Source organism: Miscanthus floridulus, chromosome 17 (assembly GCF_019320115.1).
Source record: "Miscanthus floridulus cultivar M001 chromosome 17, ASM1932011v1, whole genome shotgun sequence".
NCBI classification, from domain to species: domain Eukaryota; kingdom Viridiplantae; phylum Streptophyta; class Magnoliopsida; order Poales; family Poaceae; genus Miscanthus; species Miscanthus floridulus.
The window spans coordinates 86,918,535-86,989,785 of record NC_089596.1 but is presented as its reverse complement, the minus strand read 5'-3'; the positions used below and the strand labels follow the sequence as shown (position 1 = coordinate 86,989,785).

Sequence of the window (71,251 nt, the reverse complement as noted above, 5' to 3'; positions counted from 1 at the left end):
GTCGTGGTCAAACGCGCGAGGTTAGGGATGACAGGTGGGACCCGTTGTCAGTGACTCAGCGTTCAAATGGATTTTTCTATTTTCATATTTGAATGAATAGTGTCTATTTTTGTTATTTTTGTGTAGATTTATTTAGAGCTCCAAAAATTATGAAACTTTTTGTGTGACTCCTTTGTGATGTATATTATTTAAGAAAAATATGAAATATTGTTTTTCAGCAATTTTTGAATGTGATAAAAATTGCTCAATTTATTAATAAATGGATTTCCATGATTTTTCTAGGCTTATTTAATTGTCCAAAAATTATGAAATTTGTTTTGCAACTTACTTATCATGTAATGACCATTTACTAAAATTTTGAGCTCAATTAGAATAAGTTGATTTATTTCATAATTTTTAATTAAATAATTAATTCATAAAAGCAAATAGCAACCTTTAATGATTTAGGTTTTGTTTGCAATTTTGGATTGAGTGATGACCTTGGGTCATTTGTTGATAATGATCCTTGACAATTGATGTATGTGTTATGAAAAAGATTTAGTTTGTTTGACTTACAACTGTACCGCGAAGGAAAGTTGTATTCAAATTGTTAAATTTTGCATCCATCATCGAGCATCATGTTTCGTATTCTGCATCATGTTAAACATGGCATTGTTATTACGTGTAGTGAACGAAGGTGAACACGTGGTAGTTAATCAAGTTATTGAGGAGGTTAATCCGTCTGTTGAGGTCGGATCGAATACTTGTGAAACGTCGCAGGAACCGGACTTTTTCGTCAACGAAGGCAAGCCCCGGATGCATACAACCCTACCTTGTGTTTTATAAATTAATTTCGCTTTTGCTTTCCATTACTGCATTAAGTGATTAGGAGTTAAGTAAGAGCCTAATTGGTGCATTACCACCCTTGTTATTCCATATTTATCATATTACCAGTTTTAAACTCGTATAAGCCTAGTTTTGCTTAGCTATGCGTAGAACGATGAAAGTTGGGTGACTACCTGCCACCTGCAAGTTTTAAATGGAACATTGGTTAATTATGTTAGCATGTGATATGGGAATGTGGAGTAATAAATCTAGACCGGGCGGACTCGGTGAGTGTGAGCCACCAGACATGGAGGTCTTGTGAGCGGGGTCTTTCCGCCTGTGTCCATTAAGGCATGTCCGTTGTTGAATTGCATAAGGTGAGAATTTGTAGTACTAACCACATACTCCGGTAAGCCTTTGCTCGGCTATTCTCTTATGAGAATGGCTACTCGCGCACTGGGAGTGGAGAGATGGTGGGAATAGCGTGTACCCACTTGGCCATGGGCTAGAATGGTGGAGTACTGTATTCTCGGGTGGTGCGGACCCGTTCTTGTTTTAGAGGATCCGAGGGTAGGTTGGTATATGTAGGTCAAGGACCTACATATGTTGTGTGGTCTGGAATTCCCAGCTGGGTTATAATCGGTTCGAATCGTCGTTGCTCCTCAGTTATGGAGACTCAACTCACTATTCATCATCGTAGAATTAATAACTGGAACTTGAATAAGGCTTGTGAAGGTGTTGGATATGAAGTTTCATGATCTCAGCACGGATCGTGTCAGCATTGTATATAATTCTTATGAAGTTTCTATATAAAGAATTTTATTAAAAGAGCTTTTATGCAAAAGAACTTTGATCATTGTTAAAGCTATACCTTGAATCCCTGAGCCTGCATTCCTGAGTTATCAGTTAATATTTCGGTTAAGTCTTGTTGAGTACTTTTGTACTCAGGGTTCGTTGACCCTTGTTGTAGGTGAGCCTCATGAGCATATCTGTTTTGGATCGTGCTGCATGACTATTGTTCGTTCTGACGATGAGAAGTAAATGTGTGGCCCTTGGGCAGGGCAGTTTCATTGTGTGTTTTGTATTATATTATAATGCTACTCCACTATATCATTTTATAATAAACATCGAACCTAGTTGCGAGGTTTGAAACTACTGTTTTGTAAATTATGTTATTGTAAGACTTTCATTGTTTTTACTCTGGTGTTGATATTTGAATAAATGTTGTAATACTGCAATGACTCTGTAATGTGATCCTGCTCGGAAATTGTGGATGATTCGGGGTTCCCCGAGGACACCCGATAGACTTCTTAAGTTACCAGGAACATATGCATAGTTGTCAAAGGTCGTTGGACAGTGATAAGTGCATGTGGGTCCTATAATTTAGGAGGTTCTGCCACAGAATGGTATCGGAGCGATCGTTACAAGGTTTTTGTTGTATTGTTTTACAAAAACTTCAAAATGATTTGGGATGACTAAATTTAACTTGATAATTTGGTCTAAATTGCTTCTGACTTATCTTATTTCATTCTCACCATTCCATATTTGATTAAAAAGGTTTTGTGTGGTGGAGTAGTAATCATACTATGCCCTATATAAAAATAAATGTTGTTTATGTGCACTATAAACTTTGATGTTTTTGTTCGTAAGAACGATTCATGCATCATTATTAATTCACTCGTTACTTCCTTCACCTCTTAGTCTGGAGTTAAGTAGTGAGTCTGGTTTGAGTAATGTAATCCATCATAGCTGCTCTTTAGACTTTGATCAAATGGTCTTACTTGGATTAAATTGGTTTCCTATAGTATGGCTCATGCTAAGATGACGCCCCGTAAGTCCACTAGACCCAAAGGAGTTCCTCGTCACCAACTTGCCCCTAGAAATGATGGTGCTAGCAGTAGTAGTTCTAGGCCTGATCCCCAGGCGGAGATACAGAGAATTTCTACAGAGTTAGCACAAGTTACTAGAGATAGGGCTTTGGATGTTATACAGGTAGGAGAATTGCAGGGTCAATTGAGGCATCTCACCACCGCACATAGGAACTACGAACGTATGTTGGTTCGTATGGTGGAGGGAAGAAATGAAGCTTGGTAGAGAGAAAATGTAGCTAGAGCTAGAACTCATGAGCTAGAATTCTATGTAGAAGATTTAGAAGAACATAATACCTATCTACATGAGGAAGTTCATAGGCTTAGCAATCTACTAAATCTGAATTATGAGCCTCAAGCTGATGTCATGGATCCCGGTGTCATCCTTGCCGATGATGATGAATCAGAAGAAGAAGATCCTGAAGAATTAGTAATGATCGATGAAAGTGATAACGAAGGCGGTAATAATTCTAGAATGGATACCGAGCCTGAAGTTTGAAGTAATTGAGGAAAGAAGTAGAGTTGTATAATAGTAGCTCTAGTCAAGTTATGTAGTTTTGTTTTCATACTCGCGGGTTTGTTTGTACATTAGTAAACTATATGTAATGTGTCTAGAGTAAACTTTGGTACAATTCAATAAAGACATGTGAATAAAGTTTAGTTTGTTATGAGTAGATGCGTCGTACGCGGGGTTCGTATATTCCTGGAACTTCACAAGATGAGGATGGTATTCTAGATCCGCCACTAGTTCCAACAAATTTAGCTGATGCTATAACCGCACTTGTCAATGTGATGGCCGAAAATTCTTGTTTGCTTCATGAGATGGCTCAGAGTAATCAGAATCAGATGCACAGAAACCGTGGTCGCCACCATAACAGACAGGAGGCTACATATGTTGATTTTACAGACACAAGACCACCGGTGTTCACCAAGGTAGATGAACCATTGGAGGCTGATGACTGGCTTCGAACCATGGAGCAGAAATTTGACCTTATTCCATGCACGGAGTATTAGAAACCTGCGTTTGCCACCCAGCAACTTAGAGGAGCATCAAGTGCTTGGTGGGCAAACTTAGTGGCTATGCAACCAGTTGGCATTCCAATAACTTAGGCTAAGTTCCGTACTGCCTTCAGAGCCTATTATATCTCTGAAGGAGTGATGGCTATGAAGCTAGATGAATTCCTTGCTTTGAAGCAAGGAGATCAAACCGTGATGCAGTATGTGGGAAGATTTAATCATCTATCCCAATATGCATCAGAACATATCAATACTGATGCCAAGAAGAAGAGGTGGTTTATGAGAGGCCTGAATACCAAGTTGCAGACTATGATGACCACTTGCACCAATGTTACTTATCATGAGGCAAGTAAATATTGCAATTGCTTCAGAGTCAAAGTATCGGCAGCATAAGGAGCTCAAAAAGAAAAAGAGTGTGCCTGTCTGGATCTTTTGGGGGAAATCAGAAGAGGCAGAGGGTGATTTATCATCTAGTATATCATAATCGTCCTCCTTACTGTCCGCTGCAGTTCCAAGCCAGGCAATAGTCAAATGTCCGTCCTGCTATAGCCTATCCAAATTCACAGTCAACCAATGCTTCTAGTGGTAATGCTCCAACGTCCTAGGGTCACAACTACCTATGTTACAATTGTGGAAGGACTAGTCATTTCTCTAGGGAATGTCCATATCCTAGGCAGGCTAATCAAAATTATCAGAAGACCCCTAGCCAATCAACAACAGGGTCAGGCACCAAACAAGAACCACAATCAGAATGCTCAGAAGGGCAAAGATGAGAGGAAGACAGGATGGGTGTTCTATATTCAAGCTGGAGAAATTCCAGAGGGGGAGCCAGTGATGATGGGATATGTTTCCTGTTGCCAATCACCCTGCAGTTATACTTTTTGATTCTGGCGCATCGCATTCATTCATCAATAGAACATTTGTCATGAAGTATGAAATTTCAATTGGGGCAACAAAGGAAAGTTTCTTTATACAGTCGCCTAGGGGACGTCTGTGTACTAAGGAAATGGTATACCAGGTACCCGTAAACCTGGGTGGGCATATTTTTCCCACTACCATGATTATCCTTAAGGATCAGGATATAGATGTAATCTTGGGAATGAATTGGATGTATCAGCATAAGGCTATTATAGATGCTTTGAATAGGACCTTAAGGGTGAAGTTTGCCTGATAGTAATTCTCAACTTCTCATCCAACTTCCAACCCTAAGAAGATCAGTGGGCAAGATTTGTGCAACTGCTGTCAAAGAGATTAGAGATATTCTGGTAGTGTGTGAATTTCCGGATGTGTTTCCTGAAGATTTACCCGGTCTACCACCTGATAGGGATGTACAGTTTAATATAGAGTTACAACCTAGAACTAGCTCCGATTTCTCGAAGAGCTTATAGGATGCCACCTAAGGAATTGGCCGAGTTGAAGACTCAGTTACAAGAATTGATTGAGAAGGGGTTTATCCAACCTAGTTCATCACCTTGGGGATGTCCGGCAATTTTTGTGAAAAAGAAAGATGAGACCCTGAGGTTATGTGTTGACTATCGTCCATTGAATGAAGTGACCATCAAGAATAAATATCCATTACCTCGGATAGATTTGCTTTTTGATCAATTGGCCAGAGCCAAAGTTTTCTCCAAGATAGATTTGAGATCAGGATATCACCAAATCAAGATAAAGCCTGAAGATATTCCCAAAACGGCATTTACCACAAGATATGGATTATATGAATGCTTGGTAATGTCTTTTGGTTTGACAAATGCTTCCAGCTCATTTCATGTATCTAATGAATTCAGTATTCATGCCTAAGCTAGACAAGTTTGTAGTGGTGTTTATTGATGACATTTTAGTATATTCCAAGAATAAGAAAGAACATGCGGAACATCTCAGAATTGTTCTGACCCGCTTGAGAGAACATCAACTATATGCCAAATTCAGCAAGTGTGATTTTTGGCTTAAGGAAGTATAATTTCTAGGACATGTCTTGTCAGCCGAAGGAGTTGCAGTTGATCCTAGCAAAGTGAAGGATGTGCTTGATTGGAAACCGCCAGCCACAGTTCATCAAGTTCAGAGTTTTCTGGGATTGGTGGGGTATTACCGTCGGTTTATTCCAGATTTCTCAAAAATATCAAAGTCTATAACTGAATTGTTGAAGAACCAAGTTAAGTTTGTCTGGTCATCAGATTGTGAGGAGGCTTTTCAGACTTTGAAGAGACTGTTGACTACTAGCACCAGTGTTAGCCCAACCTGATATCGAGAAGCCGTTTGATGTTTATTGTGATGCTTCAGGTATTGGTATTGGATGTGTGTTGATGCAAGAAGGCCGAGTCATTGCCTATGCATCCAGGCAACTTAAGCAACATGAAGAACACTATCCAACTCATGACTTGGAGTTAGCAGCTGTGGTTCATGCTCTAAAGATTTGGCGACATTACCTGCTTGGTAATACGTGCCATATGTATACAGACCACAAGAGCTTAAAGTATATCTTTACTCAGTCAGAGTTGAACATGCGACAAAGAAGATGGTTAGAACTGATTAAGGATTATGATTTGGAAGTACATTATCACCCTGGTAAAGCAAATGTGGTTGCAGATGCCCTCAGTCGCAAAAGTTATTGCAATTGTCTGACAGTGAGAACAATGGGTTTGAATTTATGTCAAGAAATGGAAAAGTTGAATGTAGAAGTAATTCAACAAGGAAGTTTGACCAACATAATTGTTGAAGCCACTATTCGAGATCAAGTTATTGCTGCTCAGAAGGAAAACAAGGGTAATAGCCCATATCAAGGAAAGAGTCAGGAATGGAAAAGCAGAATGTTTTAGCATAGATGATGAAGGTGTGCTATGGTTCAAGGATCGCCTGGTGGTACCAAAAGTTCCTGAGTTGCGGCAGTCAATTCTAGATGAAGCACATGCTACTAGGTTATCTATCCATCTAGGAAGTAACAAGATGTACCATGACTTGAAGCAAAGATTCTGGTGGACTAAAATGAAAATAGAGATTGCTAGATTTATAGCAAAGTGTGATACTTGTCAAAAGGTGAAAGCTATACATTTGAGGTCTGCTGGTGAATTACAACCATTACCTATTCCATCTTGGAAGTGGGAGGACATAAGTATGGACTTTATTGTTGGTCTACCCAAGACATCAAAGGGATTTGACTCAGTATGGGTTATTGTAGATCGACTCACTAAGGCAGCACATTTTCTTCCGGTCAAGACAATATATCCTACGATCCAATATGCCAAAATGTACTTAGCAAGAATCATGAGTTTGCATGGAGTACCAAAGACCATAGTGTCAGATAGGGGTACACAGTTTGTCTCCAATTTTTGGAAACAATTGCATTCTTCATTGGGTACCAAACTACTGTATAGTACAGCTTATCATCCACAGACTGATGGACAAACTGAAAGAGTCAATCAGGTGCTTGAAGATATGTTAAGGTGTTGTGTCCTTAACTATTCCACTAAGTGGGACGAATGCTTACCTTTGGCCGAGTTCTCATACAACAATAGTTATCAGGAAAGCATTAGAATGGCTCCATTTGAAGCACTCTATGGTCGTAGATGCAGAACATCGTTGAGTTGGTCTAAGCCTAGAGAAAGAAGATTCTTTGGAGTTGACCTTGTGAAAGAAACAGAAGACAAGGTTAGGCAAATACAGAATAATTTGAAGATAGCTCAGTCCCGCCAAAAGAGTTATGCGGATAGAAGACGGAGACCATTGGTATTTAACAAAGGAGATTTTGTATATCTAAAAGTATCACCAATGAAGGGAGTTACCCGTTTTGGTGTTAAAGGAAAGTTGGCACCCTCGATATATTGGACCATATCAAATTTTGGAGAGATATGGAAAAGTGGCATATCGCTTGAAGTTACCTGAACATCTCGCAGCTGTGCATGATGTGTTCCATGTTTCTCAATTGAAGAAGTGTCTCCGAGTGCCTGAACAGAATGTTGAAGTTGAAGGCGTGGAACTAGAACCGGATTTAACTTATTCCGAATATCCTATCCGAGTGTTAGATCAGAAAGATCATGTTACTCGAAGATGGACAATCAAGTTCTATAAAATACAATGGAATCAACATTCAGAAGAGGAAGCTACTTGGGAATCAGAAGATTACTTGTTAGAAAAGTTTCCAGAATTTCTAGCATCAATATAAAATAGAGTAATGTTAGTTGAGCTCGGTAGTACAAGTTGTGTTTTGTATAAGGAACCTCAGCTGTTTTATGGACATATTTTGTATGTGTTCTCGCGACACATTTCCTTTTCCATTACTTACCCTATGGCTTTGAATCTCGGGGCGAGATTTCTTTTAGGGGGAAGGATTGTAACACCTCGGGTGTTTAAATATTAAAATCTGACATGTCATCATATGCATTGCAAAGCATTTGGCATTTGGTGAAAACTTTGAGATGCATACACTAATACAAGTTTATATTTATGTGGTATGTGTTGCATTGTATTGTTTGACTCAAGTTCAAAGTTTGTTTGGATTTTGAATTTTTCGAGAAAACCCCGCTTTTCAGCATTTAAATCCTACCCTGAAAATCCATTTCAAAATTTAAGCATATTTTGGGGTTGAGCCCAAAAGCAAAAGTGTAGAGCTTGGCAAGTTATACAAAGTTTGTTTTTGGAGTTTTTCAAGTTGTTTAGAAAAATTTTGAGTAATTCAAAAAGGCGTAATTCGTTAAATTTCCCTATTCCAATTCAAAAGTTCATTTCAAAATCTATACCGAATTAGGAGATGGTTATAAAAGCAAAGTTGTAGAACTTTTGATTTTGAACAACTTTTGTTTTTGGAGATTTTTGAGTTGTTATGAAAATTTGGGAGTAATTTGTGAAATTTGGCGAATGGCAATTCTGTAATTTCGATGAACAGTGTTCACCGCTTGCGCTACACCGCCGGCGAGCTTCGGTTAGCTTCCAGTCGCGCGCGTGGCCGTCTGGGCATCGCATTGGCATGGCGAAGGCTTCCGCGTGGCTTCTTTGCCCTTCCTTGGTCACGTTATAAGCCAACCACCGTCGTCGTTCTTCGCTTTCTCTTCTCCTCTATTTTCCAGTCACCGCCGCCGCTAGCTCAGTCGAGCCCTCGCCGTCGAACCTGCGTCTACGTCGTCTCAGCATAGTGCTAGATAGCTTCACAGTTTCCTTACGCACCCAGCCAGCTAGCTCTGGTCGATTGATTTCGCCGTGAGTTCGCCGTTCGTCGCTTTCTTCCTCGCGGCCGGCAACCTCACCCGAGACTCCATTTCACCGCGACCAGCCTACTCCGGTGAGCCGTTGGCCTTGATCGGTGTACCTACGGCTTCGTCTCGATGCTGTGGTGCTTAATCCTATGTTGCTTGCTCGTTTTGATCACTGCAGTCGCCGGTTCTTCCTCACCGACGATCTTTGCTCCGCCGTGATCACCGTGATCGTCGTCACGCCTCTCCGTTGCTTCTCCGACCTCGCTCCTTGCTTCAAAGCGTTCGGGGTGAGCCACTGGTGCTTCCTAGATCCCTTGTTTGAGCTCTACCGGTCGCACACCGCCGACGTAGCGCTGCCGTGCCACCGCGTCCGCCATGGCCGACGTCGAGCTAGTATAGGGCCGTAATCAGTGCTGATAGGGACGTCAATCGATGTGCCTAGTCTTAGTGATCGTTTTGGTACTTTAGCCGTCGCCGTTGGACTCACCGTCGATGAGTTTACGTCAGTCAGTGCAGTCGCCGTCGTGGTCAAACGCGCGAGGTTAGGGATGACAGGTGGGACCCGTTGTCAGTGACTCAGCGTTCAAATGGATTTTTTCTATTTTTAGATTTGAATGAATAGTGTCTATTTTTGTTATTTTTGTGTAGATTTATTTAGAGCTCCAAAAATTATGAAAATTTTTGTGTGACTCCTCTGTGATGTATATTATTTAAGAACAATATGAAATATTGTTTTTCAGCAATTTTTGAATGTGATAAAAATTGCTCAATTTATTAATAAATGGATTTCCATGATTTTTCTAGGCTTATTTAATTGTCCAAAAATTATGAAATTTGTTTTGCCACTTACTTATCATGTAATGACCATTTACTAAAATTTTGAGCTCAATTAGAATAAGTTGATTTATTTCATAATTTTTAATTAAATAATTAATTCATAAAAGCTAATAGTAACCTTTAATGATTTAGGATTTGTTTGTAATTTTGGATTGAGTGATGACCTTGGGTCATTTGTTGATAATGATCCTTGACAATTGATGTATGTGTTACGAAAAAGATTTAGTTTGTTTGACTTGCAACTGTACCGCGAAGGAAAGTTGTATTCAAATTGTTAAATTTTGCATCCATCATCGAGCATCATGTTTCGTATTCCGCATCATGTTAAACATGGCATTGTTATTACATGTAGTGAACGAAGGTGAACACGTGGTAGTTAATCAAGTTGTTGGGGAGGTTAATCCGTCTGTTGAGGTCAGATCAAATACTTGTGAAACGTCACAGGAACCGAACTTTTCCGTCAACGAAGGCAAGCCCCGGATGCATACAACCCTACCTTGTGTTTTATAAATTAATTTTGCTTTTGCTTTTCGTTACTGCATTAAGTGATTAGGAGTTAAGTAAGAGCCTAATTGGTGCATTACCACCCTTGTTATTCCATATTTACCATATTACCAGTTTTAAACTCGTATATGCCTAGTTTTGCTTAGCTATGCGTAGAACGATGAAAGTCGGGTGACTACCTGCCACCTACAAGTTTTAAATGGAACATTGGTTAATTATGTTAGCATGTGATATGGGAATGTGGAGTAATAAATCTAGACCGGGCGGACTCGGTGAGTGTGAGCCACCAGACATGGAGGTCTTGTGAGCGGGGTCTTTCCGCCTGTGTCGATTAAGGCACGTCCGTTGTTGAATTGCATGAGGTGAGAATTTATAGTACTAACCACATACTCTGGTAAGCCTTTGCTCGGCTATTCTCTTATGAGAATGGCTACTCGCGCACTAGGAGTGGAGAGATGGCGGGAATAGCGTGTACCCACGTGGCCATGGGCTGGAATGGTGGAGTACTGTATTCTCGGGTGGCGCGGACCCATTCTTGTTTTAGAGGATCCGAGGGTAGGTTGGTATATGTAGGTCAGGGACCTGCATATGTCGTGTGGTCTGGAATTCCTAGCTGGGTTATAATCGGTTCGAATCGTCGTTGCTCCTCGGTTATAGAGACTCAACTCACTGTTCATCATCATAGAATTAATAACTGGAACTTGAATAAGGCTTGTGAAGGTGTTGGATATGAAGTTTCATGATCTCAGCGCGGATCGTGTCAGCTTTGTATATAATTCTTATGAAGTTTCTATATAAAGAATTTTGTTAAAAGAGCTTTTATGCAAAAGAACTTTGATCATTGTTAAAGCTATACCTTGAATCCCTGAGCCTGCATTCCTGAGTTATCAGTTAATATTTTGGTTAAGTCTTGTTGAGTACTTTTGTACTCAGGGTTCGTTGACCCTTGTTGCAGGTGAGCCTCATGAGCATATCTGTTTTGGATCGTGCTGCATGACTATTGTTCGTTCTGACGATGAGAAGTAAATGTGTGGCCCTTGGGCAGGGCAGTTTCATTGTGTGTTTTGTATTATATTATAATGCCACTCCACTATATCGTTTTGTAATAAACATCGAACCTAGTTGTGAGGTTTGAAACTACTATTTTGTAAATTATGTTATTGTAAGACTTCCGCTGTTTTTACTCTGGTGTTGATATTTGAATAAATGTTGTAATACTGCAATGACTCTGTAATGTGATCCTACTCGAAAATCGTGGATGATTTGGGGTTCCCCGAGGACACCCGACAGACTTCTTAAGTTACCAGGAACATATGCATAGTTGTCAAAGGTCGTTGGACAGTGATAAGTGCATGTGGGTCCTATAATTTAGGAGGTTCTGCCATAGTCGCGCTCTCGGACGGCCTGGTCATGCTCCTCACGGGCCGTACCGCACTCCGAGCAAAGTCTTTCTATAGTCTAGCATAGCTCGTCTCGCTCCCTACATAGCTGGGCAATCACCTCGACACCCTGATTCGCCCTCTACTGCAGGGCCGTGGACCTATCCTCGGCTTCTAGCTTGAGATCTTGCTCCATCTCTAGCTCAGCCAGGAGGTCAATGGCCCGCTGGTAGGCCTCGGTATCCTTCTGGAGTAGCTCGTCCTGCTCCTTTCAGATCCTAGCGACCGCCTCCTCGTCCTGCTGCACCCTCGTCGATAGATCCTAGAACATCCCATGGATCTCCTCCATGTCCCGACGTGCCTCGGCTTCCTGCTGTTGGGCGATAGCAAGCTGGGCGCTCACATCTCCACATAGCCGGGCCTCCTTGGTGAGGCAGTCCCATTCCACCTTCTGCTCATGGTGGAACTAGGATTTCTCCCGGCTACGAGCAATGACGGACTGAAAAAAAGACCAGTGTCAAAAATACAAAAATACATGAGGAAAGAAGAAAGCGAGAGGGAAGATCAAGCAGATACCCGACCATTAGGAATGATGATGTCACGCAGGATGCCCCTGGCCTAGTTCAGGACATCCATCATCACCGAGATCCCTTCATTGAGACTCCCCCGCTCTATGCTCTCGGTAGCATCGTCGAGCAAGAAGAGAGTTGACATTGGGTCTCAGGGATCCATCCATTGGAGCAACAGCTCACCCCACATGGGTGAGCGGCTGCCCCCCCCAACATTAGGGCTGAGGGTGACCCCCTGCTGGTCCTCTCCACCACCGCCACGATGCCTGGGGACCCTTCGGCCGTGTCCCCCTTTGTCCGGCCTGCCTCGGGCACCATCGCCTGGGCCGTCGGTGGCACAGATTGCGCCGCTCCCTCAGACACCACCGTGGCTGCGTCCGGCTGCACCTGGCTTGTCATGGTCATGGCCACCTCCGCTTGTGATGCTAGGGCCTCGACTTGCGGCGTCGTGCCCACCACAAACAGCACCACAAGCGCAAGTGATGGCTCTATCCTCTCTGACGTAGGTGGCGAAATCACCTCCATCGCCATTTGCTCGGCGACCCTCGAGGGTGCTTCTTCAGCCCCGATGCCTGCTTGACCCACCGAGGGCACGGGCACCACCATAGGCGATGCCTGACTGACCGACAAGGCCGCAACATTGGCTCCGCTCCTGCCCAAAACAGGAGCAACATCGGGCGACGGCACCCATTCCGCCTGAAGAGCAACACTCTTCTTGGGCGCCAACGCCAAAGAACGGCCCCGTTGCAAGACTCTACAAGAGTTAAAAGGCATAAGGTCACACTGAAAAACAAAAAAATAGGAAAAATAGGGGAATCGGTGACTTACGCTAGCGCTATTGGGCGGTAGGGACATTTTGGGGATGGACCCCCAGTTTCCTGCTCCAACTCCTCTGGACGGGACCGTTTCAAGCCTGCCCCCAGCTCCTGGCCAAAGGGGCTCGTCTCCCTTGCCTCCGAGGGCGCGACGGCAGAGCCACCCCTCTCTGTTGGCACCTCGGGTGCGCTAGGAGATTCGCCCGCCCTATCAGCTCATGGGGCGCGGCAGTGGAGCCACCCCCTTCCACCAGCACCCCCGGCACGGTGGTAGATCCGCCCGCTCCCACTGGTCCTAGGGACGGGATGATGGTTGGCCCGTCTCCACCGGCCTCACGGACTCACTTCCCCCCGCATGGAACAGGAAGGTCCCTATGTGGACAAGTGGGTACCTGTCAGTGTATCCTCGCCCTCCAGGACATCCCACTCCACATCGGCAACTATCTCGTCAAACTCCTCCTCCTCCTCCTCGTCACTGTATGTCTCCTCTCCTCGCTCCCGTGCTTGCTGCTTTTGTAGCATCTTCTTCCTCTTGAGCTCCTTCGTCTTCCTATCCCACTCGGTCATGGTGCGATTCGCCATCGCCATGAGCCGATCCTTCGGTAGCGGAGCCGGGCTATCCACAAAGATGAGTCTCTTTAGCTGGTCCTGCTATCTCGAGGTCAGCATCAAGAGGTCAGGAATTCAAGTAAAAAGGAGGCACGGGGAAAGAGAACTTACGAAATCGATGAACCCCGGTTCCGGCTGCATTGGGGGATGCCTCAGCACCGGATACACAAAATCAAGGACAACACCGAAGTTGTCCTTCAAAGGCCCCATCGCCTCCTTGATGCACTACGCCACTTTGGTGGGGGAGCGCTTCGTCAACAAGTGCCGTCCCTTCGAGCGATGCCCCGGGCACCATCAGGTACAGGGGAAGCGCGTGGCTCATCAGTGGCGCCACCCTTCACGTATGGTAGGCACTGATAATCCCTGATCCCTTCACGCCCCTCTCCTTTAGAATTTGGAGGGCGGCGAGATGGTCCTTGATCTTCTTCTTGTCTTTGTCCGAGACACCCCACTTCCACGACCCTGGGACCTCTTCGATGATGCGCCTGGAGAACGCTGGCAAGGGGGCAGCGACATCGTCCTTGAAGTAAAACCAATGTGAATGGCACCCCTTGTTGGAGGTCGACAGATGCATCGACGGGTATTCATTCACCCGGTTGTTGTGGAGATGAATGCCAGCATATCCCATCGGCACGCTCAGCTCTTGCTTCCTGACCCGCTTCTTCAAAAGGTTGACGGTGAAAAGATACCGCCACAGGTCGAAGTGGGGACTAATCCCTAGGAACCCCTCACATAGGGCGACGAACACCGTAATGTGTTGGACCCCATTGGGAGTAAGGTGCTGCAACTCCACCTTGTAGTAATCCAACAACCCATGAAGGAACTTATGGGTAGGTATGGTGAATCCCCACTCGTGGAAGTGAGCGAAGGACACGACATACCCTTCGGGCGGCGATGGCTCGTCCTCATTATCGGGCAGTCGCCACTCCTCGGTGGCGGTCAGCGGGCAAAGGAGGCCACGACGAATGAGGCCCTCCAGGCGCTAAGGGGTGATGTTAGATCTACACCATGGCTCCATTGAATGATTGGGAGGATGGTGGATATGAGCTTGATGGTGGTTGCGATGTGGATGTGAGCTTGACGGCGGCTATGATGCGGGTGTAGGAGGCTCAGGCGATTGGCGGTGGAGGTTGTAGATGCAAAGGCGACGAGGCAAAGTACGGAACCCTAGGGGGCGAACCCCTTGGTTTTATAGGGGCGACGGATGCGAGAAGAGCAACCGCCCGCCTAGGTCTCTGAGCCTACCACGATACACCACCACATCATGTCACGGGATATGCGCCCACGATCTCTATCCTTTCCCACCAAAATCGCGCTGAACATTTTGCCTTCCCAAGTAGACCAGGACTCATTTTCCCATAGAGGGGATACGAGTCAAAAAGCTTTTCTCCGGCCCGCATGGGCCCAGGAGTTTAAGGGCTAGCCCAACAGTCTTGATGACCGTCCCAACTGAGGGATGGGCCCACGAGCAGCCAGAACTCAGGCTGCACAAGCCTCAAGGGAGCCTCGATCCACGATCGAGCCCCAATCGGGCTAACCCTGGACTGAATCCCCGCAAACGGGATACTAGGGTTTCCTTTAAACTGTCTAGTTGACAAAAACCAAATCTCACAGCCATACTCAGCAAAGGGTCCGAAATTACCCCCAGGCGATTCTATCCGAGTCACCTAGGGGCTCGGGGCTACACCCGACGGGTGCGCTCGCATGCACCCTCTGGCAAATCGAAATACCCCCGGGCGATTCTGTCCGAGTCATCGGGAGCTCGGAGGCTACACCCGACGGGTGCGCTTGCGCGCACCATCTGGCGAATCAAAATACCCCCAGGCGATTATGCCCGAATCACCCCGGGGCTCGGGGGCTACACTCGTCGGGTGCGCTCGCGTGCACCCTCTGACAGGTCAAATCACCCCCAAGCGATTCTATCTGAATCACCCGGGGGTTCGAGGGCTACTATGAGGGACCTAATACTAGGGAATCCAATGAGGTGGAACTAATAACCATCAAACGGTGATGCTCCCAAACAGACAAGAATGCAGCTACACTTCTTGCCCATAAGACTGAAGATTGGCCCCGCCTCGCTTGACGGCTGAGGGCTGGCTCCGTCTCGCCGGACGTCTGAGGGCAGGCTCCGCCTCGCCCGACGAGTGAGGGCAGGCTCCACCTCACTTGACGTCTGAAGGCTGGCTCCGCCTCGCCTGACGTCTGAGGGCAGGCTCTGCCTCGCCCGATGACTGCACACTGCTCCTTCATAATAACGAGCACAGGGTACGATAGGACATTTGAGTCAATCGTAGTACCGAGGACCATGCCCTGCATGCCTGCAGGAAGGTACCGTCAGTATACGACGGGACGGGCGCTTTAAGCCCTTTCCGACCTAACAGAGTCCGAACAGTGTTGTAGACGCTGACTTTTGTCCTATAGTGCTTGTAGGCGCCGCCATCAACCCTCGGGCGCGAATACTAACATAGGCATACGACAACCACTACAGTCAAGAGAGAACTCACGTCATCAACAGTAACAGGCGAATAGTCACTTCCCCGTCTACTCTCCGCAGAGTCATGGCTTAGCACCCTGACACACCACACCGTCCGTCGGGGGAGGATGGGACGTGACCACTCGCTGAAATGAAGCCAGAGCCTGGCCCTATTAGGATCAGCGAAGCATGCTATCCCTGGCGTGGTCTGCCATGACAGCAGGGCAGGCTCAAGGGAAAAGAAAGACCCGGCACCTTCGACGGACCTTGTCTACCTTTGGTTTTTTCCTCTTTCTTCCATCTGTAACCCCTGCTCTCCCCTTGGTCTGTAAAAGGGAGGGTAGGGACACCCCACTAAGGGGACGAATCAATTTCACACACAACACACACCGCCAAGTAGCAACTGAGCTCTTGGCATCCTTTCGACCTTTTCATCAGAGACTTGAAGACCTGTCCCTCTCTCGACCGTTTCTATCCCCTACTACGAACCTTTTTCGGTACTAATAACACGAGCAGCAGCAAACTGGACAGTAGAGACATTCTGTCCCGAACCAGTATAAACCTTGTGTCCTTTAGTACATCATCCGAGCCTAACGCGCAACAAATATAAATTTACTAGTTGGTGTTTGTTCGAAACACCGACAGTTTTCCTTGGGGCATAGCAGCCTCCAGTTTTGAAGCATACTGACAACATGCCGAAATAGCAGTTTCACATCCTTCTAAAGGCACCCCTGAAAACATAGACAGTTTCTTAGCTTCCAAAGCCCCCACAGGATAGCAATACAAAACATGTTATCAATTAAGAATCTCATGTTGCTTAACCACATAGAGCCTATGGATTCAAAGGAACTTCCTACATCTTTACCAATAGCTTCAGAAACATAGACCCAGAGTTGTTTAGCAACTACACGACTAAAGAAGAGATGATATACTGATTCAATTTCTGAACACAACAAACAAGTTTGGTCGTCTACTTTCCTCCTCAAACTTAAGTTATCTCTAGTCAGCAGCTTGTTCTTGGAAAGTAACCAAAGAAATAAATGTATGCTAGGAGGAATTTTCAAGTGCCACAAAGCAGGAACATGAACAGGTACAATGCCTCTGTAAGTTAACAATTTTATATAAAGACTGAGAAGAATACACCGTTGACGTCGGCGAGGACGTCGCCGGTCGCCCCATCCGGCCATCTCCACTGAACACGGAGCCCACGCCACGGCCACCGATCTTGACCGACCCTCTCCTGTCCGCAGGCAACTATAACCACGCTAAAACGAGGTGGTATGGAATCCTTTTTCGCCGTATTCCATGTTTCACATAGGGTTCTTCGTCAAAGCGAAGCTAAAGGTCGACTAGTGACCGGCGGCAGACGCAACCTGGAAGCGTCCGTTGGAATTGGACGGTCTCGTGCGCGGTCAATGCCATGCTGTGCCACCATACCCGTACAAATCGTGTTGCGCTGTACCGGAAATTTCTTCGGACATTGGGCCTGCAATGCAAGAACCAGCTCAATCCGGTATCTTGCTACTTTGGTTTTCCTACGAGTATGATAAGTTAACTTGATATATAATAATAGTGGTATGTTACTAGATTGTTTTTATATATATGCAGAAAAATAAACTACTAGGAAGAAGCCAACAACAGTTGGGGCAGGAGGATTAGCTGGTAGGCACCTTTGCCTGAAAGGGAGGTTTTATCAGCCAAACTGCAAATTACAGGCACTGAATGAAAACTCCCCGAAAAAAGGCGAAAAGGGAGCAGAGCAATTGTATGCAGGTCAGAACCATATTAGTCTCTGTTCGGCTGTCTGAAAAAACGACTTATGTTGATACTGAAAAAACGACTTATGTTGATACTGATATTGATTTTTTGTCAAAGAAAAACATTGTTATTTTGCAGAAATGATACGGGCTCGTAAATTCAAGCGAACAACGACTTTATTGGCTGGAGATTTGCACCGGATCAAATAAAATATACGCACTGTTCAGTTTAACTTATAATCAGTACTTTTTTAATACATAAATAATATTTTTCTCTTATGATAAATCAGCCACGGTACTCTCGACGAGGGCGCGTACATCTCCTCCGTTTGGAAACAGGCGACGATGACGGCCAGGGAGTAAAGAAATCCAGCATAGCATGCCAGCCACCTGCCCCGTAACTTCTTCCTGTTCCCCTTCATCATCCTACTCCCGTTCCGCCGAAGCTACCGAGGACGGGCGCAGGCGGAGGAACCAGCGCCGTCGTCCAATCCGCTAGTAGGGGCAACAGCCGGCGGCGCGAAGGTCAGTCGTCTCGTCTCGTCTCTTCGCGCGAGCTCTCCCTTCCCTTTTTTTTTTTCTCTTCCTACTACTACTACTACTAAAAAGGAAGGCGGTTTCTGTTCTGTGGGGGCGATTGGTACCGGTGCCCGAAATCAAGAACCCGGAGCCGGTTTGCTCTGGCCCCTTTGGATAATATCTTGTGTTGTCTGATAAAAGGGGTCGCCTTTGCTGCTTGGTAGATTGGGGATTTCTTGAGGGAATTGTTCGGGGGAAGTTGAGTTTGCGAATAGTGCAATGTGAGTGAATCAATCCTGAGAGGACAGGACAGGGAATTAGTTTTGTGCTGTGGTTTGCGCGAACCGCAATGACTTCTGATGGGGGCTCTCAATACCTTCTTTTGGAATAGAATCTTGTTCTTCAAATAGAAAGTATGGAATTGGGACCCTATTGTTGAACTAAGAATCTCGACTCCTAAATCTCTGCCTTAGCCTTCCCCGTCTAGAAGATCTGCCAGTGCTAGTGCTGCCTCGTCTCCATTTGGGTCTTCTCTTTAGGACAGCTTGCTGCTCCTGTTCCTATAGAGCTGAAGTGAAGAGAGTTTTAATATCTGTATTAGATGCAAAACTTAGCTTTGTTCTTATTCTTGATACTGATTTATTATAAGCTCTCTATGCCTGCCATTACTGAGTGAAGTTCAGTCATAGATGGCCACTGTAGTATTCAATTATTCATCTTGTTTCATCTCTTCTTGCTAAAGTTGTTGCAGATGCTGCACTTACTCTCGTCAATGATGAGCTGTATCTGATAGACCTAGTGTGTCTACTTCGAAGCTGTGTTGCTCATCTTCGATATGTGCTCTCTGATACCGCCACCAGTATATTTTTCATTGAACAATTTCTTGATCAATGTACTAGCATAAGTCCTTTGAAGAGCCAGTGAACTGACTCTCCACCTTCTTTAGGTACTCCGTGGCGGTATCACAGTCTGGGATAGACCTCCTTATAGCATCGGAAATTGTGGACTTAGCCACCATCAAGCACTTGCGGTTTGATATGTCCCATTTCTTGCGTTCGAGATCATACTTCATCCGCACTTCTGCATGATCTCGCTGCCGAGCAGTAAAATCAGCATCAGACTCATTTTCTTCCCTCACCGGGTCCACTAGTTCAGTAGGACACGGGGAGGTAAGCACTAGGTCATTTTCAGACAGCGCAAGTGCTAGCTCATACTTCTCTCGCCATACCCTATAGTTGCCCCCTTCAAGAGGTGGTATGTGCGAGATGAATGTCACTGGGTTGAGTCCTGAAAAACACCGTCAGAGATAGTGAGAAAATTATGACATTATAATTGCATGCTTTAATTTAATGTTAGTCAAAATTAAAACATACAATATTCTTACACTAATTCTACATCACCGTTAGGCAGAAATAGAATTAATGCATGGAAAACTTATGAATAACAATTACTAATATTGCTATTATCAACGTTGGTCAGAAAAATAACAATATTATAATTTACTGATTAAAATTGACTACTCTTTCAAATTAAATTCTCTCGTTGGTTCGAATGTTATTAGAAGATTATTAACTTTAACATTGAAGCGGAAACATGAAAAAATTCATTATCTATTTTTCAGAAGCATTGAACTTTTCTCAACTATTTTCTGAAAAATTATCCCCTTGGTTCAAATTTTAACAGAGATATTAAACTAGACAAATATCATCAAAATTGCTTCTGAAAAAAAAAGAATAAAACTTAAACTCGCAGAACACTGTTCATGTGGCCCAAGTCCGTTGAAACAGCAAAATTCGGCCCGGCCTGTACTATTCTCGCAGGCGCTGCATCTTCCCAGGCCGCAACCTGGGCCTAGGCTGGCAAAGTCGCCCGCCGTGCGCGCCCGCCTGGCCCGAATGTTGGCCCGTTCGCTCTCGTCCGTTCATCCAGATCCGACGGCCAGCCGTCGATTTCGGGATATCAAAAAAAAACCGCCGGCCGGCGCTCCCAAACCCTAATTCATTCTTCTCCTTCCCTCTCCTCTCTCAGCGCAGCAGCGGCGAGTGAAACAGTGAGAGTGAAGAGAGGTGATGGCGCCGTCGCCGGCCCCCTCGCCGGCGCGCGCGCTCCCCAACAGGTGAGTGCGCCGTCGTCGAGTGGTCTGGGCGGCGGTGCCCTGATCCCCACACGCGCTGCGGTGAAGCTCCCGAAAACCCTAGATCTGACCGTTCTCTTCTCCACCTTCTCTCTCTCAGCCCCGCGACGACACCGAGTGAGGCGAGGCGATGACAGCGCCGTCGTTAGGCCCCCTCGCCGGCGCGCGCGCTCCCCTAGCGGGTGAGCGCGCCGCCGTCGAGCGGCCTGGCCGCGGCGCCCTTGGCCAGAGCACGCGCCCGCTCAACGTCCAGCGGCGGCTCCCTTTTTCTCGCGCGCCGACGAGGCGACAACGCGGTGCAGCGGCGAAGTAGGCCTCTTCCCCTTCCCCTTTTCTTCTCTGATTGGATTTTTCTTTCTTTTCTTCTCGGATCTATCCGATTTAGGGTTGGGGATGGGGTTAGGATCGAGATTAGGGTTAGGGTTTCCTTACTGTTCATCTTCCCCGAGCGGTTTGCGCGGGTTAGGGTAAGGGTTTTCTTACTGTTCATCTTCTCCGAGCGGTTTGCGCGGGTTAGGGTTAGGGTTTGAGTTGCTTTTCAAAACTGAGACCCTTCTCTTACTTCTTTTCTTCACCCGAATTGGGTTTAGGGTTCGATGAACCCTCTGTTTAGATCCCTAAACGAATCGATCACCTCCTTCTAAATGCTACTACTCGGTTTTCTTTTCCGATAGGCTAGATCTACACCTAGTTAGGCGTCCGATACCATTGGTAGACCTAAAACAGGATCACTAGCCATAGATCTAGCGTGTCTACTTGCTTTTGGAATAAACAGTGAGTCCTAGAACATCTACTAGTACAGGATAAGAGATAGAGTGGGAGAGAGAGGGGTGAAGGGGGTACAAACCATCGGCCGCCTTGGAGGAAGACGGGCTCGCCATCGCGGTGCTTGGTGAAGACCCGGTGGCGGTGCTGTGTCGAAGGGCGGCGGTGCTGTGGCGACGTTGGCCAGGTGGCGGTGCTTCCCGTCGCTGGCAGCGCCCCCTCTGTGATCTGTTAGGGTATATGACTGTAGGTGGGGTGCTAGGCGGCTCAGGCGAACCTCGTGCTTAGCGCCCCGGCCTCCACCTCCTATTTATGGCGCTGTGCGACGGGGGCCCACCAACCATATTAGGGTTGGGCACCCCCGATCAGGACGCGGATCCAAGGGCCCAATTGGCTGGTGGAGATCAACTAACAGTATCCTATGGCTATTCACTTGGGAATCAATGCATATTTCCCTTTTTAATCACAGTGCCTTGTTGACACCTTTTGTCTCTGTGCAATACTTGATCAGCAGGAAGTATTTGGAGGATGACAGAAGCTGCAGTTACAAGGTATTGGTGCCATGGATGTGAGAAGGCCATTGAGGAGGCCATGGGGGAGGAGATCAAGTGCCCATTCTGTGGTGGTGGATTCATTGAAGAGATGATCGGGGAGGAATTTGAGGGGTTGGCCAGTCAGCTGTCAGAGCGTGATTTATCACAATGGGGAACAGTCGAACAACCCTTTTGAGCAGCCAGGAGCGGTGGCGGACAGTGAGGATGAAGATGACGACGATGATGATATAGGCCGTGAATTCGAGGGTTTCATCAGGAGACATGGACGGGCATCAGCTCTGCGTCGGGTGCTTGACAGCATCCAGGACGACCTTAGAACTGACAGGGAAAGGGACAACTCCATTCTGATCAATGCCTTCAACCAAGCCCTCGCTTTGCAAGGCTCAGTGATTGATGCTGATGAGGCCCGAGATGACCAAGGTGGATCTAGCAATGATGATGGCTTGCTGGAAGAATATGTCCTGGGGGCTGGGCTGAGCCTGCTGCTTCAACATTTGGCTGAGAATGACCCAAACCGGTATGGCACCCCTCCTGCAAAGAAAGAGGCAGGTTGAAGCTCTGCCCACTGTCCAAATAGCAGAGGTTGTCAGCTGTTCAGTCTGCCTTGATGATCTTGAGCTGAGGGTCCCATGCAAAGCAGATGCCTTGTGAGCATAAATTCCACTCTCCTTGTATCCTGCCATGGCTTGAACTCCATAGCTCCTGCCCTGTGTGCCGGTTTGAGCTGCCATCTGAAGAGACGAAAGATTTGAATGAGCCTAGCAATGTGGGCAGAACAGAGAGCACCCAAGAGGAAGTCAGGGCCGATGGCCCTGAAAATGACAGTGAGAGCAGTAGCAGAAGCGTGGGCCCTTGTTCCTTGGTTCAGTGGGCTATTCGCAACACCTGAACCGCAAACTACCAGAGGCGCTTTCACCGATCAGCAGACTCCCTCCGCTTCTGGAAGCAACCCAAATGCTGGGGAAAGTTGATTTCTTCCTCCTTTGTGAATAATGCTCATACATCTGAGAATAGCAATGAACCTTGTCAGTAGATGACTTATTTTTCTGTACTGACAATCCTTCTTGGATGAATCGCAAGGTACAAAGTTTGTGGCTGCTCTGTTTTGCCAGGATTTTAGCGATCATTTCACCTTTAATTAATCTCATAGCTACTGAGCCTGTCTGCATCCTATGCATGCGATCATTTGCTTTCTTTGTTCTTGGCTCTGAGAATCCATTCATGTTTATTTGTCTTGAACTAGTGCTAGTCGTAAAACGTTTGTGATTCGTGAACACCAGTAGAGGTAAGCCTCGTCATGTTCAGAGATGACACAACATTCTCGGGGAAAATATGTCGGCCAGGAAGTACAAATATCCAATATCACGCAAGGCAACCTGTTGAAATATTGTGACCAAATTTACACATATGGTTAGAAGTATTAAGGTTTCCTGGCTGTGTTTGTTGCTCTGATGGGATGTCTTTGAGCTATTTCTGGAATATGCCTGGGATTTATAGTTGACCTGTGCTTACCAGTTAAAATATATCGTCAGATGAAGTATCTGCTGGCTGAACATGAAGAGAATTACCCCTATTGAAATCCGTTCTATTGATGCTGCACATGTTATACAACAAGCTTTAGCGCTTGTTTGGCTGCACTGCAATCCACATCGATCCACAACTATTTTTCAACCCCAATAAACCTCAATACATATGAATTAGGGTAGACAGTGTACCCTAACAAGGCCTTAGGTGGACAAACGGTACTTTGGGCTTGCAAAGGAACTTCCTGCTCATATGAATTAGGGTAGAGAGAGTGTAGCCAAACAAAAGCCTTAGGTGGACAAACGGTACTTTGGGCTTGCAGAGGAACTTCCTGCTTTGGTTCTTCGGGGGAAAACAATGACCTTCCTGCTCTGTGCTCTGTATGTTTCTGAACATGTTTCCTTATGTGTTATATCACATGCCCTTCCCTTGGTGCAGGTTTGAGTATCCTTGAGTGGCCATGATTACTTCTTCCATCTGTCTCCTCACTTGTAGCCATGGCTTTCAGATGATTGCTAGCCTCTCCTTTTTCTAGAAAGGAAATGGTTCAGTGTCCACACCAAGTGTTCGGCTGGTCGAAAAGCCGTCTATGCTAATTTGTATGGCTAGTTTTTTAGAGAGAAAAATACTGTTCCGAGCTGGCTTATACAGCCAGCCGAACAAGCTATGGTAGGCAGCAGCAATCTTTGTGTTGATTAAGGGGCCTTGGACAGTCCGTGGATGTGATAAAAAGCATGTTTAGTGGCTGTAGGATAGGATCTATGCTTCAACCTTTGCATCAATCATCTTGTTATTATTCGTCAGGAATGTACGAGGTGCCCGTGCATAGACGCCATATCTGAAATCAGTGAACTGATCTCAGATTCTCAACTGTATCAGGGTCCGAAGAGCTGTTGCCGAATCCAGGGGGGGAGGGGGGGGGAGGGGGGGGGGGGGGGGGGGGGGATTTTCTTGGTAAGACGATTTAACATACAAGCTCTCTTAATTTATTCATAGAAAAGGAATTATGTAATTAGTAATTTGGTATAGCAAAAATGGGTACAATAGTATTAAGGGTCTGTTTAGTAGAGGGTTTTTTTTTTTGTGATTGTGGCCCTGTTCGGCTTACCCAGAAACCGGCTTGTTTTTTTCAGTCGGAACAACGTTTTTCTCTCACAAAAATTCAGCCAGAACAGTGTTTTTCAGTCAGTTTCAGTCAAGTTTCAGCAAGCCGAACGGAGCCTGTAAGTTGTAGCTCCCTGATTCTATGACTGATTCCATCAGCAGGTGGGAAATATTCTAAAGTGATTCTGGTGAGGATTGATTACGAAGCAGTGGGGAGCATGGTTTTTTAGCTCCCAAATGGTAGTGTAAATAGATAAAGGGTTCTTGTTAGATCCTACCAAAATCTAGTCGTGTTTTTACACGTTTGTTGTTTACGAGCTTTAGCTTACTATTTAGCTCCCAAAACTATTGAGTCTTCGAAAGACTAAGCTGATTGATCTCAAGATTGATAAAGTTATCAAAGATACATCATCTTCGAAACAATAGAATAATATCACTGAATCATGAAATTGGCCAGCTAAGCTACGTTCAATTTATGGGATAGATGTTCTGTGAAACCATGACCCATTTCACTCACCTTCCTTTTGGCACGGTAGACGATGACCTACGCATAAAACCGATAACTTCATAGTATCACCAACGTACTAACCCTCAGCCAAGCCAGAGATTTGCAGTTCCAAATTGAATTCAAGGCAAACTGTAAAATCGTGATGCTGCTTTCGGCAACTTCACTTTGGACGTGAGCTGCGGCGCAGATCGCGCCTCGCCGCCGCGGCACCACCGCCCCAGAAACCGCGCCGAGATCCCTATCGGGACGGGAGATTCGGCGGCCACGGACGGGCCGGAAGCAGCTGACTTCCCGCCGGGCGCTTTGCCCAATCAACGGAGCGCGACATGCCACGCGAGGTCGCGCGGTACAGGACCCCCCGTGCGCGAGCTTTGGACTTTTCATCTTCTGCTTGTCAAAGCGAGAAAGATCAAAGATGCGCCCGCCGCCGCCGACCGTGACGGGCACTCCCGACGCCGTGCGCTCTGGATAATCGCTTCTGGAGGCGTTCGGTTTTTCTCGCTTTTTCGCTGCAAAAGCGCAGCATTTTTTTTTCTTCTCCACGAGTTGGGTTCAGTTAACCAAGTCGGTTGGCATCGGGAACAGATCTCGTGATGTTCCTAGCGATGGTATAAAATACAGGCGAGAACCTGTTCCACACACAAAGCCACCGTAGATGAGATGCATGCTCCTCGCCCCCGTCTTAAATAGATACATATATGTACATATATATTATATAATTCATTCATCCTGGAACATAAGCCTTGCAAACTTCAAAGGCCAAGATAAAACTCTACAGATTTGTCATAAAAGGCTGTCATTATAACTATACATGTATTAGAAACAATGTGATTCCAAAAGAGAATAAAGTATCTGTGTGCACTGCTAATACACACATCAAACTAGATATAGATGTGTACTCCTCTGTCCCAGAAAAATTGTCGTTCTAGCTCTCATTCATTGTCCCACAAAAACTGTCGTTTTAGACCCTAGTCCTACCTGGACAAGGCTACAGGCCTACTGCTTTTGTTTCTCACCTTCGTTCACATCCACACGGAGCATACCAACGCGGAGGTGCAGCGGCGGTTCCCCAAGCGGATCGATCGATGCAGAGGTGGAGCGGCCCGAAGCCGAGGCGAATCCGATGGCGCCTCCTGAGCAGGCCAACGTCGAGGCGCATCCCGAGCAGGCCCTACTCCCTTCCTTCTTCATCCACCACCCTACTGAGATCCAGTCGCGGCCATGGCTGAGATCCACGCCCAGCCGTCGCCGAGATTCATGCCCAGCCGGTCGCGTGCTGCTGGGCCGTCGTCATCGAGGTGAGGCGGAGGCGTGCTGAGGCGGAACGGCTGTCGGTGTCAAGGCGGAAGCGGATCTGCCAGCGTGGGGACGACCATCATCAAGGAGGCGATAGCCGGTGGACTGCACGACGGGCCAGGGCGGCGCCCCCTCCTCTTCTCCTCCACCGGCAGGAGGCGCAGGGCTCCGGCTCTGGGCACGACAGGCGCGCCGGCGACCTGGATCGAGATGGGAACGGGGAGGAGAGCAGGATAGAGTAGGGGTATTCTGGTCTTTTCTCTTACTCGTTGGTATTCATGCCCATTGCTAGAACAACATTAATTTTGGGACGGAGGGAGTAGATATGGACATACTTCCTCCTTTCAAAATTATAAGTTGCTTTGACTTTTTTGATACATCTATTTTACCATGCATCTAGATACAATATATATGTCTAGATACATAGCAAATCCTATGTACCAAAAAAGTCAAAGCGACATAATTTGGAATGGAGGGAGTATTTTCTATATTTTCTACTCCAGGTGTTTACAGGACATAACTTGTCATCGAAGTGGGGATTCTTCATCTCCCAGCCAGCAGCACATGGTATGGTACTGCCCTCCCTCCGTCCCAAAGTACGAGCATTTCTCGTTTCATCCCAAGTCAAACTACCGTTAGTTTGATCATGTTTATAAAAAAGAACATAACATTATAATACTCCATCTACCCCAAATTATAAGCCATTCCTCTAAAATTTGATCAAATTTATATAATAAAATAATAACATTTATGATATCAAATAAGTATCATTATATTATTCATTAATTATATTTTCATAGTATACTTGTTGGAGCTTAGGGAATGTAGGGCGTAGGAGTGGGAGATGGCCGGCCTAGGCTTGAATCCCTGACAGCTGGCTGGCGGCACCGTGCTCGACGCCTGGAGGAGAACGTGAACGAGAGAGAGAGCAACAACGCTAAAGAGCGAGAGAGATAAACTCAATCTCTGGTTAATCTCTCATTAACAAAAGTGTTCCCAACTTATAACAAATGCCTAACAAACTGTTCCTGAATAAAAGGGATAAAAATCACATGAAACCATCTCCTAATGAATCGGATCCTGATAACAGCTGCGACGTCGCAGAGTTGGTGACCGTGCGCTGGCGACACACGCTCGTCTTGGTCCACTGCTCAGCCACTGGACTTGCCACGACGCTTGTAGACTTTACCGACCATAACATCACTCCTCCCCCGCGACGAACAGCTCGTCCTCGAGCTGGAAGGAGGGAAACTCAACGCGAAGGTCCTCCAAGGGCTCCCACGTAGCCTCGGCTTTCGACAGGCCCGCCCACTGGACAAGGATGTGCCAGGCGCCGCGACAGAGCTGTGCGCATAGAGCGCGTGCCGGCTGCTGAAGGCGACGACCATAGTGCAGCGGAGGTAGCAGCGGGTGCGTAGTCAGCGGTGTCCCCTGGAACGGCTTGAGGACACCCACGTGGAAGACGCAAGCGGTAGGCGACGTTGCCCACGCGCTCCGTAGACCACCTGAAATGGAGAGGTACGCAGGGAGGAGTGATAAGACGTGTTGTAGCAGTACTCTGCCCAGGGCAGCCAGTCGAGCCACACGCGCGGACGATCACCGGTGATGCAGCGGAGGTACATCGCGATGGTTTTGTTCACCGCCTCCGACTGCCCGTCTGTCTGGGGGTGGAACGCCGTGCTGAGATGGAGCTTGATGCCGGCGAGCCTAAAGAGATCACGCCAAACGTGACCAGTGAAGACGGAGTCCCGATCGCTGACGATAGACTCTGGGAACCCGTGCAGGCGAACAATGGTGTCGAAGAACGCCTTGGCGACCAAGGTGGCGGTGTAGGGGTGGCTCAGCGTGATGAAGTGGGCGTGCTTGGAGAAGCGGTCCACGACGGTGAGGATGACGCTCTTGCCATGAACGCGGGGAAGGCCTTCGATGAAGTCGAGCGAAATGTCAGACCACACCTTCGTGGGGACCTCCAGGGGTTGCAGCAGACCTATAGGTTGAAGCGATTCCACCTTGTTCCGCTGACACACCGCACACGCACGCATGAAGTCGTGAACGAGGGCGTGGTCCTGCTCGATGACAAAGTCGGAGCGGAGGCGATGCAGTGTCTTTTGAATGCCCTCGTGCCCTAAGGAGTGGGCGAGCTTGAGCACCATGGGCACCAGCGCGGAGGTTGTCGAGATGAAGACGCGGGCGCCGTGGAGGATCAGACCATCCACCATGCGCCACGGCGCACCATGCTAGACGACGATAGAGTCCCGCAGAGAGCGGAGCTCTGCGTTGTCGTTCAGCTCGCTCCGTAGGTCGTCGAAGAGGGCAAAGGATGGCCTAGACATTGCGCTGAGATGGGCGTCGATGTACTCACGGCGGGAGAGGGCGTCGACGACGGTGTTGAGGCGGCTCGGCCTGAATTCCACGGCGAAGTCATATCCAAAGAGCTTACTTACCCACTGGTGTTGAGGGACCGTGGAGAGGCGCTGATCGAGCATAATTTCAGCGCGTAGTGGTCCGTGCGCATGATTCCTAGAGGTATGGCCGCCAGTGCCGAACTGCTTACACCAAGCCAATTAGCTCCCACTCGTAAGCGTAGAGCTTCAGATGCCGGGGCGCGAATGGCCGGCTGAAGAAAGCGATAGCGCCTGCACCCTAGTGAAACACCGTGCCAAAGCCGGAGACGGATGCGTCGCCGTCCACGATGAACGGCTGCTCGAAGTCTAGTAGGTAAAGAACAGGTGCCATGGACAGGGCCTGCTTGAGCGCGTCGAACGCCACGACTGCCTGCTCGGTCCACACGAACGCGTCCTTCCGAAGCAGCTGGGTGAGGGGCACGACAATGGACCCGAAGTCCTAGATGAACCGGCGGTAGTACTCCGCCAGTCCCAAGAAGCCCCTAAGGCCGCGCGCCGATCGTGGAGTCGGCCAGGATGTCACCGTGGTCACCTTGTCCTGGTCCATGGTGACGCCCTCCGACGAGATCACGTGGCCCAGATAGGCCACCGTGGAGGTCGCGAAGGAGCACTTGTTGCGCTTGACGTGGAAGTGATGTTCCCGCAGCGCCGTGAGGACTGCTTTGATGTGTTGGAGATGCGTCGACCAAGAGGGGTTGTATACGAGTATATCGTCGAAAAAGACCAAGAAGAACATATGAAGAAATGGCTGCAACACGGCGTTCATCAATGCTTGAAACGTGGCTGGCGCGTTCATGAGGCTGAACGACATCACCAAGAACTCAAAGTGGCCATGGTGAGTGTGAAAAGCTATCTTCGCCACGTCTTCAAGATGCACCCGCACTTGATGATAACCGGACCGAAGATCTAGCTTGGTGAAGAAATGCATGCCATGAAGTTCATCCAGAAGCTCCTCGACCACAGGTATGTGGAACTTGTCTTTGACAGTGGCGTCATTCAGTGCGTGATAGTCGATGCAAAACCTCTAGGACGCGTCGGGCTTCTTGACCAACAGCACCGGCGTGGAGAAGGCCGATGTACTGGGGCGGATAATGTCGTGCTCGAGCATGGCGGCGCACTGCGCTTCAAGTTCATCTTTTTGGAGTTGTGGATACCGGTAGGGGTGAACCTCCACTGGAGGGGTGTGTCGGTAGGAGGTGACTGCGGTGATCACAGGGTTGGACGGACAGGAGCCCCTGTGGGTCGGCGAAGATGTATCAAACAACTGAAGGAAGCGCTCAAGTAGCGCTGGCCCATCGCTGCGAATGGCATGGAAGCGCTGCGTGGACTGGACGTCGTGACGAGTTGAGCCGATGCCACGCCAGAAGATGCGACGTCTATCGCGCCAAAATGCCATACATAGGTCATCAAAATCCCACAAGATGGGCCCGAGTGTGTGGAGGAACGTGACCCCGAGGACCATGTCGTAGCCGTCGATGGGATGGAGTAGCACTCGACAGTGAACGTCTCATCGGCGATGTGGATATCAATTTCCCGGGCGAGGTCGCGGCAAGCCACGCGGTCACCATTGGCCACAATGACATCCGCGCTAGGGCATGGCTAGAACTGTAGGCCGACGTGGTGCGCCACATCGCCCCGGATGAAATTGTGTGTGGATCCCGAATCAAGGAGGGCGACAAACTGCTCGTTGCCCATGGTGATGTACAGCTGCATAGTATCCTCTGTCCGAATGCCTGTGATGGCGTTGAGGGAGATCATCGGGGTGTTAGGGTCGAATGGCGCCGGCTCCCGCGCCGCATCTGCTTTGGGCTCCTCCGGCTCTTCAAGAGTGTAATCCAAGACCTCGAGGTAGAAGAGCCTGGCGCACTTATGGCCGTGAACGTACGGCTCATCATAGTTATAGCAGAGGCCCTGCTTGCAGCGCTCCGCCATCTCATCCGGCGTCAACTGCTTGAAGGGGTGCGATGGCGGCGCCGACGATGATGGTTGTTGTGGCCCAAAGCCACCAGGTGCCGATGATGACGAGGCCGGCGCACCGAGTGCCCGGCGAGGCGGCCAGGGCGGTGGAGCAGGAAGGGCGAGCAGAGGCGCAACAGTGCGGCGTTCGTAGGCGCGCGCTAGTCGCATGGTGCATTGTAGGTCCTGCGGGTTGTGGAGCTCCACGTCGATCCGAATGCAGCCCTCCGATGAACAGCTGCGCTTGCTAGTATGGGGAGAGGCGGCCCACGTGCGCCATCGAGGCCGGGAACGCCTCTAGGTATGACTCGACGGAGGAGGTGAAGGGCCCGAAGCGCTGGTGACAGAGGCGCTTGAACTCTTCCCAATCCGGAACGACGGCGTCCGGCTCGAGGACGATGTACCACTGCTGGGCTATGCCGGTGAGGTGGTAGAATACGAGCCAGACCCTATTGGCGTGGCACGTCTACTGAGCGTGGAAGAACTGCTCGCACTTGTTCAACCAGCCGAGTGGGTCCTCCTTGCCGTCATAGGTGGGAAATGAGAGTTTGTGGTAACACGGCACGACCGGGCCTTCTGGTTCCAGCGGAATGTGGGGCAGTGGCGGCGACATATGCATGGCGGCCGACTGTGGAGCATGGGACGCCTACATGATGGATGAAAAGGAGGTGACGATGGCGGCATTGGTGAATGCGAGAGCGGATGGGAACACGGGTGGTGCAGCGGAGGTGGCAGGCGGCGGTGGGAATGACGACGGCGGCGGAAGATCCAGAACCTGACATGGCTGATACCAGATTGTTGGAGCTTTGGGAACGTAGGGCGTAGGAGTGGGAGATGGCTGGCCTAGACTTGAATCCCCGACGGCGGGCTGGCGGCGCCGTGCTCGACGCGTGGAGGAGAACGTGAATGAGAGAGAGAGACAGAGAGCAACAACGCCAAAGAGCGAGAGAGATAAACTCAATCTCTTGCTAATCTCCCATTAACAAAAGTGTTCCCAACTTATAACAATGTCTAACAAACTATTCCTGAATAAAAGGGATAAAAATCACATGAAACCATCTCCTAATGAATCGGATCCTAATAACAGCCGCGACGTCGCAGAGTTGGTGACCGCGCGCTGGCGACGCGTGCTCGTCTTGGTCCACTGCTCAACCACTGGACTTGTCGCGACGCTTGTAGACTTTACCGACCATAACAATACCTATTTTATGTCATAAATCTTTATGATTCTCTCTATAACTTTGGTCAAACTTAAGATGATTTGACTCTCTAAAAAGTTAGAATGACTTATAATTTGGAATGAAGGAAGTATCAAATAAGCATCAGTAGATCCATCATAAAAAAATTGCATAGTTCCTTGGTGTGATAAATATTAAGATATTCTGACTTAGAATGAAACCAGATGTGATAAATATTAAGATTATTCTGACTTAGAATGAAACCAGAAATGTTTTTATTGGAACGGACTGCATAGTTCCTTGGTGTGATAAATATTATTATTCTGACTTAGAATGAAACTAGATGTGATAAATATTAAGATATTCTAACTTAGGGCATGTTTGGTTCCCCCTTGCTACAGTTTAACTACTAAACTTTAGTCACTTTAACTACTAAACTACCAAACAAACTGACTTAAAAAAGATTAAAGTAGTTTAGTTACATTAGTCACCCAAGAGTAGCTAAAAGAGAGCTAAAGTGCCCAGTGGACAAAGGCTGCCCCTCATTATTGTTGGTCCCCCACTCTGATTTGGGCATTCATTATAGGTAGTTTGGTCTTTATTGAACTGCTTTAATGCCTTTTAGTCACTTTTAGTCAATAGAACTAAACAGGGGTGACTAAAGTTTAGTCATTGGTTTGAGTAGCTAAACTTTAACAGGAGAAATCAAACATGCCCTTAGAATCAAACCAGAAATGCTTTTATTGGAACGGAGAGACTATGGCTCTGTTCGGCTTACCCCATATTTGACTTGTTCGGCTTCTTTTTTCAGTTAGAACAGTGTTTTATCTCACAACAATTTTCAGCTGGAACAATATTTTTCAGCCAGTTTCAGTCAAGTTTCGTACCAGCAAACGGGGCCTATATCACAACTAATAGCAAAGGTGGAACAGAAATAGCACCTCTAGTATCGCTATATTGGCAGTGCTAGATGCCACCCCTCTCACCCGAACCGAGCTCTCTTTTTCCAAGCCGAAGCAAAAGCCTTCCAAACGAAGAACATGTGGAACCAAAAAGAGGAACATGGTCCAAAAATTCTCTAGCCAAGCTCAGTGTTTAAAAAATACTGTTATGTGACGGATAATATAAGTACAGAAAACAATAGGAAGTATGATTTCAATCAGCATATTAATTAGTAATGAATTGAAAAAAAAATAGAGCAAAAGGATAATTGTACATGCGCAGCATGTGTTCAGCAGGCAAACAACGAGAAAGCACTTGCAATAAACCAGGAAGCGAAATGTGGCAGGACTACCCACATTCCTAGAGGAATATTGCTCGTGACATCGACTGATGTCAATATGATCATTGGAATATCGAAAAGAGGGGCAAACCAAAAGCACTGACCAGGACTAGAAATGCCATATGCTCCAGCGATGCCCCCAAGGAAAGAATATCAAAGATGTTCGCCTCATCGCCTCAATTTGATTTACTTTAACCACAGATTTCCTTCAAACAAATCCAACCATTAGCACAAAGCATCAGCGCACATAATACATGTACAGCTATAAACATAGTGCAAATTTGCATTAGATACCATATCAAGAATGAATCCTTCAGGTGCCTCCTCGCTGCCTGTGAACTGCAAGAGCATCACATAACCACTAGAGTAGACTAGTTGCTCAAAGAGCATCCCTGAGCAGTAACCATCACTAAGTGTAAGATAGTCGCCGCCGTGATAGTTTATTTTCATACTCAGGCAGCATATGTTCTGTGAAAGCCACAGAAAGCTTCTTTGCTGCACAAGGAATATCGAGATTCGGATGCCGCCAATGTGAATAAGAAAAAAAAAAGATTTAGGTGGATTGATGAGAAATGCATATTGACAAAAAGCATAGCTCACCGGAAATATGCAGGCAACTTGAGGATGAATACATGCCAAGGTCACCGAGAAAAGAATCAATGCCGAGGAGATAGTTTGAGATCGAGAATCTCATGGTGTTTGGACAAAGACTCCATTCAATAAATAAGTAGCTTGTGCAATTGGGTTGCCCTATTCATGACTGATTTTAATTGGTTGCTACTCTGCTTTTTATCGCTCCAATGACCAAGATTGGACAAGAAACTAATTGAGTACTGGTGTACCCATGACAATAGACAAGGTTTCTAGACCCAAACTGTATGATCCTGTTACAGTTGTGTCGGACCATTTTGAGCAGCCAATGTCATACTAACTCCTAGTAAACACTGTTCAAAATTGTGCAGTCATATGACAAAGCTACTAAACTACAGAAGGCCAAACTTAGCTCATCAGAAATCAAGCAGTCTGGGTTTGGCCCCCTAAACGCTGCTTGGCAGGTCAATATAAGGAGCAACTTAGCCACACATGTAGATGCACACTCCACCAGTCCACCAGAACTCGTATGATATAAATTATTCAAACTTGTTTCGTTCTGAAAAGTGGTGGGTGCTAGGTTGATGACGAGGTGGTTCCTAACACATATAACAGCCATGATAAGTTGGCACACAGGCAGGGTATCTGCAAATTAGGTGCTAGGGGGACGGATGAACGTAGAGGCCAGGTATCAACTAGGTGGCTGTCCTGAATGGTTAACTGGGTGTATAACTTGTACATCCACGCATTCTTCTATTTCGTTGAAGTCCATGACAAACCAGATAAGATCACTTCTTGACTTTTTCTGATAATTATGTGCTTTTTTTACAGGTCTTTGCAGCTCTAAAGATGAGTGCCAAGTTATCTACAAGTACAGATCTTTCACATAGGAAATAATAACTTAATCTAATGATAGGATGCTAAAGTTTATAAGATTAAGATCATATAACTGTTTGCATTTTGTTTAGTCTTCACTCAATTGTGCTACATGGTTCCTACAGGCAGGAATAACAATCATATATTCCTGTGACAAGCCATTTATCAGACAATTCAAATGCATAATACACGCAAGATAGACTAGTATTTCCTATAATCTACCAGGTTTAGCTTTCTTTCTTTTTTCAAAAAGGAAAGCACCGAATTTCCAGGGACCAGTTAACACTCTTGTACCCTTCCTTTCTTCTGCCCATGTACATGAGATATCTTGTGGTTTAAGAAAATAGCCATTGAATAAGAATTAATAGGTATAGTATGCTGGTTCATTGCTTATATTTCCTATAACCTAGCATGCTTAACTTTCTTGTTTACAAAAATAAAAAATGATGCATAAATATATTTTTTCTAAGAAAACAGTTTTTGAATAACAATTAGCATGTACACTATGCTGGCCATGACTCCTTAGTTCAAGCAACTCCGGAACAAGCCTTTGTGCCTGCTACTGAACCGGTAAGGCTCTAGGCTTACAGAGATTTGTAGAGGCAACTCATGTAAAAGAAGTTTGTAGAAACTAGAGCAGAAAGCTTCATGTTATATGTAACTTACAATTCTAGAACTGCTATCAGGACCAATCTTTACAGATGAATATGCCCCCACAAGTGATGCTGCTTTGTTAAAGATGAAGGGTACAGGATGATGCTTTAGATTCTTCTATCGAAGACTTCTTTATATGCTGATAGCTAGACAGCCCACCCTCCATTTCAAACAGCATGTGCTATCTGATAAGTACATGTTGCTAGAAAAATAGAAGTACAGCGCATGGAAAAATAAGATAAATTACGAGATGAGTAAAAAAAAGTATACTCCAGCAAGTAAAATAAATTTCGTGCTCAAGTCATCAACACAAACTCAGTAAAAACAATGATGTCGCAAATGGTATAATCAATAGGTCTTAGTGTCACAAATATCATGAGAAAATTACCAAACATTCCAAATTGGCCCATTCTTCCAAAAACTTCATGAGGTTTCTAATCTATTGAAAAAAACTAATAGAATAGGGAAGTTATGGTTACAACTTACAATTCCCCATGACTATAGAAGAAGCTCTAAATGGGAAGGGACACAGCAATAAGTTCCTGGAATTCCTTTTCTTAAGTGAAGAACTTGAATATGTCAGTTTAAAATTCTTACTAGTGTTCTTCAATGTCAACATATGTTATTGGTGTGGTCCTAATGAGGCACTTCAACCAACCAAATATTGTACGGAGGGATGGAGTAGAAACACAGCGAACCACCAGTTAAATTGAGTACATGAAACAAAAAGTCCTCAGTTCTCATGATATATAAGGAAAAGACTTACTCTTATTTCTTGTATATCTCAAGAACATATCAATAGAAACAAAAATTGCTGGTTTCAAGAAGATAATGGAACTAAGTACAGAAAAGCTACAAACAGTTCTCTTGACGACAGAACATGAATTGATAAAATTTGTATTGATGTTACTGTTTTTTAAAATTAAAAATGGGGAGGGCCTAGACTGGCCAACATTGACTACAAGTGTTTCAGTCCCTTAAAGCTTGGCAAGCTAAAGAAACATGATTGTAATGAACTGGTTATCTATGGTAGCAAAAGTCTGAAAGAGTAATGGTTGTGTTATTGTGTAACATATACAGAAACATAGTACGTAAGTACTCTTGCTTTGACTAGTGATGATTACAATCAAAGTGGTCTTGTTCAAAAGGAGCTTATCCCACATAAAGAGCATAAATCTCATGGCCGAAACTTTCCTGGACTGCAATGTGAATATGTACCAATCTTAGGAAAGGACGCTGATGGAACTTATTCTTGTTCATATTCCATGCACTTTAAAGTAATACAACGGACAGAATAAAATTGATAGAAAAACTATGTTTCTGTAAGTAGAATAGCGTCTCCAACAAGTATAACGACAAGTGTCACCGTGTGGCTTAAACAAAATTAACCCAGACTGCATCTGATTCCACTATAAACAATAATAATTAAATCATGTACCGAAGTGCAGCAAGACTGAACCATTCGTAAATACCAGCAAAGCTACCCCCAGCTGGCAGTATAGAGAAACTACTCAAATATTTTTCTCTGGTCATTCATGAGGTATAAATTCAGAAGTGCATCTTTCATAAACTGAACAGATCAGATAGCAGAATCATATTCCAGAAAGCTACGTAAAAGTATAATTTGCTTTATCTATAGTTGTTCGTGTTTATCTCTACACATGCCACACGCACTTCAAGTGTTTTAAATCAGTAAAATAGACCTAGAAAAGTAAGGTGTTGTCATACATAGAAGTCACAGGTTGAAATTCAAAATGAAAATTTCGATTTTGGTTATTGATTCCAAAATTACTAAAGCTAGCATCTTCTCTTAGTAGGCTTAAAGTTTGTTCCAAGATGCTAGATTCTATGTTTTCCCATATAAAACGCACCTCATAAGGCACTCCTTATCAACCTGAGAAGGGCAAAAGGGTATCAAAAGGCCTAAGGTCGGACAAGAGGGCGTTTGAGTTTGTCAGCAGGAAACGCTCCAACACAAGTTCAGCCTTCGGGAACAGAGAAAAGAGGACACTAGAAAACACAGGCCCATAAGGGTTAGCAAAATTCATACCCCCCCCCACCCCCCCCCCCCCCCCCCCCCCCCCCCCCCCCCCGTCTCATTGACCTAACTTCTTAGAAACTGCATGTTATTTCTACAGCAGATGTATCACCAACATCAGGGCCCGAGTGAGCTCTTCACCACGAGAACATCCTTTCCAATGGAGCAGCATCTGTTTTTGCGTGGAGGAAATGGCCAAGGAGATTCTGGGCTGGTTCTCTCAACTGACGCTAAACCAAGGCTGAAATGGACACCTGAGTTACATCAGCGATTTGTAGATGCAGTCAATCAATTAGGTGGAGCAGAGAGTAAGTATAATATTCTTATATCTTCTCAAAGTACAGAGACCAGCTGAATTCTTATATTTCTATTCATCGCCCAGAAGCTACTCCAAAAACAGTCATGAGGCTCATGGGAATTCCAGGACTCACCTTGTACCATTTGAAAAGCCATCTCCAGGTACTTTAGAATCAGAAATCCGCCTGCTAAAATGATATTTGTAACTGCTGCAGTAATCATCATTTCTTGGATGTTACAGAAGTACAGGCTTAGCAAGAACCTCCAAGCTCAAGCAAATGTCAGTACATCAAAGAATGGTAAGAACAAGTTGTAACTCCCATATTTACCCTATTATAATGGAACAGCATAAGAGTTAGCAACTTGTAACCGCTTTGCAGCCATATCCGTTGCTGATAGGATTCCCGGAACAAGCGCAGCAACAATGAGCAGTACAAATGTCGTTCCGCAGGCAGAGAAGTAAGGACTCTGTTAGCACACTGTAATTGCATATAATCTGAATACTGAAATAATAGTCTCTTTTCCTGGGTGCAAGGACTATTCCAATTGGTGAAGCACTTCAGATGCAAATTGAGGTTCAGAGACAGCTAAATGAACAACTTGAGGTGAGTCACTGACACCACTAAGATAACACTCTTGTTCCAGATTTTTTACATGGTAGATAAGGTAGGTTGAACAATGGGCTATCTCAAGCATTTTGACTAGCACAGTCCCAAACTTCTGAAGAGCATAAGGGAAGACCGCGATTCCAAATTACTACCTTGAGGACAAAATAATTTACAATCCGGATCTGATTGAGAACCAAACATTTACATTACGATGGCAAGGGTGTATAACTGTAGACCCAATATTTTTAGCCAAAAATATATAGTTAGTAGGTATAATACGTATATACTCCCTCTGTTTCAAATTGTAAGTCGTTTTAGTTTTGTCCTAAGTTAAACTTGTCTAACTTTGACTAAGTTTATAGAAAAATGTACAAACATCTACATCATCAAACGAGATTCATTAAATGTACCATGAATATATTTTGATAGTATCACAGTGTATTTATTTGATACTGTAGATATTAATACATTTTTTCTACAAACCTGGTCAAAGCTAAAAAAAAGTTTTGACTTAGGACAAAGCTAAAATGACTTTCAATTTGGAACTGAGGGAGTACAAGCTAATTACCATTTTAGATTAAGCAATAAGATTGTTTGAGCTGAGTCAAGAGATGCACATAGACATTAGTTATTACAGGGTGAAGAAACAAATAGTCTGTTAAAAAAACAAATATGAAAACAGATGTCTCAAACACCAATTCTATTATTGAACTTCTAAATGTTTGATGAAAATTCCCATTAAGCAAGTCCGCAATCTTCAACAGGTGGCATGCAGCCTTTATATGGTCCCTCCGTTCCAAATTATAGTTCATTTTAAGCTTTGTCCTAAGTCAAACTTCTCTAACTTTGTCCAAGTTTATAGAAAAATGCATCAACATCTACAATATCAAATTAGTTTCATCAAATGCTCCATGAAATATATCTTGATAGTACATGTATTTGAACTTGTAGATGTTAATATATTTTTCTAAAAAGTCAATGAAAGTAAGTTTGATTTAGGAACAGAGCTAAAGTAAACTATGATTTGGAACGGGTGTAGTGTGTCTTCCTCTTTCTGCAAGTTGTCCTCCTCGCACCTCCCGTGTTGTGGCAGCCTGCTGCCTCTTGTTGGCCCAAGTGCACTTGTGCACTCTGTCCTACACAGATAATGGCCATTGAATCAATTAGTGGTCTTGAAGCTGCAAGCTTGAATAGCAAATCATTCTAGTCTGGTTTCTCTCACCTCTAGGCTTCTTTCTCCTGCTCGTCTTCTACAAATAGGGTTTCCCTTTGATCACACAGTGCTAACCACCTCAGCCTCTTCTGTGCTGATCATTAGGCAGCCTATAGAAGTGCAGGGTTCAGGGTCATGATTGTGAGGGGCGGCATCCTAAATTATTTTTATGGCTTCGCACACCCAATATTGGAGTCCAATGTTTTTAATGGTCCAGCAAAGTCCCCTTATAGTGTCTATAAAATGGAGCTGTGCTGCAGTGATTCTGATCTGAAATTTAAACTGGAAACAGGTGCAAAGGCATCTACAACTACGAATTGAAGCCCAAGGGAAATACCTACAGGCAGTTTTGGAGCAGGCACAAGAGACACTTGGAAAACAGAATTTGGGTCCTGCAAACCTGGAAGATGCAAAAATAAAAATATCAGAGTTAGTTTCACAAGTATCAACTGAATGCTTGAGTAATACGATTACAGATGTAAAAGGAAGTTCAAGTGTGCATAGATTAGAGCCCAGACAAATCCAGTTTGTTGAAAGTTCAACAAATAGTTATTTGTCTGTGGCTGAAGGATTCATCAAGGAGCACAGACTACAGCACCATGGAGTACTAAAAGCATATGATGATAGTTCATTATTTTGCAGAAAAAGATCGCATGAACATGAGACCCAGTTTGCTCTTAACAGAAGCCTAAGTGAGCGTAGGATGGCTCATTTGCAGAATGAGGAAGGATACAGTAAAGCAGAGTTTGGGTATGAAAGTGACACAGAGATGGCACATGAGTATAATGCACCCCAAAAGAATGGTGGAGGTAGCACCACCAGTTCGGCATCAGGAAGCAAAGTAGATGCAGAGAAGCTATATCTGGAAGAACAAAACTGCGAAAGACAGGCAGTTGAATACCCCAGAGAAAGCAAGCTAGTAGATTTTGAGCATCCGTGCTCAGGGAAGAAACTTGATCTGAACACCCACAATGTCGATGACACTGATCAAGCTTACAGACATTTTGACTTGAATGGCTTCAGCTGGAGCTGATAATATGTAAGATGATAGAAGTGAAGAAATGAAGTTACAAATAATTTCTTCCAACGTTGAAGTATTGATACATGATCAAATGTACGTCACGAGGTATCATTTATGTTTTTAGGTATTTAGTATAGGGTACAGAAATGGTATTCACTTTGGGGCTTTGGGCCATCAGCAGTTTACTCAAAACTCAAGGAAAATAACAATGCATAAACAGTATACGTAAGAAACCAGACAAATAGCATCAACGAAATTAGAGTCCATAAGATACAGAACACTATGATAAGTGTTCTTAAATTTGGCTTGTTCGGCTTGTTTTTTCAGCCGGAACAGTGTTTTTCTCTCACAACAATTCAGCCGGAACAGTGTTTTTCAGCCAGTTTCAGCCAAAATTCAGACCAGCGAACGGGGCCAGCAACAAAGTGAACAGTGGCATTATTAAGAAACCAAGAGAAACAAATGTAGGAATATTCATCAACATAAAGAGCACACTATTTTTCCAAGGTCAAGCAGCGAGAAAAGGACCAGAAAGAAACGCGTCATCTCAATTAGCATTGCAAAATCAATCTACTGGCACAAACTATGTGTGAGTGTGACATCGCAGACCTAACATTCTAAACTCTTAGTTCAGAACAGCTTGAAACAAACAGGGGTGATTATACATCAGTACAGATGGATTACTGCTACCCCTATAGCTAACATTTTAGATAAGAAGCGTCCATTAGTACAATAGGACTATATGAATGAAAGCAATTTCTCCAAACAGTCATCCCCCATAGTAGTTAGTAGTCATTTCCTAGTAACACGGCAAAACCAGCATATTGGATAAGTAGAACATTAACCAACAAGATATGGTCATTTAGATGATATAGCAAGTTTTTAATTAAGAAAGAAAAAAGGATTTGTCTCTGCTGCGCTTATTTATATACCGAATAGGCAACAACCACTTATTGCATAATCCACTGATGACATTGTATCTACCTCCACAATTATTCCTCTCCGTGTATGCTTCCTACAAGAGACTAGAATAGCAGGGAACTGTAATACTATCATGTACGTAGAAACTGTAGTTATCTGAGATGGAGCAGTCACGCTAATTATTCGCTCATTATTTCGCCATGGGAGGAGGAGAGCCTTCATCTGTTTGTTCATGGCCTCCCTACTTCTTCATCCGGCGCACCTTCTTAACGCCCCAGACCTCCACCCTCTCTTTTGGGCAACCGCACGGCGCACGGAAGATAAGCACGGTACGGCCGTTGGGCGGCGCCATCTTCCTGAGCACCGCCTCAAGCTCCCGATGCTCGTCCCCAAGCCCCGCCACTGGCCACATGGCCGCGGCCCCGCCTCCTACACCGTGCGCAAGCGGCAGCAGGCCGCGCACGCACTCCTCCGTCTCGAGCTGGATGTCGTACTCCACGGCCTTGCGCAGGCCACGGCACCGGGGCCTGCCGCACCGGCGCGCTCGGTGCGACGCGGCGTCCCACGCCAGCACGGCGGCCCCAGCCGCCACGCCCGCGGCCAGTGGCACGCACGGCGCCGCCGGGTGGCGCGTCGCCACCGTGGCCACCGCGTCCCGCGCCTCGACAGCCAGGAGTCGCGCGTAGGGCGCTGCGAGGAGCGCAATAGCGGCGAGCGAGGCGAGGAGCGCAAGCGCGTCGACCGCGGCGAGCGCGGAGTGGACGCAGAGGGCGGGGAATAGCCGGCCCCGCGATCGCGGCCGCGAGGTGGAGGTGGAGGAGGAGGAGGAGAGGGACGCGCGGCGGGGGCGCAGGGAGGAAGAGTCCGAGGAGGAGGCGCGGCGCTTGGTGCTGCTCGAAGGCCCGGAGGAACTCGATGAGGCTGCGGCAGTCCGCCATGGCGAGGCGGGTGGGTCGGCAGGGTGGTGCCGAAATGGACTCGGAATTTGGGATCCGCGGATCTGAGACTCTGAGAGTGGGGTGGGGCGGGAGCCGAGACGAGCTGGTTGGGATCGGATCGGTGGTCGCGTCAGCGCGGTGCCGCGCGTCGTCGGCGGCAGCGTTTGCGTGGTGCCGTGGTTTTTCTGTTTGGCGCGGCGGGTGGTTGGCCTTGTCGCGGTCGCCGCCCGCGTGGCGTCTGCTGGAGCGGAAAGGAAATGGCCCCGATGTTCCTGTTGTCTACAGTCGGGAAATTACGTTTCGCAAAATCCTTAAAAATGTCACCTCAGTAACGCCTTTAGTTCCACCCAAATTTCCAAAAAGTGTTACAGTACCTATCACATCGAATATTTGCGGTTCGTGCATGGAGCATTAAATATAGACGAAAAAAACTAATTACACAGTTTGGTTTAGAACAATATTTTTCTTTCACATCAAACCAGGCAGCAGTAATAATCCACGATTATATATGATCGTTTTAGCCCCACCCGAACAGGCTGCTGATTGTAGAGGACAGTAAAAAGCTAGTACTGCACAGAGTAAAAGATAGGTATAGTCAAACATTAAATATACAAATTAATTAATTAGTCAAAAACTCAAAATATTATTTTTATGAACAAACTCAAAATTATATTTATCTTTAGTACACAAAAGATGTGCATTACTTTGTGTGCCTTTCAGTGAGAGGTTACTCTCTCCATGATAGAAGACGTCGTAAGAAATGTTCCATTGTATTAAGGATAAAAGACTTGAATAGTCATATAAACTCATCATAACAGATGTTGTCCGTTTGATGGGAAGTTGTCCATTTGAGGGTACGTTCGGTAGAGCTCTAGATTTATTTCGGATTAGTTTTCTCATTAAAAATGTTTCTCTTGAATCAAAATTACTTTGTGAACTGTTTAGCTTGTTGGTTGAATTCTGATTCTTAAGAGACATGATAGTAATTAAAATGACAAATATACCCTGTGCGTAAAGACAATATAATTTCTGCTGTTATAAATTGAACATTTTTTTTCCAATTTTTGTTCCTTGCAAAATTCGTTGGATATGCTCATATGTGTAGTCTAACAGGGTGCATCTAGCAATTTTACAGTAGTACCATCTAGCACTTCACATTCCTTCTCACATTCCTTCTCCTATGCTGCACACATAGTCAAAACTCAAAAGGAACGTTCGCGCGCGTGCGCTCTCTCTCTCTCTCTCTCCTTAGTCCCTTAGCTTCTCTATGCTCAAGCCAATGTCGGAATGGAGCCCAGGACTAGAGGAGGAGCGGGTTCGAAGGGCCGCAGCTGAGGAGGTCGTCGGCATACCTCCATGGCCGTGGACGGGAGCTCATAGAAGGTTGTCGTCGTCCGGTCGTGGGTGTGCCTCCATGGCTATGGATTGGAGCTCATAGAAGGCCACCACCGCTGGAACATGAGAAAGCAGAGGATGGTCAGGGGTAGAATAGGCTAATAAGTAATAAGTACGTAAGCATCGATCTGTTTCTTGTGTGAAACCATGATTGAGCCGATTCATCTACATAGTGTATTCCTCGTCGTTTCTGGAACAAAACACTACGCGCATTTTCATTTGATATCGATTCTTATGTTTCATACGAGAATCGAAACCGTTCCTGCATGACAAATGAAACCTGAGATGACATACTCATTAATGTTGTGCTTTATGTCACAACACACGCACCAGCAAAGTATTCAGCCTGTTCGCTTGCTCGTATACGATCATGGATTATAAGCTGGAATAGTATTTTTCTCTCACACCAAACCAGCCAGCAGTAAATAATTCACGATCATTTACGACGAAACGAACAGACTGATTTTTAGTTAAGCAAACCATCCACTACATCAACTTTTCACATTTCCACAGTACAGCTCCCCAGGCAAACTACATTTTCACAGGTGATAAAAACACTTGGCTCAAAAAACACTAGACGCCACACACACAAGCCAAAAAAAAGGCAATGGCTACACGATATTTTTGTTGATTGAGCTCCACAAGATCGTGAACAAGCCACTTGGAGTTCGTGTATGAATCACTAAGGCGCAATGTCTATATACAATTATAGTCAGGTCGTGAACGTGTCTCCAGGTCCAAATCAAAGTTATCTCTCTCCACAGAAAGATCGAGCCACCCTTACTCTCATCAGCTCATTGCATCATTTATTATGTAAAGGACACAACAATGAGGCATAGATTATAGTCATATGGGTAAAGAATTAATATTTCCCCTGTAAGGGTTAGTGGTGTTAAAAAGTTCATGACTAAGATAATAGTGGTGTCTAGTGGACTTATAGTGTTATTAGCTACAATAGCGGAACAATTGGCAATATCAGTATGCCCTATAAAAAACTATATCAATCTTTTTAAAACCATGCTTGGTATGCATCCTCCTTGTTGATTGAGTACCCTTGGCTACAAAGCATTCCCTGGTAGCCCTGTTATCAACCAACGACAGGGCAATGCCTCTATATTGAAAGGATCTAGCAAGTGGCCTAGAGGGGGAGTGAATAGGGCATTTTCTAAAATTGAACCAACTTCACGAAACCAGTCAGAACGCGGAACCTCCGGGCCTGAGTGTGGAGGTTCGGGGGCTAAGTGTGGAACCTCCAGGATCAGAGTATGAAAACGATCTACAACGGAATTTAACGAATGAAAATAGATCGAATGTGATACCAGTCCTCCTAGGGAGTTTGTTGACCTATCCAATCGGTTGGTTGCACCTAGAAGATGGGGAACTCGTAGATCGGATGCAAACCCTAAAAATCAAGGAAGTTGGGAGATCTTGAGCTTTCTCACACTCTCTAGAGCCGAATCCCTCAAGGAATCATGGAGATCTTAAGCAAGGGAGTTGAGAGCACTAAGCTTGGAGAGAGAAAGAGCTTCAGTTGGAGTCTGAGTGAGTGAGGTTGAAGATGACCGTTGGGGCGAAGGGGTGAGGTATAAATACCCCCCACGTCACCCACAAAACAGTCGGGTCAGACAGACCCTAGAGCCTCCGCGCCAGAGCAGATAAGAATTCAGCTCGGCTGGCTTTTTGTGGCTAGGATTATTTGAGATGTAGATGAAGTTTTGAGCACTTGGTTCCACCCAACATACCATTAGTACCCCCTTGATAGTACGGCTTGTCCTATAACTCAATTTCAAAATATAAAAGGAAGTAAACTAGCTCTTTGAGCCTTTGCAAGCCATCCAGTTGAATTTGGGGGTCTCCTCCTTTGTTTGTATGCACCCATGACTAATGATACACTGTCAATCACTTAGAGAAGCCATTAGTCCTTTAATTTTATCGTCAACATCATCAAAACCCACTTAGGGCTTGATTGCACTTGCAATCTTCCCCTTTTTGGTAAATGTTGACAGCACAATTAAAGCTTACATTTAATTTAAAGATTGAGCTTTTGATAGCATGAATACAAGAGCTCCCCCTTAATATATACAAGATTAATTTGAATCTAGACAAATGTCCCCTCAAGACATGCATTGCATATATTAAGAGCAAATGTGAATGAATCATTGTATTCATGGCATCGTAGGGTGCAATAGATCTGTGTCAAATAATATCCGTGATGCATATGACAGTTTAAGCACAGAATGAAAACTTTCTGACTCTGCAGACCGCGGAGCCTCTGGGCTTGGGCGCGGATCCTCCGCGTTCTGCACATTCAGAACATTTTTAGCAGAAAGTAAAGCAACACAAAATCATAAACAATCACCACACAGATCTACACATGCTAGTGATAGATAAAGATTAACCAGTTCCAGCAACCTATTACAAACATTCAAGTTCTCATCCATGTCCATGACCACAAATCGCCACATAAGGGCAAAACAAAGAGTTATTATAGACCACTAAGTTAAAGAGAGTTTGAAAAATGATCTTCAACTCTCACAACTCACACTAAGCGTCTCAAAGCTACCACAGCGACACTAGGCGATCCACGAGCTCAAAAGACATCTCAATCTTGCCTCTCTCTCCCCCTTTGTCAACGGGTGCCAAAAAGGGGAAAAGAACAAGGGAGGCAAAGCACTAGCTCACTGATCCCTGCTCCGGTCACTGCCAATGTCACTGTCACTATCATCTGCAACATCGGTCTGCCTCTTGCTACTGGAAACTGTCCTCTCGAGGGATCGAGACCATGAATTAATCGGACAACAATGTCACAACGACCAGTATGATAGTCGTACGAGTATACTTGGCCAGCGGCTCAGCTCAATGATCATCATCAGACTAGAGCCAAAATGAAGCACAGAGGTAGCTTCGTTCAGTTCGCGTGTATATGTACCGGTACCACCACCACCAACCAGCACATGGCGTCGGCGGGCCGTATCCGTATCCGACCCAAATCCAACGTGCGCCAGGCCAGCCACAGAATCCTCTATCTGCCGGTCGCCGACGCCCGAGCGCTTTTGCATGCGGCGCTCGTTGCACAGAGTGGAGTCAGAAACGGCGACTCGATCAAGACGACAGGGAATGGAAAAGCCGGCGGCCGCAAAAAGCGCGGCCGCTTTACAACCCTATCCAGTAACCAGCAGTATCCACCGCCACCTCACCGGCGGCGGCCCGCCGGGGTCTCAGTCTCACCACCCCACTCGGACTCCTCCGCTGAAAGCCTGCAACTGCATGAGCGTGGCTCCACCAGCAGTATAGTAGCATATGCTGCGCTGCTGATTTGGAAATCACGGCCACCAGTCACCAGCGGTATCGATGCCGCTGCACACCTGTCGACATCTTGACAAGCCACGTAGTAGTACGAATAGAAGATGGCACATGCATGTTCAAGCTTATCTGGATAGATAATAAGAGTATGTTTGTAATCGGACGGATATATTCGCATCTGGCTGGAATATATGCTGATCGATAGACAGAAGACCGCTGCGCCTTGGAACGATGTATATCTACATCTATATCTCAATTCTCTCTGCCTTCAATTTATTTCTACGATGCGATGCGATGCGATGCATCGCTGCATCCCAATCTGTACATGGCTGCATGCCCTTGCCTTGCATGGCGGCGTGATCACCAATTCGCCGCCGTACATGGAGAGAAAAGGAGACTCGACCAGTGGAAGCGGGTAAGGCTTGGGTTTTTGGATAACCGGCAACGAACCGGATAGCCTCGCCTCGCGGCGCGCGCACGCACCCCCGGGCAACACGTGGAGCTAAGGATGTATCATGGTCATGAATGGGCTGTGTGTCTGCGTGGGCATGCAGCTGAGATTGAGATTCGGTTAGGCCCTGTTTAGATGCTAAAATTTTTGGCTTTAGGCTACTGTAGCACATTTATTTGTATTTGGCAAAAATTATCCAATTATGGACTATTTAGGCTTAAAAGATTCGTCTCGCCAATTATGAATAAACTGTGCAATTAGTTATTCTTTTTACCTACATTTAATGTTCTATGCATGTGCCGTAAGATTTGATGAACAGGGCCTTATTCGAAGTCGTCGGTCCATTGCTGCCGGCTGCAGCGCGGCGGGCGGACGTGCGGCATCGTAGTATACACGAATCGAATCGCCAGCGACCACGACGCGCCACATGTGACGAGCCAAGTCAAGCGATAGAGAAAGGGATGGATGAGATCGTCATCATGCTCGCTCTCATGCCTTGGAGGAATTAAGCTATGCTAACGCTTAGCGGCTTAGCCTCGCTAGGCTTTCTTGTGAGTCGTGACGCGAAGCGAAGCTGATCCATCATCTATGGCCCATGGATCATCGGTAACAAACGGATGGATGGATGGATGCCGTGCGGACTGATCGATTGACGATTGGGAATCTTTCTGTCGCAGTCGGGCGGGGCAGCGTCACGCCGCCCAACGACAGCGCCGGCTTCTTTGTACGCTTCTCGCTCCCGGCCGGACAGGGCCCCGTGCACCGCTTCAGCCTGTCCAATAAACAAAACCAAAGTACCACAATTTACACGTCCAACTCTTCCTTCCGCTAGATCATCTTTTAGTGGTCAACGGCAGCCAACCAAAAAAAAAATGTAGGAGTACATGATACATTTCTCAACTGGCCCACGTGGACCAAAGAAAACAAAAAATTCTTATACGAACCTCCTATGTACGTACGGAACAACTCTTCCGCTTCATAGGAGTACTCTATATACCGCTGCTATTACGGATATCAAAGTCACGGCTTGAGGCAATTTAGTACGTAATTCTCTGATAAAAGTGAGAGAGATCGAAGTTGACGTCAATTTCTTTTAGAGAGAGAGAGAGGACAAGAAGGGGTAGAGCGCCACCCTGTTCGCTTGTTGATTTCAGCCAGGCTTATTTAACCAGTCAACAGTGTTTTTCTCTCACAACAAACCAGCACCAGCTAGTCCAAACCAGCCCAGAAATCAACCAGCGAACACGCCGGTCTACTGATTATTAGCCACGTAAAGGTGGAAACTCGGTGCACCTCAAAACCATGACGTATGTAGTAGCATTTCGCTGTTTGGTTCGGCCTTTTCATCCCGTCATCAGCTACAGGATGAACAGGTAACATTGTTTTGCATCCAGATGATCCAGCCCCAAATAGATTACACAATGAACCGATCTAGCCCTATAGAACGTAACGCCACCTCCCTCCCCTCCCCTCCCCTCTCAGTGCTACTGCGAGAGAAATCAAAGCAGGAACACTCCTCTCTCTCTCTCTCTCTCTCTCTCTCTCTCTCTCTCCCCTCTCTCTCTCTCTCCCCTCTATAGATGTGCAACGGGCCGGCACGACCCGATGGGAGTTGGGCCGACAAGGCACGCCGTGCCCTGCGAGGCGTGCCGCCATGGGCTTCGTGCCTGGCCGACGGCCCAGGCACGGCCTGCTGGGCTATTTTTCGTGCTGGCCCAGCCCGAGAAGCACGACCATTCAGCGTGCCGGGCCAGCCCGGGGCCCACGACGAATTGCGAGCAGCCAGAGAGAGGGGGAAGGGGAGGAAGCGTGAGCGAGCAGCCGAAGATCGTGGCGTCGGGGCGGAGCTCGTGGCCGGATCTGGCGTCGGGGCGGAGCTTGGAGTCCGAGCGCGGCGATGACGACCGCAGGAACCAAGAAGGACCAGCCCCACCCGAACTCGAGCACGGCCGCGGCGAGGACCGAGCCGGCGATGTTCCCGACGGAGGTGTGCGAGTTCCACACCCCCATGATGGTGCCGCGCTTGGAGGCGTGGCCGAACCAGTTCCCGACGACGGCGACCACGCAGGGCCACCCGATGGACTGGACGACGCCGCTGGCAACCTGCGCGGCCACGAAGAAGGCGAGCGCGTGGACGTCGAGGAAGTAGGCGGTGGAGGTCGACACGGTCAGCGAGGTGGCCCGCGGCGAACATGGCAAGCGCGTAGGAGGAGAGGAAGGCGACGCCGAGCTCACCGAGGCTGTGCAGGCCCCAGGCGCCCGAGAAGGGTCCCAGTCCGCGGAGAGCACGGCCTTGACGATGCTCGGCGACTTGCGGGAGGCGTGGAATGACGCGTAGGACGCGAAGGTGAGCGCCAGCACCGCGTACTCGTGCCGCCCGAGGCCCCGCGCGGGCGCGGCCCCCGCGACTTCCATCGGAGCGGCGGATGCTACTGAGAAGAGTGGAGGGAGTTAGGGTTCGGGGGTGGGATGGGGCGGCGGCGCTGCGCGGGGGAGAGCCGCCGCGGCCGCGGCGTGCGGGTGCGGCTCCGCTTATATATGAGGAGGGGGAGGCCAACTGGGCCACGGGGATGGTGGGCCCGCCAGCTGGGCCGCGGGGAGGCGAGGAGGAGTGAGGGGGAGGGGGGAGGCGGGCCGCTGCCGGGCCAACCGACGCAGGGCGGGCCGTGCCGTGCCAGCCCACGGGCCTGAGCAGCGGTCCAGGCATGGCCTGCTCCCTCGGGCTGGGCCAGGCCATGCTCGTGTCGGGCTAAAAAAGCGGGCTTCGTGTCGTGCCGTCATGCCTCGGGCTGCATGGCCAAGTATACTCCTCTCCCAGTGCTACTCTCTCCTGGCCCTTCGCGTCCCCGGAGTCCTGGTTGGGAGAATTAGTTAGAGGTTGTCATTGTTGTGGTGTTTAGTGATGTGTTTAGGCATTTCAGGTTTCAGATACTCGTTGTATTGTAACTTTTTATATATATTTGGGCGTTCCCAAAGGGGTATCAAATAGCCAGTGAGGAATATTTTGTATACTATCCACATGAGAGAGATTAAAAGATATGCAGCATGTTCGTTTCGACTTATTCGCTCGTATCTGGCTTATAATCTACGGCTTAAACAGTGTTATTCTCTCACACCAAACCAGCCAGCAATACTTTTAGCCATGGCTTATAAGCCAATTCAGCCGAAACGAATAGGCTGATGAAGTTGCTAGCTGAGCGAAGCACTAGACTTACACATAAAAACATGTGTCCACATCTCTCTTCGTCGCATATTTTGCATCTCAATGCTTCTCTTTTTTTATTCGATCATGTGTCCATATCACAGACGATTTGACCGAGTCACTGGTGACGCCCTTACTCCCTTAGGATGGTTTTTTTGACCTTTTGTATTATAATAATATGGAAGTATCGAGATTAATTTGTTGAATCTTAACTTAGTATGTTATTTTATATTTATATACCTAAATTATAGAGCATATCTTATTAATTTGTACTGAATTGCTAAATGGATTTTACAAAAGTACATGTAAAGTTTTGTAGGTGGTATCCTTTGACAAAATCCTAGGCCCGCCAATGGCTATCTAGCATAGAATCTTTTAAAGATGTTTATAGAGGTAAAGTTTACATGTGGTTTTATAGAGATCAATATACATGCGTGTGCATCTCTACTGCATACGGAGTACATTCCAAAAGAGAAAAAGAAAGAAACCTGGCGTTATTATAGCACTATTAGTGTTCTTGTTAGCAAGAACCCCCAATGCGACGTGGACTCTATCTAGCATAGGATCTCATCGGATCTTCGCTTATCTCCAAGGTTGGAAGAAGGACGAAGGAAGGCAGAAGCGAGTGGCCGTTGCAGCGTTGCGTCCGTCCCGTCCACATGTCAGCTCTCCCGTGCGTCGTTTTCGCCCCCGCCGCTCTCGGCCAGCGACGCGTGCTGGGCCGGTGCATCTTGTGCAGAGCTCGCGATCACGGCCTCACGGGCGAGCAGACAGGAGCGCCCAAGTCAAAGCCAGGAGCGGCGCGTCGCGGCGGTGCTCGTGCCGTCGTGTCAAAGCCCCTGTGGCTCCGTCACCGGGTTCCTCCTCTCTCTCCATCAGGCGTCAGCCCACAGGGCGGTGCACGGAGGACCCCAGCGATCAGACAGGAGGAAACGACACACACGAGGCCACGAGGCGTCGCTCTCCCTCCCAAGTCAGAGCCGCATCTCGCCGGACGCCAGACGCCAGACGCCACCTCCCCTCACATCGCGGCGGGGGCCAGGGCGACACGAGTATGGCCGGACAAAATACTAGCAGCTCGTCAACGTTTTGAAATCGTGGTCGGCTCGACTCACCTCGGCTCAGACTCGTTTTAACTTTTTTTTACGAGTTAAGCCTAAAGTCTAGCTCGTTGTTTTAACAAGTCAGGTACGAGCTGAAACGAGTTGAGCCCAATCAATCCACGACCATGAATTCAAAAGACGACTATGAATCCAAAAGATAATGATGCTGATCTAAAAATGTCAACATATTCTATTGGTATATAATTCTTATTTTTAGCTGTTTTATATGGATTTTGATTTTATAACTGTCGTGGTACTTAAATATTGATTTATGGATTATTTTTCAGGAAGAAGATGATGCTGATATTGAATTTGTGGACTTTCCTAAGTCTGTGGTTGCAAGCAACTAGTAAGTATACTGGAACTGCATGGATCATGGATGGACCAACTATGCTGCATGATTGTTACTTTTAATAAACCTAATGTATATTAATCATGTATGGTTGCATAATAGTGGACGTAATCTTCTATAATTAATGTAGCATAAACATTATAAATATGTGTGTCCTATTTTTTAGTAGCTCGTGAGCTAAACGAGTCAGCTCGAACGAGCTCGAGCTGAGTTATTTTTCTAACTCGTAATATTAACGAGCTATACCAAACTAGTCCATTAGCCTAACCAGGCAGCTCGAGGTGGACCGAGCCGAGCCGAACCGGCTCGATATCCAACCCAAGACACGAGCGGAGCAGAGCGGCACCCGTGGCGTGGACGTGCCCGTGGGGCGCCTGGCTGGTCGGGGTTTCTAGCTCGGCGAAGAGAAGAGGTTGTTCACGAGTCACGGATCAGGGATCACGGAGAAACTAAACGAGGCCTAACGCGCAGGCGCAGCTCGACGTCGCCGCCTCGCCTCCCCTGCAGGCTGCAGTAGCAGCAACGCACGCGTACTAGTTTGTCACGGGCGGCGGCGGCAGCAGATGTGACGCAACAAAAGATGAGGCGGTCGAGGGAGCAATGATGCTGCATCAGCATGCCCCCCACTGCTAAACGATGCTGCGCCTCGAACTAGTGCTTTTCAACCCGTACGCTTGCTCGTATGCGATCATGCATTATAAACTAAAACAGTATTTTTCTCTAACATCAAATCAATCAGCGGTAATTGCTGACGGAGTAACAGAAGCTGAAGAAATGGTTTTTGCGGTTCAAAAGCCAACCGTTTTGTCGAGAAAAAAACACTGTATTGATTCGACACATCTGCGTGCAGTTCTGACGATCGAACAGCATCCTAATCACAACAACAAGCAACCGATGCGCTTCCAAAGCCATACACACACGCGGCCGGTATATATAATAATAGCTAGGTAATTGTTTCTACCTTAATTTCTACTAGAATACATGAGCATAGCAAATCACTTTGTACTACTGGTAAAGACGACGAAGGATTATTGGGTCGTCCAGCTGAGCTCCGTTCAAGCTCTTCCGGGACCCTTGGGTGGGTCATGGCGGTTGTTGGGGCCAGACGGTTGGTAGTCGTTCACCTCCACGACCATCCTCGCCGTCGGTCTGCCCATGTTGGCCGCCGCGATCGCCGCCTCCTGTGTCCCAACACAAAGTCATCATCACATCAGGATTACGTACAGCAGCAGCTACCTCAGCTCTAGTAGATGACAAACATATCCATCCACCATCGCTGAATTGATTAATTCATTAACCTCTGTATTTTCACTAACAGTTCTGTAAATCCAAGAAGGAACACAGCAGCAGCAGGAGGCAGGAAGGCAGAGGAAACAACCGGAGTAGTACCGTACCTGAGAAGAAGTGAGCTTCAGAGCCGACGGGTACTGCAGCTGGCTCCCCAGGCGCAGGCTTCCTGCAATCGCACGAACAAAATGAGCAACCGAGAAAGGAATCAGCGAGGGAGCTAGCGAAGGCCATAGCCGTCGGCCGAGCTGGTGGATAGGGGCCGAGAAGGCTCACTTGGCGTGGGGACGGCGGAGACGAGGGGGAGGAGGAGGAGGCAGGACAGCACGAGGAGCAAGAGGAGCGGCTTCTCGGCGTGGCGCTCCATTCTGCCTGCTCGAGAGCGAGTAGGGGTATCTCGGTCGCGAAACTTGGAACGAACGAGATGCCAGGAACTCTGAAACTGCAATGGTGGGGATGACGCCGGGTGGTGCCGCGGGTTTTATAGTTGGACCACGCCGTTGCTAGGCTCACTGGCGTCCACTCGGTCTGGCTAGAAGGTCAACTAAAATGCCGAATTTTTTATTTTTCAGTCTTTTTTAAAAAAAATATTCATAAATAGATGCCGGGTGGTTTTATTTTCATTTTTGGATCTTGACATCGGGGTTTGAACCCCAGTGCTGAATTTTTTTTTTTCTTATGAAATTAACTCGGTTTTCAACCCTTTTGATATATCGTATCGAACTGCCCCAGCAAAAACCAAAATTCTTACTGAACAAATTATTTATTTAGGACGCACGCTACAGTGCGATGGACAGAAAGATGCATCCACCGTGTGGAGCAGGACAAATCGAGATGCTTGCCATGTCTTCTAGGGTCAAATGCGGTTCGGTGTTGTTATTATTAATCTGTTTCATTCACAGATGATGTGGTTTGTAGATGAAAGGGTTAATAACGCAAGTCTCGGTGCAAATTGCAACCAGAGTGAGATCCATGCCCCCACATTTCCTCCTACTCCTAGCTACTAGTACTAGTAGCAAACTAGCAATGAAAGGCAGCATGGTGCCAAGAGAAAGCAAACAAGAACACTGGTTTTTTTTATCTGCAAAAAAATTAAAAAATAGTGGAACGCTAGCTAGCTAGTCAGTGAATAAAAAAGTTGCTACACTGACACTGGTGTCCGGCATGATTACTTTACCCATTGCTGTACACCTGTAACCATGCTTTTTTTCTTTCTTTCCGTGTTAAAAAGATCACCAGTACTCCGTACATATTTCTAGATATATATGATATGAAGGACTGGCCCATGTGGCACGGCTCCGAAATCTCCAGCTAGCTCGTCGTCCTTTCCGAAACTAATCATATTTTCGCACAGTACACCACATTTACGTAAATTTATTTACGCCGCTCACGGTCGACTTGAGTTCACAGAATGCCAGTTGCCAACAACTCAGTCGTCGGTAAATCGATGTCACAATGTGATTACACTGCTGAGTACTCCCTCCAACAAAGAATACAACTATCATATTCGTGCCAGTCAAATTAGTTCAAGCTTATATTAAAAAGTATTAATATTTATGTCTTCAAATAAACTTATTATAAAAATATATCCTATAACGAATTCAATGATACTTATTTTGTATAATAATGTTAGTATTTTTTAATATAAATTTAGTCGAAGTTTAAAATGTTTGCTTTCTCGAAAAACGAGAATTGCATTATTTTGTGGACAAAGGAAGTATGTATCTGAAGTTTTCACTTCCAAAAAGCCAAACGTACTTAATTTTAACTAATTATATATAAAAATATTAATATTTATGGTATATAATTAATATCATTAGATGATAGATTGTAAAATACATTTTTATAAAAAAATTATCAGAGATATAAAAATTATTTATATAAAATATAGTTAAACTCTAAAAAATTTGACCGGCATGAATAACATAATGACACCTAAAAGAGACAGAGGGAGTAAATTATTATGTTACCCTGTTTTAGTTAAGTTGAACTGAATAAGTATTGTCACTGTGTCACAGGTTATAAGGACGTGTTTGTTTGCCTAGACGAGGAGGTGAGCCAGGCCTAACTCGTGTAGGGGGCATTGTTTGTTCGCCTGGACGCCTCTAGGGCCTGGCCCGCACACTGTTTTAAGTAGCGGGGAGCCAGGCCCCGAGGAACGTCCCTCCCCCTCGTTTCTCCCGGGCGCAGCTCATTTTGGCCTCCCCGCGGGCTCATTTCGGTTGCGCGGGCTGGCCTCTCCCGTCTCGCGCGCGACGCGGAAATTTCACCCTCCACCTACCACTAGGATTCGTGTCCCTTATAACCACGGGCGCCACTCACTCTTCCTCTTCCTCCTCTCCGCTCCTTACTCCCTCGTTCTCCACTATCCTCGGTGCGGTTTCCTCATCCTACCTCGTCTGGCGGTGCGTGGTGGTGGCGGGGTCGTAGACGGGCCTCGTGTGGCTCGCGTCGGCTCCTCCTCCTCCGCCTCACCGACGTACGGGTGCTGCTGCTCGTCGTCTATAGCAGAACCGTCCGAAATAACACATTTTTGGAGGCGCTCGTCTTCTACTAGACATTAAGCACCCCGAAAGTTAGCTACATTGGACAGTTCCGTCGAGCACACCCCACAGAAGAACTCGAATCAATCCACGTTTTACCTCCTGAATTCAATAATGAGTACGAACTTACAATACTTAGTCCATTTCATATAACAAGAGTTCTTGAAAATTATTTATTACAATACCAGAGTTCATAGTGCGATAATTAAACAACGGAATATAAATAAACATCTAGGGAAGACAATACAAGGATCCATCTGTGCCCACTAGAAGAATCCTCCACACAAGAGCTACTCCTCAAGCTGCACCTGCAATAGGGTAAAATAAACCCTGAGTACACAATATACTCGCAAGACTTACCTGACTAGTGGGAATAATTTTCTAACTCCAAGGGATATGATAGGCAATTTGGATTTGTTGTTTTCTTTTTGTTTGCGAAAAACATTACTAATAGTACGTCCTTAAGATCATGTTTTATTAGCAGTCATGATTACTTCATTAGCTAACCATTCTAAGTAAGCACCTGTTCAACTTTCAAGAAATGGTTGAGCAATCAGAACCAATTTACCATCTTTCATATTCCAGTTGTTACTACGGTGCTAGACCATAGCCAAGTCGTACCATCTCACAGAAATGGCGATTCGCGAATTAATGTATCCTAACTAGGTACCCCGAAACACATGCCCTGTTTGTACCCTAGGCACAACTGAGACCAACCCATTCCACTCCTGTCATCGGGTCTAGGTCCTCGTCCAAACTTGGACTCCAAGCCCCCACACATGAGACCTAGTCTCAATATGGTGCTTAGACCTCCATCTTTCCTGGCCTCCAACCAGTCGGTCCGAAAAGAGCTGGAACCCACGGCAAGAGCGTAACGAGCCTTTCCGCTCCCATAAGCAAGTATATGCTCAGGATAATAAGTCTGTGACCTAACTAGCATCCACAGCAATGGACGGTCCTTAATCAACACAGACAGGGAAAACAGTGTAACCAAGCTAAGCCCTATGGTTGCGGGACACAACTCGTCACACCCACCATAACCCATACCATATCCCTGCCCGGTCTCTATTTTTCTTTCATCATTTTATCTTGAGAGTAATTATAATAATCATCTATTGTGAGTGATAGTAGGTTACTCATGCTACCGAAAACCTAAGCATAGCAGCTACTTAAACCTACACTAGTAAGACTCATAGGATAGATATATCTATGCATGTGGTTTTCATAAAATTCCTATAACATAAACGCACATCACATATATATATTCAGTGACTATAAAAATAAGGGTTATGCACCGGAGCTTGCCTTGGGCAGGCGCGGTGTCAGCTGAGTCAGTCGTCGGTGGCTCTGGGACATCCTCCTACACGAGAATCTCCTCCTCGTACTCCTCGATGATCTCCTCAAACTCGCGATTGTCTGTGGTCTCTATCTCCACCAACTCATTCTCTATATGCATGCGATGATGATGCAACACTTAGCATTTAGGCAACAACTCTTAAAATAAGAATACGCATACTAAGCTACTAAGCTAGCTCTAATGACTAAGGTACTAAGCTAACTACCATCTTCATCAAGCAAAGTGTTATGTTCAACTAATAAACCCTTAGCTTGACAATTTAAGGATGTATCTTTATTTCTACTAGCGATTTAATGTATATTCAAACAAGGAGCATTTCACTACCCTAATGCTGTCTATTCTAAAGCTACAAAAATTATAGTGAACGCATAATAATACAATGAAACTGTTGTAAAAATTTCAGGATCAAAACTATCACCAATTCACCACAAAAATTCCTACAATAATCAACTTAATAATATTAAGCATTCTCATACTATTTAATAGCTCTTAGTGTCAACACATATAAACATGAATTAAATATATCAACAGATAGATCACAATTTTAGAAACCTAACAAAATTTGTTTCACAAATTTTGGACACCTACATGATTTTATATTAATTACCAAAGATCGGCTCAGAAATTAAATTAGAAAACTATTTCTAATTCCATAGGAAAATGAAAAGTGAATCTCCCGCGCAGCCCACATGTGTAGCCCGCACGATGCGCGCGTGCATAGCGGCCCACACGACGCCGGCCCACGTGCGAGACGGCCCGCGGTGGGGGAGTCCCGCGCGCGCTGGTGCTTCTGCAAAATAGACATCGCACTTCTCCCGAATTACAACTAAGTCCTCACGCTATTTCTCCCTCTCTTAAACCTTCTCACTTAACCCCCTGGCTTTCCTAGAATTCCCCCGCGTGCACCCCTGGTGACTCAGCGCACGGCGACGCGGTGGCCGATGACACAACGCAGCTACACCGGCCACCTGGGACCTACGATAGACCACCTAACTAGCCGATCACCATCTCTGACTCGAGCGGCTACGCTAAACGGTGGTGTGGGGTGACACGACTTGCTAGGGAAGGCTGGAGCGGTGCGCAGCCATCCGCAACGGCGACGCCACTATTCCAGTGAGCTGGGGTAGCTATAGACCTAATTGGTTAGTGTGTGAGCATCAGGAGACTACCGTGGACCAGGACGAGGTGATGGTTGGAGTGGAGGACGATGGTGGAGGGCTGGTACGTGCGATCGAGCCATGCGGCGACGCATCGTGGCAGCACGGTCGTGTCAGTGATGACGGTGAGGTGGTAGAGGTTCGGCTAAGGCACGCGGCAAAGAGGGGATGGAGGCGAAGCTAGCAATGCATAGTAATCAGCTTAGGGTGGACGGAGAAATGGCTGTCCTCGGCCATGGCCGAGTGCGGCCTTATCGGCATAGTGGCGAGGAAAGTTCCAAATTGAAGCTTGGTCGTGCATGGTTTAAGGCTGGCTAGGGTCAGGCAGCGAGAGGACTTGATGATGAAGCCATGGATGCATTGAATTGAATGGAGGTGATCGCTCGATGCCTAATTTGATGGCGTGGCTCGACGACGGTAGCAGAGAGAGAGAGAGAGAGCGAGACAGGGCACGACAGGTGGGCTCAGCTCAGTCTCACCTTGGCGGGACATGGTCGGCGTGATCATGGAGGCACATGTGCAGATGCTATGGACAAGCGCACACGTCCATGACCAGCATGGCCCGCGTGTCGTAGTGCCATAACTGGCAAGGCAACAGCGAGCTCGGCCACATGCGCACGGCAGTGGTGGCCTCGAACCGGGCAAGCACCGGTGCAGAGGTGCAGAGAGAAGCGTGGATGTGATGGTGAGGTGATAGCACCAACAACGGTTACGTCACGGCACGGGGCGGGTCGGCAGTGCGGCAAGTAGTACCGCTTGGCTATGCAAGCAGCAGCAGTGGCTCCGCATGTCAGAGGCCAATGGTGGCCAGGCCATAGCTAGGCTAGACCAACGCGTGACGCCGTGCGGTCGGGCATGGTGATTGCGCTCACCCGGTGAACCAGCCCAAGAACGTGTCGTGCACGAATTTTAAAGCGTCTATAAAAACTAAACGGTTGTTCTAGGAATCAAACCACCTTCACCATGCTGAAGAGGGCTTATCGGGCTACCAACTTGAGCTAAAACACGACACCACTTCTTAACTTGATTTCACAAAATAAATTCCCAAACATGGCATTGTCTTGCTGTCTTGAACTTTGATTCCAAGTTCCATTTCTAGGCTATGAAAAATGTTAGCCAACGATGTTATTTTTCTATAGCAAGGATTTCATTGTCATCTACAAAGCTCATATTCCAAACTTTATTTAAATGCCACATATATGTTCTATTGTATTTTTGTTCAATAAAAATAGTTTTAAACCCTACCTGATACATATGAGTTATGGAATAGCTTCTCATTTAACATTTTTATTGATCATCTTAAGTTACAAAAATGTTATCTACACATTCCATCACTTGCATTATCACATAAACATGATGCTCATGACATGATTTGGTAATTTGTTTAGGGAGTAACATCGATGGTGTTACAGCTCCACCCCTTAAACAAAATCTCATTCTGAGATTTCATGTGAGTGCCTAGTGTAGGAAAAGGGCTAAGAAGTATACTTTTATCTTAAACCTTTACCTCGATACTTCGGGGAGAAGATGGGGATAATGCTCAAGAATATAACTCTCCTGTTCCCAAGTGGCTTCATCCTCTGAATGATTTTGCCACTGGACTTTATAGAATTTTACCACTTTGTTCCTAGTGACTCTCTTTTTCATTCAAGATTTTGATGGGACGCTCAATATAAGAAAGATCAGGTTGGAGAGTAAGTCCTTCAATTTCCACCACTTCATCAGGAACTCGCAAACACTTTTTTAGCTGGGAGACATGGAAAACATTATGGACTGCTGATAAAATATCCAGGAGTTAGAGACAATAAGCAACAGAACCACACCGCTCCAAAATTTTATAATGTCCAACATAACGAGGAGCTAACTTTCTGACGGTTCTAAACCGCTTTCAAATAACTCTGAATAACACTGACCTGTTCTCTTGCTTCTTTGATAAAATTAGGTCCAAAGTAACCACGGTCACCCACTTCCACCCAGTTAAGAGGTGTCCTACATTTCTTTCCATACAAAGCCTCAAAAGGTGCCATTCGAATGCTCTCTTGATAGCTATTGTTATAGGAAAACTCAGCTAAAGTCAAGCATTTGTCCTACTTTTCTAGATAAGAAATGGCACAAGCTCTCAACATGTCTTCAAGTACTTGATTGACCCTTTTTGTCTGACCATCAGTTTACGGGTGATAAGCTGAACTTCTGAGGAGACGAGTACCAAGACATTTCTAGAGTTGCTCCCAGAAACAAGATACAAAGACGGACCCTCTATCAGAAACAATGGCAAGAGGAACTCCATGTAGGGTCACAACTCGATCAAAATACAACTTGGCATACTTTTTGGCTGAATACCTTGTATCCACCGGGAGGAAATGAGCAGACTTGGTAAGACGATCCACAATGACCCAAATAGAGTCATATCCCTTTGCCGTTCGGGGCAAACCCACAACAAAAGTCCATGGAAATATTCTCCTATTTCCAAACAGGGATAGACAAGGGCTGTAGAAATCTAGGCGTACACGTATGGTTTGCCTTAACCCTTCCACAAATGTCACATTTTGAGATGTATTTAGCAATGTCCTGTTCATATTTGGCCACCAATACAAGTGACGCAAATCATGATATATCTTGTTACATCCCGGATGAATGGATAATTTGGAGTTGTGAGCTTCATCCAAAATTTTTCTCCTAAGCACATCACTTGAGGGAACCACCAATCTATTCTTGAACATCACCACACCTCAATCATCAATGCTAAAATGAGGACCATGCCCTTCGGCGAATAGCTTCTTGATATGCGGAATTCCCAAAGCATCTTGCCTTTGCTCTATAATAATTTGCTCAAGCAAATTCGAGACTAGAGCAATATGGGCTAACACTTCAGAATGGGTGAGGGGTAAAGATTCTTCATCACCCTGATGCGACTTTCGACTTAAGGCATCAGCTACCACATTTGCTTTTCCAAGGTGATAATGAACTTCTAAGTTATAATCTTTGATTAACTCAAGCCACCTCCATTGTCTCATGTTCAACTCGGATTGAGTGAAAACATATTTGAGACTCTTGTGATCCGTGTAGATATGCACTTTATTTCTCAATAGGTAATGTCTCCAAATTTTTAGAGCATGCACAACCGTAGCCAGCTCTAAATTATGGGTGGGATAATTCAACTCATGCTTTTTTAGCTGATGTGAAGCATAAGCTATCACACGTCTTTCTTGCATAAGCACACAACCCAGTCTAGTCCTCGAGGCATCACAATACACATCAAATGACCTATTAATATCTGGTTAGGCAAGAATAGGAGCAGAGGTAAGAAACTTCTTCAGGGCTTGGAAAGCTTCTTCACAAGCCAGACTCCATACAAACTTTACATCCTTCTGAAGAAACTTGGTCATTGGTTGAGCTATTTTGGAGAACTTGGGGATGAAGCGCCGATAATAACTAGTAAGACCAAGGAACTAACGAATCTGATGCACTAACTTTGGAGATTTCTAATTTAACACATCTTGCACCTTGCCAGGATCCATAAAGATGCCTTCTGGTGTGAGGACATGTCACAAAAACTACACTCGATCAAACCAAAACTCACACTTACTGAATTTGACATACAACTTATGTTCCCACAATCAAGTCAGGACTATGCGAAGATGTTGTGCATGCTCTTCATTGTTCTTAGAATATATTAATATGTCATCAATGAACACCACCACAAACTTGTCTAACTCCGGCATGAAGACTGAATTCATGAGATACATGAAGAATGTAGGAGCATTGGTGAGACCAAAAGACATGACTAGGTATTCATAGAGGCCATACCTAGTTGAGAAAGCTATCTTTGGTATATCTTGTGGCTAGATCTTAATTTGGTGATACCGAGAACGAAGATCAATCTTTGAAAACACCTTGGCACCAACCAACTGACCAAACAAAGTATCAATATGAGATAAAGGATACATGTTCTTAATGGTTACCGCGTTGAGAGGGAAATAACCCACACACATCCGAAGAGTGGCATCCTTCTTCCTCATAAAAATAGTTGGATAACCCCATGGTGAAGAACTTGGATGGATGAATCCCTTCTCTAACAATTTCTCTAACTGTTTCTTCATCTCAGCCAATTCCTTTGGAGCCATGCAGTATGGACACCGTGAAATAGGAGCAGTACCAGGTTCTAACTCAATGATAAACTCCACATCCCTATCTAGTGTTAACCCAGGTAGATCCTTGTGGAAGACATCCGGAAACTCATAGACCATAGGAATAGAAGCAAGATCAGGAGAAGCTTCAGCATGAGCAACAACTGGCAAGGCAGGAACTGAAGGCATAAAGAGAGACATTCTATCCTCAGAAGAACGGAGATTGAACTCAACGATTCTCTGTCTAAGGTTTAGGACTACCCCATAATTTGTTAACTAGTTCATTCCCATAATTGCATCTATGCCTTGCCTAGGCAGCACCATGAACTGGAGACGATAAGAGTGAGTTGCTAGCAGTAGTCTCACCATGTCCGTCCGAGTTTTAACGCACAACTACGCACCCAAGGTTCTAATTCTATATGCAATAGGAATAGCCATAGTAGACATATTGTGCCTTTGTGCAAACCCCATACTCATGAATGAATGTGATGCACTAGAATCAAATAACACATATGCTGGGTGAGAATCAATGGTAAACATACCAGCCATCATAGGCTCACCCTGCGGAATCTTCTCAACCTCGATGAAGTTAACCTGTCCAGAGCGGCTCATGGGCACCTTCTTGATGATGGTCCTCTTGACCAAACGAGAGTTGGCTGAAGACTGAGCAAGCTGGTTCTAGGGGCACTCACGACCATAGTGGCCTTCATTGCCACACTTGAAACAAGCACCCGGCTTGTTCCCCTATCCTTGATGAGGTGGAACCTACTGTCCCTGAGGCTGCTGCACCTACTGAGTAGGTGCATGGTACTGAGTGGAAGGTGTCTGGTGAGTCTGCTGAGTCTGGCGAGACGACTATCCACCTAGAGAGTGATAAGACACCATCCTCACAACCTATACATTCTGCGACTATGGGTGAATAGAAGACCCAGTGATCACCATCTTGCACTTCCACTCAGCCTGAGAGTCATGCTGAAGTCCCTCCATAGCAATGGCAACATTCATCAAAGCACCAAAAGTCTGATAGCCCCCTGTATACAACTTCTCTTACAAGATACAAGAGAGACCATGATTGAAATGGTCCATCTTCTTCTCATCAGTATCCACATGAGTCCCAACATATTGTGCAAGATGGTTGAACTTGTTCACATACTCCATCATAGTCATGTTTCCTTGCTTCAGCTCCTGAACCTCAGATAGCTTCCTGTTCAGCAAACCAGCAAGAATATAGTATTTGAAAAAAGTAGTGGTAAACTCCCACCAAGTCACATGGTGGTCCACTAGTTGCATGGCGTTGAAAGTGTACCACCAAGCACTGGCAGATTCCAGAAGCTGTTGTGTGGCAAAGCGCACCTTCTGCTCATCCATCACATTAAGCAACTGAAACTTCTGCTCTAGAATATGAAAATAATGCTACGCGTCAGAGGCTCAGCAGTCGGTGTGACCGTGGGCGGGTGTGTCCCCCAAGAAGACCTGATAGGAACAGGGCCTCTCAAGACCACGAGCACCACCCTCGTTCTCGCCGTTGCCACCGGGGCCTCCATAGGCAAAGCCACCAATAGCCTGTGCCAGCATCTCTAGGGCACGGGCTGACTCACGATGAGCAGCCAACATCTTGGCCATCATCTCCACATGAGTCATCAGAGGCGGTGGTGGTGGCGGAGGAGGAGGACCAAGGAGTGGGGCCTTGTGGCTCTCCCCATTGGCATTGTCATGATCATCGCCATGACCATTTTCGCCTTGGTCTTCACCAAGACCACAGCCCATCCTAGCACTGATGCTCCCGTGACCAGACCTTAGGTTCATCTATAAATAGATAGGAACCCAACATTGGGGACTAGGCCTCCATACTTAGAAATAAACAGCTAGAGAGATGAGAAGGCCCAATAAATTGTTACAAGCAAGAACTTTTTCTTAAGAGTTAAAGCATTTCTCTTATTTATTAACCTATCATATTGTAAGGAAAATGGACCCTAGGCCCATTTACTTTGGATTTTGGTGTTTGATGACTAACACAACCAAATTGGACTAATGAATTTGCAAGTGTTTGTTTTGTAGTTCAATAGGATGCAAGACGTGACTTGGACGAAGGCGACGTGATGATCCGATGATCAACACCTCAAGCAAGACCTTAGGAGCACAAGAAAAGACCCAAGAGATCAAGCAAAGTCCAAGCATGAAGATTGGAACCAAGCCATACGCAAGATCATGAAGAAACGAGCTCGTAGAGGCGACCGGACACTGGATCGGACGCTGGTGGCTCGGCAGTCGGGACGACCGGACGCTAGACCGGTGGCTCGATAGTCGGGACAACCGGACGCTGGATCGATGGCTCTGTAGTTGGGGTGACCAGACGCTAGACCGACTCTGCAGTCGGGACGACCGGACGCGGGTGGCGAAACCGACCGGACACAGGGAAGCAGCGTCCAATCGAGTACAGCGAGGTTCCAGAGCGGCAAATCTACGATCGGACGCGTCCAGTGGCAAGCGATCGGACGTTGGCCAGCGTCTGATCAGCACATTGCTAGCTCAATGGTCAGGACGACCGGACATGTCCGGTCAGGACGATTCAGCGTCTGGTCAGTAGCAGGATTGTGGGAGTTCGACCCCAACGGCTACTTTCTCAGTGGGGCTTATAAATTGACCCCAACCGGCCATTTGAAATGAGTGGAGCTAAGGAAACATACCAAGGGTGTTGATACACCATTTTAGTGATCTCCACTTGCATAGAGCTTAGTGATTCATTAGGTGATTAGCGTAGGTGCTTTGCGAAGTGCTTAGGTTGATTAGACCACCGCTCATGCGCTTGCTCTAGGTTTAGGCCTAGTGTTTAGTGAGGTTTGCATACCTCTTATAACTCGGTGCTTGCGAGCACCATTGTTGTACATCGGAGGGGCTTGAAGTCTTGCGAGATCACACCAACCACGTTTGTGGTGTGGTCACCACCGTGTATCGGAGGGAACAAGGCCCGTGGCGTTTCGGCCGGAAGCTTGATAGTGAAGACGGCGGGGAGCATCCGGGAGAGGCTTACCGAAAGGCATGTCAGAGACCCACTTGTGCGTGGGGAAGGCCCAAGGCTATCCACAGAGTTACCTAACTGGGAGCTTGGCCCTTGCGAGGGATTCCTTGCGAGGGGCTCCAACGAGGACTAGGAGGAAGCTTGCGCGCTTCTCGATACCTCGGTAAAAATACCGGAGTCATCGATGGGAGTTTGCATATCTCTATCTTGCTCTTTAGCTTCCACATTTACATTGATTACTTTACTATGTTTGCGGTAGAGATAGCAACACACTAGCAAAACCATAGTTGCACATCTAGATAATTTATCTTTTGCATAGGTTTTGCTAGGGTTAGAAAAAGAGGCATTAATTAAGAGTTCGAATTTTCAAGTTGCCTAATTCACCCCCCTCTTAGGCGTCATGGTCCCTTCAATTGGTATCAGAGCCGGTTGGCTCATATTTGGACCTTTGGCTTAACCGCCATTGAGTCGATGCTGTTGTAGAGTGGTAGGGATGGATACCGCTAGGCCTCCACAATTTGATGGCACTAACTTCCCATACTATAAAGCTAGAATGTCTTGCCACCTTGAGGTGGTTGATTTGGGTGTATGGAGAGTCACTCGTGACGGGATGAAATCCATCAAGAATCCTGAAAAACCCACAAAGAGTGATGAAAAAGAAATGCACTTCAATGCTAGAGCTAAAAATTGCTTGTTTGAATCACTTAGTATGGATGTTTTTAACCAAGTATTCACCTTAAGTACGGCACATGAAATTTGGTTAAAACTCTAAGAGCTCCATGACGGCACAAGCAATGTCCGTGAGCAAAAACATTGTCTAACAAAGCAAAACTATGATTCCTTTACTATGAATGATAATGAGCTTGTTCGTGATATGTATTCTCGTTTGAATCTAATTATCAATGAGCTCCATTCTATAGGATTATTAAAGCTAGATGATGCGGACATCGTGAGGAAGATCATCTCCGTGCTACCACAAAAGAAATATGCAAGCATCATCACCATCCTTCACAACATGGAGGACTTGAGCAACATGACCCTGGGCATTGTCATTGGCAAGCTAGTGGCATTTGAAATGTCACATAAGATGGGTCAAGGAGAAGCATCTTCATCAGGCAAAGGCAAAGCTCTCGCTTGTAGCGAGAAGAAAAAGATGAAGGGTAAGAAAGTTGAGTCAAGCTCAAGCTCCTCAAGTGAAGAAGAAGAAGATGAGGATGATGATGATGATGAACAAGAATCAAGTGATGATGATCAATCTTCCTCCTCCACCTCCAACCTTGATGAGGAATCAATCAAACTTATCAAAAAGGTGGAGAAGATGATTGTAAGGCTCAATGTCAAGGGTGCGCCCATCCAAATCCAAGACCTCATTTTCACTAATCAAAGAAACAAGCAAAGAAAGAGAGGATGCTATGGATGCGGCGAGTTAGGGCACTTTGTAGAAGTTTGTCTAAACAAGCCCACACCCAAGACAAAGAAGAAGGCATGCAAGAACCAAGCCCTCACATCAATAAGATCATGGGATGATTCTTCAAGTGAAGAAGAACCCCATCATAAGAGGTGAGGCCGCAAGCACTCATCATCAAGCTCTTCTCGTATGTGCCTTATGGCATGAGGTAATGAAAGCTCATCCTCTAGTGAGAGTGATAGTGATGATGATATGCCTTCTTATCATGAACTTGTGCAAGAAAATCTTAATTATGCTAAAGCTTGCACTAGTCAACAAAAGAAGCTCAAAAGTTTAAAAGAAAAGCTAGATAGTTCACAAAAAGCATACAAAACCTTGCTTAAACAATATGAGAACTTTGCTAATCTCAATGTTGAACTATCTACTAAAATTGAAAAACTTGAGACTAGTGCAACAACAAATGCATGCACAATCAATGATGAGCAACTCTTAAAGAAAAATGAAAAATTAAAAGAAAAGTTAGCTAGCTCACAAGAAGCATATAATAGTTTGCTTGCTAAAATGGAAACCATGTGCAAACATTGTGATGAGCTAACTAATAAAGTTGCTAGTCTTGAAGCCGTTAGCACAACCCCCACCAAGACATCTAAAAAGAAAAATGCTATCTTTAACATGTCTAAAAAGGATGCCTCTACTTCTTGTAATAATTTATGTTTAGACTCACCTTTGTGCAACCAAGTTTGTGTTGAGAAAGTTATTGTAGATACATGCACACAAGAGGTTACAAAGGAGAATGAGCAACTCAAGCAAGAAGTAGCTTGCCTCACCAAGGACTTGACTCAAGTAAAAGTCAAGGCGAAGCAAACCCAACTTCATGAAGATAACACCGTCAAGGGAGTGAAGAAGCTTGATGAAGGATAAACCATGGTTTGTTACGTGTGCCACAAGGAAGGTCACAAGTCCTATGAGTGCAAGGTGAAGAATGGGGGAGGAGCAAAGAAGAAAGAGAAAAAGCAAACAAGCAAGCTCTCCAACACCTACACCAACAAGGTGGACAAGAAGGCCTCCACACCTTATCTCTTGAAGAAGAAGAAAAATGACAAGGTGGTGGCCATCAAGGTGAACAAGCAAGCCAACAATGGGGTCAAATGCTTTTGGGTGCCAAAGGAAATCATTTCAAACATGAAGAGCACCAAGAAGGTTTGGATCCCGAAAGGAAAGTGAGAAGTCCGTCGGACTTCGGGGAATTTGGAGACTTGGCAAAGTGTGGGTGCATTTCATGGGGTGCATCATGATGGACAAAATCATTGCCAAGTGGATTAGTGAATACTATGGACCCAAATTCTCCTTCCCATGTTAGGTAACTAGATGTTATTACTTTTTAATTGGTACATCTTTCAATTGGCATTTCTTACAAATTGATATCTTTAAGCATCTAGTTACTCTTCATGCCTAGGTTTGCATTTGCATGCTTATATCTTTTGTCATGCATACACTAGGTATATCTTATGGTAGGCTTGCTCGGTCTCATTTTTAACCCTTGGAGCAAACCTACATGGTGTAAAATTGCTTAAAAGCACGGCACATAGCTTGTCTTACTCTTGTTTATCTAATGTGCCAAAGTCCAAATTATAGATAATCCCTCCCAAATATCATCTTTCAAGTGGTATTTTGATACTTAAATCAATGTGCACAAATTTTACAAGTATTCAACACTTGTGTGCACAAATTTAGGGGGAGCTTAATCTACAACTTGGATGCTTCGAGACTAACACTTTTTCAAATGGTATCAATTTTTCAAACCTATCACATGTGTAGTAGTCTCATTGTAAGGAAATTGGAGTCCCCGGAGTTAAGCATCATTCTTCAATTGGCATCATCATGTTGATTTCATTTCATATTTATATGCTTTCTCCATGCATTATATAGATTAAACTCTCTTATGCAATAAATTGCTAATTATGCATATGCTTTGCTTTCTACCATATATATGCATATATTTAGGGGGAGCTTAGTCTATATAATGTGAGAGTCAAATTTTGTGACCTATTCCATTCTACATTCAAAGGATCACAAAGTTTGACCCTCCCTTGTACCACTAATGTCTTCCTTTTTTGTGTTTGATTCCAAAGGGGGAGAATTTAGAGGACCAAAGGCAAGCATTAAAATAAGGTGTAATGGTCCGAAAAAGGGAGGATAGTGGATTATGGATTGCTAAGTGGATTATGGATTGCCTATGTATTGAAAAAATTATAAGAAGCAAGGCTTAAATGCATAATGCCACATGGGGACTTTTGCAAGGGCAAGATGGTCTTCAATTGGTATCTAAGTAGGATATTCTAGCATCATATAACCTTGCCCTTTGCATTGCATCCTAGCAAGTTGATAGTTTTTAAATTTAAATTTTTTTATTATTTGCTTGCTTTGGTCGTGTTGGCATCAATCACCAAAAAGGGGGAGATTGTAAGGAAAATGGACCCTAGGCCCATTTACTTTGGATTTTGGTGTTTAATGACTAACACAACCAAATTGGACTAATGAATTTGCAAGTGTTTGTTTTGTAGTTCAATAGGATGCAAGACTGACTTGGACGAAGGCGACGTGATGATCCGATGATCAACACCTCAAGCAAGACCTTAGGAGCACAAGAAAAGACCCAAGAGATCAAGCAAAGTCCAAGCATGAAGATTGGAACCAAGCCATACGCAAGATCATGAAGAAACGAGCTCGTAGAGGCGACCGGACACTGGATCGGACGCTGGTGGCTCGGCAGTCGGGACGACCGGACGCTAGACCGGTGGCTCGATAGTCGGGACAACCGGACGCTGGATCGATGGCTCTGTAGTTGGGGTGACCAGACGCTAGACCGACTCTGCAGTCGGGACGACCGGACGCGGGTGGCGAAACCGACCGGACACAGGGAAGCAGCGTCCAATCGAGTACAGCGAGGTTCCAGAGCGGCAAATCTACGATCGGACGCGTCCAGTGGCAAGCGATCGGACGTTGGCCAGCGTCTGATCAGCACATTGCTAGCTCAATGGTCAGGACGACCGGACATGTCCGGTCAGGACGATTCAGCGTCTGGTCAGTAGCAGGATTGTGGGAGTTCGACCCCAACGGCTACTTTCTCAGTGGGGCTTATAAATTGACCCCAACCGGCCATTTGAAATGAGTGGAGCTAAGGAAACATACCAAGGGTGTTGATACACCATTTTAGTGATCTCCACTTGCATAGAGCTTAGTGATTCATTAGGTGATTAGCGTAGGTGCTTTGCGAAGTGCTTAGGTTGATTAGACCACCGCTCATGCGCTTGCTCTAGGTTTAGGCCTAGTGTTTAGTGAGGTTTGCATACCTCTTATAACTCGGTGCTTGCGAGCACCATTGTTGTACATCGGAGGGGCTTGAAGTCTTGCGAGATCACACCAACCACGTTTGTGGTGTGGTCACCACCGTGTATCGGAGGGAACAAGGCCCGTGGCGTTTCGGCCGGAAGCTTGATAGTGAAGACGGCGGGGAGCATCCGGGAGAGGCTTACCGAAAGGCATGTCAGAGACCCACTTGTGCGTGGGGAAGGCCCAAGGCTATCCACAGAGTTACCTAACTGGGAGCTTGGCCCTTGCGAGGGATTCCTTGCGAGGGGCTCCAACGAGGACTAGGAGGAAGCTTGCGCGCTTCTCGATACCTCGGTAAAAATACCGGAGTCATCGATGGGAGTTTGCATATCTCTATCTTGCTCTTTAGCTTCCACATTTACATTGATTACTTTACTATGTTTGCGGTAGAGATAGCAACACACTAGCAAAACCATAGTTGCACATCTAGATAATTTATCTTTTGCATAGGTTTTGCTAGGGTTAGAAAAAGAGGCATTAATTAAGAGTTCGAATTTTCAAGTTGCCTAATTCACCCCCCTCTTAGGCGTCATGGTCCCTTCAATTGGTATCTAAGTAGGATATTCTAGCATCATATAACCTTGCCCTTTGCATTGCATCCTAGCAAGTTGATAGTTTTTAAATTTAAATTTTTTTATTATTTGCTTGCTTTGGTCGTGTTGGCATCAATCACCAAAAAGGGGGAGATTGTAAGGAAAATGGACCCTAGGCCCATTTACTTTGGATTTTGGTGTTTAATGACTAACACAACCAAATTGGACTAATGAATTTGCAAGTGTTTGTTTTGTAGTTCAATAGGATGCAAGACTGACTTGGACGAAGGCGACGTGATGATCCGATGATCAACACCTCAAGCAAGACCTTAGGAGCACAAGAAAAGACCTAAGAGATCAAGCAAAGTCCAAGCATGAAGATTGAAACCAAGCTGTACGCAAGATCACGAAGAAACGAGCT

General features: G+C 46.0%; 3 protein-coding genes, 1 long non-coding RNA gene and 2 pseudogenes across 7 annotated transcripts; 2 read left to right on the top strand and 4 right to left on the bottom strand.

The window, feature by feature from the left end:
- The first annotated feature begins 19,324 nt into the window (after positions 1–19,324).
- Positions 19,325–22,975, top strand: LOC136515056 (E3 ubiquitin-protein ligase SIRP1-like; annotated as a pseudogene).
- A 2,702-nt stretch (positions 22,976–25,677) lies between these two features.
- Positions 25,678–34,457, bottom strand: LOC136515058 (uncharacterized). Of its 3 annotated transcripts, none has more exons than XR_010773940.1 (3): positions 33,338–34,457; positions 32,703–33,249; positions 25,678–31,784 (listed from the first exon to the last, which is right to left on the bottom strand). It is a non-coding gene; the product is annotated as an uncharacterized lncRNA (long non-coding RNA). The 3 variants fall into 3 exon arrangements; XR_010773939.1 differs by having other exon boundaries at positions 25,678–33,249; positions 33,338–33,538; positions 33,644–34,457; XR_010773938.1 differs by having other exon boundaries at positions 25,678–33,249.
- A 94-nt stretch (positions 34,458–34,551) lies between these two features.
- On the top strand, positions 34,552–40,518 carry LOC136515055 (myb-related protein 2-like). Of its 2 annotated transcripts, none has more exons than XM_066508746.1 (7): positions 34,552–37,197; positions 37,306–37,510; positions 37,585–37,661; positions 37,741–37,798; positions 37,880–37,958; positions 38,035–38,104; positions 39,613–40,518. In XM_066508746.1, the coding sequence occupies exons 2-7, from the start codon at positions 37,306–37,308 to the stop codon at positions 40,351–40,353; spliced, it is 1,230 nt and encodes a 409-aa protein (XP_066364843.1). In that variant the 5' UTR covers positions 34,552–37,197; the 3' UTR covers positions 40,354–40,518. The 2 variants fall into 2 exon arrangements, with proteins under 2 accessions (XP_066364843.1, XP_066364842.1); XM_066508745.1 differs by having other exon boundaries at positions 34,553–37,197; positions 37,303–37,510.
- Positions 38,113–42,345, bottom strand: LOC136515057 (uncharacterized protein At5g19025-like; annotated as a pseudogene).
- A 6,741-nt stretch (positions 42,346–49,086) lies between these two features.
- LOC136515916 (putative glycerol-3-phosphate transporter 5) lies at positions 49,087–49,764 on the bottom strand. The gene has a single exon (XM_066509370.1). The coding sequence runs from the start codon at positions 49,762–49,764 to the stop codon at positions 49,087–49,089; it is 678 nt and encodes a 225-aa protein (XP_066365467.1).
- A 3,142-nt stretch (positions 49,765–52,906) lies between these two features.
- On the bottom strand, positions 52,907–53,744 carry LOC136518617 (uncharacterized). The gene is made up of 3 exons (XM_066512291.1): positions 53,570–53,744; positions 53,401–53,462; positions 52,907–53,187 (listed from the first exon to the last, which is right to left on the bottom strand). Exons 1-3 carry the CDS (start codon positions 53,658–53,660, stop codon positions 53,062–53,064), a joined length of 279 nt encoding a protein of 92 aa, XP_066368388.1. The 5' UTR covers positions 53,661–53,744; the 3' UTR covers positions 52,907–53,061.
- Between the last annotated feature and the right edge of the window lie 17,507 nt (positions 53,745–71,251).

What these genes read in the sequence shown, in the direction of transcription:
- LOC136515055 (XM_066508746.1), top strand. Translation starts at nt 37,306, where the DNA reads ATGTATCACCAACATCAGGGCCCGAGTGAGCTCTTCACCACGAGAACA. An exon ending in TGTCAGTACATCAAAGAATG is followed by an intron (nt 37,799 to 37,879) that starts GTAAGAACAAGT and finishes ACCGCTTTGCAG; the next exon opens with CCATATCCGTTGCTGATAGG. An exon ending in AGCTAAATGAACAACTTGAG is followed by an intron (nt 38,105 to 39,612) that starts GTGAGTCACTGA and finishes AACTGGAAACAG; the next exon opens with GTGCAAAGGCATCTACAACT.
- LOC136515916 (XM_066509370.1), bottom strand. Translation starts at nt 49,764, where the DNA reads ATGGAAGTCGCGGGGGCCGCGCCCGCGCGGGGCCTCGGGCGGCACGAG.
- LOC136518617 (XM_066512291.1), bottom strand. Translation starts at nt 53,660, where the DNA reads ATGGAGCGCCACGCCGAGAAGCCGCTCCTCTTGCTCCTCGTGCTGTCC. An exon ending in CTCCGCCGTCCCCACGCCAA is followed by an intron (nt 53,463 to 53,569) that starts GTGAGCCTTCTC and finishes GTGCGATTGCAG; the next exon opens with GAAGCCTGCGCCTGGGGAGC. An exon ending in TGAAGCTCACTTCTTCTCAG is followed by an intron (nt 53,188 to 53,400) that starts GTACGGTACTAC and finishes GTTGGGACACAG; the next exon opens with GAGGCGGCGATCGCGGCGGC.